Source organism: Pterocles gutturalis, unplaced genomic scaffold (genome assembly GCF_000699245.1).
Source record: "Pterocles gutturalis isolate BGI_N339 unplaced genomic scaffold, ASM69924v1 scaffold7334, whole genome shotgun sequence".
NCBI lineage: Eukaryota > Metazoa > Chordata > Aves > Pterocliformes > Pteroclidae > Pterocles > Pterocles gutturalis.
Genome location: NW_010128064.1, coordinates 1 through 69,799, shown reverse-complemented (window position 1 = coordinate 69,799; position 69,799 = coordinate 1). Strand labels below are relative to the sequence as shown.

General features: G+C 39.6%; 1 protein-coding gene across 1 annotated transcript; it reads left to right on the top strand.

The window, feature by feature from the left end:
- Positions 1 to 25,626: 25,626 nt before the first annotated feature.
- Positions 25,627 to 39,651, top strand: ST6GALNAC5 (ST6 (alpha-N-acetyl-neuraminyl-2,3-beta-galactosyl-1,3)-N-acetylgalactosaminide alpha-2,6-sialyltransferase 5). The gene is made up of 4 exons (XM_010079481.1): positions 25,627 to 25,671; positions 25,970 to 26,379; positions 31,678 to 31,785; positions 38,771 to 39,651. Exons 1-4 carry the CDS (start codon positions 25,627 to 25,629, stop codon positions 39,000 to 39,002), a joined length of 795 nt encoding a protein of 264 aa, XP_010077783.1. The 3' UTR covers positions 39,003 to 39,651.
- The last annotated feature ends 30,148 nt before the right edge of the window (positions 39,652 to 69,799 follow it).

Here is a 69,799-nt window from a genome sequence, read left to right as displayed (position 1 = left end):
ATATATGAATATATATAGCTATGTAGTGTTGCACTGAGTGATTTGAACCAAAATCTGTCTAATACTAATTTGGTGAAATTCAGGAATGTCTTTGGCACTCTACAGTAGTATCAAGTAATTATCTCCAGCTAAGATAAAATGAGGGTCAAAACTGATTCTGGCTATTAGAGCTGGAGTGTTTCTTGCTTTATTGAGCATGTTAATTTAAAGCTGCATTAGTAAGAGATGAAAAAAAAAAAAAAAGATTCTCCAAAGTGAATTTTGTAGTGACTTTTTGAATGACTGGTCACAATTTGTTTTTTAGAAGTTAAAGGAGGGCTGTTTGCAATTAACTGTTTGTTGGCTGGATGGACACAAGCTGCGCTAAATTGATACAAGTTGTCTACTTCTGGTGTTGAACTTGATATCTCACATGTAGGGCTCTTAAATGGAAAGATCTCATCTCTTTTTATAAAATAATGACAGCAGGTTTATAATTTGGTATTTTGTAAAACTCATCAGAATGATGCATGTGGGAGAAAAATCATAGCCTGGTGTCTTATCCTGACATGCCTTAGACTGGTAAAGTTGTAAATGATGTCACTAGGTTAGTGTGGCTTGGTCAAGCCATGCTGTCATGGAATCATTGTGCAAAGGAGTGATGGGCAACGCCATCTAAATGTTTTGCCTGGTACCCATTATAAAAACTACAAATACGGTTTGACCTATCTGTCCTTTCCCTGATGCCTTATTTCACATAATTAGATCTGAAACTGACACTGCTGTGAGCTGGATACTGCAGCACAAATGGATGCTGGGACATTCCTGCCCAGCCCTTTGCCCTCACAGATGTCTTCTTCATCTGTGTTCTCCTCAAAACCTACAGATACTTTTTGCATGAGTGCATAGCAGCTCTGCATTTGCTTTGGAGAAGGATTTGAACAGCTCTACCCATCTCTCCTGTGGGCCCAGGAGCCCCATTTCAGCCCAGCCAGAGGCCATCCATGCCTGCCTCAGCCACACTGACACCAACACTGTAGGAGTACCAGCCCCCAGCTCTGCCCCAGCCCAGCCAGGCACAACTCGCAGGCTGACATCCTGGCCTGGCCTCAGCATATCCCTGTTCCCATGGAGGTGCCCGGTGCTGCTGGGGCTGCCCCCGAGCTGTCCCACTCCCTGGCTGGGATGATGAGGCTCTGCCCTGCTGGTTCCCTGGGGACCCTCCACTGCTTCTGCACTCCAGGGTGCAGGACCTCACTGGCACACAGACACCACGATAGCATGGTGGAGCCAGCGCCTGGTAGTTTTAGTACAAATCATTGTTTCACGGATTTAGAACCCTGATCTTACAGTGATACCAGCATATTAGCCATCATGGTAGGAAGGGATCAGGCTGCACAGAACAATATTAGTGTTTGAAACAGTTTGAAAATGTTTAAAATTTTAATATGAGATTAGTCTCTTCTGTGAGGAGGGTGCTGCAAACCTCAGCTGATGGATTGTGTGACTAAGCCAATTTTGCCTGTGTGAATACATTAACTGTGATGATAATACCCTGAGAAATCCAGAGGGCCAGTTCTTCAAAAGTAGTTTGATGAAAATTCTCATTCATTTCAAACAGATTTAAGTGTCTATGTGTTTTAAAGATCTAGGCCAAAACATTTTAAAATCCAGAACATTAAATAGGAGTAATGGAAATTAACATCTTTTGACTGTGACTCAGTCTTTGGTGAATGTATTTGTTAGCTGTCCATCACTGCTGTGGTTCTCATCTAACTCAACTTTGTTTGGAGGTTTGTTACAGTTAATCAATTTTTCATAATGGCCCCTGTAAATCCAAATATATAAAATATATTCTCAGTTGTTTATATTCCTTCCTTCTAGCACAAGAGGAATGTTTTAGAGTATGAATTTGCATCAGAATAATTCATAAAGCAGAGTTTGTTCCAGGGCTGTTTATTTCCTCCCAAGCCCTCTCACAAAGTAGCTATAGCAGAATTACGGATACTGGGATCTTTTTGTGAATTACTTTTACAGTTGCCCCAGGAGGGCAACTTGATACTCGACAGTGGTTTACTAGATCTTGGGTGCAAGTTAGGATTGCAGGAGGCATTGCCTAAGAATGCAGCTGGAGATAACAGTGCTCAATGCCAGGGACAACACAAAAGATAATGCAAGTTTCTATGCTGTGTAGATTTGGTGAAGAAATCCAAGCAGAGTAAGACAGTATGGATGTTTGGGCTAGCACATCACAGACTGTTCAGAAGCATACTGTTTCCTCTAGGAGGAAAAAACCTACAGGTATGTTGGTTTTGAATATGTTGGTGTCCGGAATATGGCCACAGTAGGGGAGGATGTAGTATTTTTACATTAAAAATAGTTTTCATTGTGCTCATGAGTTGCTTTGGTATTTCAGAGAAGCATTTCTGGATAGCAGGTAGGATGGTTCTGTCAGCGTGAGACATTTCAGATTTACTGGTAGATATTCCTGTCTGAGTACCTGTCCTGCAGAGGTCTGTTGCTTTGCTTCTCAGACAGTTTTATGTTGTAAACATTTTGGTTCTTATCAGCCCTGTCAGGAAGCAGACAGTCTATACATTAAATTGTATTCTGAGAATTGAAATATTTGGAACATAAATGCTCTGAATAAATATTCCAAACAGCACAGTGATACAAAGCAGCAAAAATAATAAAAATGCTAGACTCAGACTTGCAAAGCGATAACTCTATTGAAAGCACCTCATAACTGTGGGTCTATTTCCATCTTCTGTAATTACACAATGTGAAGAACTGTTAGTGGAAAGTCTGTATGTGCAAACCCTGAGGAGGGCATTAATGAGATGAAAAGTTTCTTTTGTGTTGATAATGGTGTGCCTTTGATGTACAAACAAAAGATAACTGCTTTTTTTTTTTTTTTTTGGTGCTTTTATAATCAAGAACCCAGTTTCCCCATTTCTATTAAGATGTTCCCTCTTTTATTGGGACTGGTCTACATGCAGTTTTTATTCTATTATGTTCACATCCCTAATGGAAATATTCATCTTCTGCCATGGGCATAGATGGATAGTGTCAAGATGCCTTATCCCAGAAATGCCTTTTATTCTTGTTTTCCAAGACTAGCTTATCATGGAACAAACACCTTTATACCTCTAAGTCTGCATCCACAATAAGACAATTGTACCGCTTTAATTATACTTTTATAATTAAAATGATACAACTGCTGCATGTGCACTGTATTTCAGTGAACACATTGTTTTTGAAATATTTTTGAAGATATCCATCTTATTCCTAGCATGTTTGTGTATAATCCTCCCTGTCACTACTGGTAGTCTATTACGTGTATGTAAGTCCCTAATGGTGCATTGTATCCTCAAGTCATTTAGCCCTTTCTCTGTTCATGATGACACCACTGACCCCTCCGAGGCAATTCCTTGAAAAGAGATAACAGTTTTCCCCTGCCCTTGACCAGTAGCCTGACTGTTGTGTTCAGCTCTCCTGAGGACACTGTTCTGTTTCCCTCAGGAATGCGAAAAAGTAATTTCCCCAGATAACAGCGAAAAACCCAATTAAACTTAGAGTAAAGAAAAGGAGGATTTATTGGCATTTTATGGAATAGAGAGAAAAGGAAAAGAAAAGATAGGAGATATTAAATTGCCTGAAGTAGAGACACAGACTGTCCAGTTGCTAGCATTACTCTTCCGTTTACAGAAAAATTGGTAGATTTTTAGCTGGGTTTAAATGTACAACAGTATAACATTGGGTCTCCCACAGCCCAAAGCCACGTCTGTCTTTTTCTGTCAGAGCTGGAAAGACTGCGACATGCTGTCTCTGAAACACTGTGTGTGGCTGGAAAACACCCTCAGAGACTTGGTCTCTGAATTTGATATGGTGGTGTCAGTAGTTACAAAGCATGTTTATTTTCCCAGTGGGATGTTAAAATACATGCAAATTGGGCCAAGTATACAAGATTTTAATTTCCATTTTCCTAGTACATTGTATTTTAGCACATGTTTTTTTAACACCTTTTGTACAATGTATTTCACATCTCGCTGTGATCTTTCAGAGGATCCATTGTCTTCTCATCACCTATTTAAATGGTAGGCTAGGTACTTCCTAGCTTGGAACACAAGAAAACAAATTATTTGCATATCTTTAATTAACCCTCTCTTTGTGTAGATTAAGTTTGCCTTTAGTAACTGTCAGGTTTCTTGGCCAGTTGAATAAACAGCTTCTTGCATGCATTTCAGGTGCTGCACTTTTGTATTGCTAATGAGACTAAGCAACAGTTTCTTGGAGGCAATCTTAATTTAGCGATTTCATTCACATTTTTATTCTGGTACAGTGTTCCAGCTATGTAATTAATGGTGCCACCTCAGCTTTAGAGGTGGATAGAGAATTAAAAATCAGCGTGACAAATTCATTGGGTATAATTCAAATTGTGAAGCCGTGTTATACTTATCTTAAATTATTTTCATACCACAGAGTCCTAAACTGCTTTATGGAGTATATGCAGAATATATGTAGTACAGACCATTCTGTCCTGAGAAGGCAGCAGCCTAGTGGACAGTATCTGACTTGAGAAGGTTTAGTCATGGCCAGAGTATGACTCTTGTGAATAAGACATGCCATCTTCACTACTGGGAGCAGGCAGGACGTTGGGGCTTCTAAGGCCTCATTGGGAGAGTTTCCTCATGGCGATGCGAGCAAACCTCGCATGGTGAAGAGTTGAGCTCACCAGTCTTATTAGTATAGCCAAATTCCTACCAAACCTAATGTTTATGTGTACAATTACATATTTTGAAGTTTCAGCAGCATTCAGAATACTCTACAAAGCTGTGCTCTGACGGACAGCTGCAAAAGCAGTAGGATAGGCTGTAGTAGGGTGATCTGTAAATGAGCCTTAGGTCTTTTGTAGTTAGGCAGAGGAAACTTGATTATAAATAATTCTCACTCTACTATTAAAACGAGCATTCAGCTTTTTAGACACATTACTTCAAAGAGGACTTTGGAGCTATTGCACCAGGAAAGCAACCAGAGATATTCCAGTGTCAAATGGTAAAACAGCATCAGGGAAGGTTAGAGGGATGCATTTGCAAGTCAAGAAGACGTTGAAGGGGATCTAATTATAGGCTTAATTGCTGTAGGTAAGGACAATTCCAGCTGCTATATTTAACATAGCCTGGATAGTGTAACGGAGGTCATCCACAAATGAATCAACAAATCCAAAACAGATTTTCAAAAAACATTTAGAAAGGAATGGAAAGTCTTAGACCCGCTGAAGCCAGGAGGACTTTTATCAGTGAGTCAGGTTTTCCAGCAGAGCCCAGATTTCATCCTATGCACAGGACTGAGGCTCTGTTTCAGAAAGCATCTGCAATGCGATTATTCCTAAATTTCTAGTAAGGTGTATGCTTAGCATTTTGCTGGAGCAGTGCCCACGATATGCTGTGGGTTTCGGAGCTGGAAGTTGAGCCAGGGTCCATATGATGGTCCTATTACCAAATCCATCACTGGCTCATGCAGTGACTTTGTCTGAGGCACGTGTGAATGCTTATGATTATTTGCTCCTGAGTCTCTCCACATCTAAACTACCTATCTGTCTTCATAAAAGGCTTAAACAGCTATGATGAATAGTGCTATATAAGTGCAGTAACTTGATGTTTTCAAGGAGGAGACAAACAAAGGCCAGTGAAAGAGTTGACTAGGTGGGTGAATGTAGCTGTATTATGTTCATTCCTAGTTGTCTGTATTTGTGGTCCACAAAAGCAGAAACAATGTGGTATTAATTCATGGTCTATAAAACAAAATCACATTTTTAGTCTTGCATTTCAGTCGGTCTCATTTTTATGAACTTTGCAGTTGTGTTTCACTTGGGATGTATTTGGCTGCTTGACAAAGTGACTGGAGATTTATAATTCCTTATTACTCAGGGCTCTAAAGGGAATAACAGAGTACTTATTTACTTTTCTAGGTCAGACTCATGACGTAAGAGTTGAATGAAGTTCTGCTAAACAGGAATTGAAGCAGAATTAAAATCTCAGAGTGCATCCATCCAATAAGGTTTTTCATCTTATTTTCTGCAGGTTAGATATTTTTTCCTTTTGCAGGGCTGTTAGGCGTGGTGGTTAGAATGCTTATCTAGAATGTAGAAGGCAAAACCTTCATGTCTTCCTTGGTCAGAGGTGATTTATAATTCTTGCTCTAAGGATACAACCACAATCTGTAAATTACAAACCAATGTGTGGGTCAGAGTACTTTGTGCTTCTTGTTGGAGCTGTGCCTCTAGAGCAGGTGGGAGTGTGAGCTGAAGGCTGGGAACAGGTTGGTTCAACCCCTGCTCCTCTTTCTGCCTATTGTCTAGTGACCATTTCACACAGAACTCATGGAAGTCCTCAGCATCGACTAGCTTCTTTAGCCTTCAGGCAAGCAAGTTGTACAATCTCTGTTCACCATTTCTTCTCGTTATTCACACTAGTTTTTCTTTTTCTTTGGCTGATTTCTGCATTAAGTGATGAAAAGGAGTATTGAACTTTGAGTTCTTTTTCTGCTTTAATCCTCATCAGCCAAGCTGCCAACTGGCAGAGAGTGCAGAATCCTAATTACTCTCCATGATAAAAGAAAGAGAACCTAGCTTGACATTTGGACCCTAGGTGCTAAAGAGATACACAGGAGAAAACCAGAATGGCCTTTTCATTAAACGAATCTCATGTGTTAAGAGAGGGGGGAGGGATTTTATATTTGCTTTTCTGGTTTTGATCAGAGAATACTTGGCTCAAGAGCAATAAATTACCATTATTCTTGCTTGTGAAAAGCAGTTAAGAAGCAGGACTGCAAATAGTAAGATTACGTTTGTATTTATAGTAAGCAAGCAAGGCTGTGCCCATGTGACAACTAGGCAGAGAAGTGAACAAAGGAAGCTTTCAAAGTATTACTGGTCAGTCTGATTTTGTAGTTGGTCAATGGGAGGCCCAGGTGTAGTTGTTTGTGTGCCAAAAAGAAGGGCTAAAGAAATTGGAATATCTAGAGCTTTTTTGGGGAATGCCTCATTGAAATAGCAGTGGGCGTTGTTGGCTTCTTTAGGTTGAGGATAACGGGAATAACTTTGTGCTACTGTTGATGGGCAAGGGAGGAAATCAGATGCCAGACCTATACTAATGAGCCTTGTAGGTGTTGAGAGAGGAGAAAAGGTGTGATCATGGACTGGCACGGTTATTTTGGAAGAGACTAATACAGAAGCATTTGTACCCCTAAGTCTGGTAGAATTTGGCTTGATTGTGAGGGGTTAATACAGCTTGCCTAGTATAAAGCACTTCTTTACCATATAGCTATATCCCTGATAGAGCTGATTTTATTTTGGCCTAATAGACTTGTTTTGCTGTAACAGTAACATACCTCTAGAATAAAAATAACCTAAGAATGAGAAGGGCTGAATACAGAGGAGGAGTGTTTCTCTTTCTCTTTGGGAGGGGTCGGTAGAGACAATAATGTAATAATAGCATTCCTGTCCTATTCATTGATATGGATTTTTTTTCCACTGAGATATATGAACTACCTTGAAAACTGGGTCAACTTAAATGCTGTCACAAATGTTCGTCACCAAGTGTATTTGGCTGCATACCTGTCACACTCAGCAGCTGTAACGAATTTCATGAAGAGGCTGGGGTAGAAGGTGAAGCTCAGCAGGATTATTGGCTGTGAAGGAATCACACTTCTGCAGTTTTTCTGGTACAAAACAGAGGAAATGGGGCAAAATTGTGCTTAGTACTGATAAATATAAATAGTATTTGTCTTTTTGTTTTTAAACTGATGTGGTTTTTAGTCAAATTTATTTGCATACATTTGGTAAATGCAGTATTATTCCCATGGTGGATTTTGGTTGCTGCTTAGGAGACTGAATTTATTGACATATCTAGACATGGAAATTTAGTGGGAATTGCTTGAAACCCTTTAGGGGTTGAAAGTTCTTTAAATGGAGTTAGTTTCAGTGTAATAATGGGATTGTTGTTGATAAATTACAATATTGCGTATTTAATGCTAACCAAGGAAGAGATTTTTAGAAGATGCTTGCTCTTTTATGCCAAAATGAAGTTACATGGATGAAAGCCATGGTGTCCTCTCATGGCCTGTCTTTGCTCCAGCAATGTTTGATGATCATAGTTTACTGTAGAAAATTTAAGATTTGTGCCAGAGAAAAACAGCATCTCATCCTAGTTGAACTGTCCAGTAACACTTGGGAAATACTAGCATGGATGATTGATGTGCCCCTGTGCTGGATGTCGGTAGGTAGCTTGCCAGCCTGGAGAGAGCCAATGTCAGGGCTCAAGCGAGCCTGTACGTTCCTCACTGTGTTAACACAAGCTGAAAGCATCCTCTGAGATAGATCATAAGCTTTCCCGTGCGGGTGGGAAAGTGCTAGGGAGCAGCAGTTCAGGCTAGCTCTGCAGCTAGAGCCTGCCCTAGGAGTAAGTGATTCTCATCTGCATCTATATCCATTCAGTCCTTGGCTTTTTCACTCACAATGCCTTCAGGATGCCAGAAGGCAGTGGTGGTTTTGTGATGCAAATCAGTCCTGCCAAGCCTTACTTACTAAGAAGGTGACTCATTCATTCGGGATCAATTTTTAAGGCAGTTTGTAACATCTCTCATTTGGCATGAAGGATTTTGCCCAGGGTTTCAATGAGACAGTTGCAATCTCACACAAAAATATTTTTTTTTAAATTTCCTTTCATTCTCATTGTCACTCTGAGAGTTGTGTGTGAGTGTCAAGAACTGGACAGAGAGACTGAAACACAATAAATTCACTCTCCCAGGGTGAGCAGAAATTTTGCCTGCAAGAATGAGTTGAAGAGTTGCCGGGTTTTTCTCAGAAGGCAAGAGCAGAGAGGAAAAGAGTGGCTGAAATGATGTTACTGTTTTTACCAGGACATGCGGCAGGTGACTCCTCGGTGTCCTGTTCTTCAGAAGGAGAAGCGGAATGGAAGCAGCACAATAGAGTCTTTTGCTAAAGTGTGAAGAGTAAAGCAAATAGAAGCACGAGTGCATCTGTTTGAAAGGGGGGGAGTAGGAATAGACTTGCTGAAACATGGGTGGCTTGTCCTGCAGTACGGGGATGGAGACAGCAGCAGGGCAGCCAACCAGAGAGGAGCTGCGGTGATGCTGAAGGCATGTTACCCTGCAGAAACTTTGTGTATACAGGAAATTCTCAGCTTTTGCTGCGGAACTGATTTTGGGGAGGAGGACTTATTAAACTGAGGCAGAGGAAATGCTGGGCTTAGTTAGTCCAACTAACTATGCAGCTGAAGCACTATTCTCCAAACCCCTGATGGGAATGCTGACATTAACAGGGTTAAAGAGGAGAATATGATGCAATATGATGTAATTTATCCTTCTCTGTTGGTGATGCCTGAGTCAAGAAAAGCCTTCTGTAGTCACTAGAGGGAAAGTTGCCTGCTAAAATCCAGAAGTTAATTTGCAGATTTAAGTCATGAGCAACCGTCACCGTATTCATGAGAGAAAAAAACAAAACCACATTAAAATGTAGACCCTGAACCTGTAAATATATTGAAGTTACCAAAATAGGCTTTAATAAAGTAACAGCTATATGTTTTTAACAAGTGATGAATGCATACAGAAATCACATTTTATAAACTGTCCATAGGCTGCAGTTTGTCCATACGAAGTATTGGGTAAACCTATGGTGATAGCAAATACAAAAAAAAAATAGAAAAAAATATTTAAATCTGTAGCTTGCCTATCTGATTTCTATAACTTGCTAAAATTCACATCCTCTGTTCTTGAGGCACTCCCTTTGTCCTTCAAAAGGGCTTAAAGTGATGTTTCAAATGCATTCTTAGTTTACCGTATGTGCTTCATTTATGTTGCATCACTGCAATGGCATCTATGTGGCACAGAGATTTTAGCCCAGAAAATAAAGATATACTGGGGAGTGTGGAACCATGAAAGAAAGGAAAAAACACAGAAAAAAATAGTGAGTGGAGAAGCTTGGTGCAAAGGAAGCAGCATGGATTTGAGAGAGAACTCGGTGATGCCAGCCTGCCTTTGAAAGCTTGCTGAAGTGTGTTAGACAGTCGAAAACAGAGTTGTAAAGGGGAAATTTAATCTGCTCCTTAGAAGACAGCAAAATTTAACTGATGCTGGATAAAGGGGAATCTCCTGTGATGCTGTATGGCTAACTTTCACAGAGAATGTTTAATTCTTTCAGATATTGCAAGAGGGCATTTATTGCTTTAGTAAATGGAAATTGCTGCTTGTGAAAATCCATTTAATAAATGTTATTTTGGAGGGTGTTGGCACCTTACACAGTACTGAGGCTTCTTTATCCACTTTTTACCTGACCTGCTAAACAACTGCAAGTTTTCCTTCATTCAGTAAGGTTTAGCTGAATAAAAACCCCTACCAATTTTTAATAAAATAATAAGAATAGAAAAGGCATGGTATTAAGATGGTTGATGTGTGGAAAATTATTCAAGATAGAAAAATTCTCTAGCAGTTCTATTAATTTTATCAGTGCATATATAGTGCACAATTATGGTATATAAGAATTATATACATCCATGTGCAGTAGACTGCACGGTATCTACCAAATCTTTACACTGTAAATAATTTACATTTATTGCCAAGCAGAATCAGAATTTTCCAATCTCAGAGGAAAATAAAGTCTTGTCAGCCCATCATATTGTCACTGTTGCTGAGTGCCTAGTAACCATTTCCACAAATGTAAAAGTCTAGGCATCCTACCTCTTGGATGCGATAAGTTGATTGATTCCTGGAGCCAATTTGCTCAAGATGCAACTGTCTTTCTCGAACTTGATGTAGCATTTGCTCTGGGTAAGAAGAACAAAGAGAATGCTAGTACTTGTTTGTGCTTTGGGCTAATCTGGAAAGGATAGAATATTTTATTTTATATTCTATCTAACCCCTGCTACTAGTCTTGCTAGCAGGGAGAAAGGAGGCATTTTTCTACTGTGATGCTCACAGTGCTTAATTAATACTCACCAGAGCTAAGCCCTGTAGGAAACCACGGATAAGGTTTTTTGTTCTTGAAAAGAGAGAGGCCGATGAACTACTGAGACCGAATTGCCATGGGTAACACAGGAAGTACGTGGCTATTTCCGATGAAGATGGTGCGTTAACATTTTGTCTGACTGTGGGTGTGAGTTGGTCAATCCAGTGTTTTACTCAGGAGGGGCAAAGACATTGTAAAATATTGTGAGATAATGTTGGATAACTGGTCTTCAAATAGGATTAAAAAGTATCCTTCAGAACATACAAGAGAAACCTATTTGAGCATGCAAAATGCACAGAACCAGATTGCTTCAGACTATATTCACCTGCAAACAGTAAATATATACGTAATTTACATTTCCGTAGTAAGAGTCTGCACACTGCGCAGAGCTTGCATGGCCTGTACTTCATGGGCAAATAGTGTTGGAGTAATTCAGGGTCGAGGTCAGCCCAGCTTGTGTCACTTCCCTAATTTAAAATTCCTCTTGATAAGAGAGTTGCACAAGAAAGCTGGTTTGACATAAAAAGATATGCGTTGAACTTGAATATATCGTTTGTCTGTGGTACAAGTGCTGCCTCTGTAATGCAGATTTCCTCTCTTAAGAAACATTCACTTCAAAGTGTTATGCAAACTACTGCACTAGAGCAGCAGCCACAGAAATACACTGCAGCATGTCCCCGCTGTTACACACACCTGTCGAGCGCACCAATCGAAAAAACAATCAGCCAGCAAGCGCTAGGATCGCACTGCTAGGATATTTTCTGCCAATTGAAAAATGTCCAAAGGAAGCCTTTTGTGGATACCAAGCTATGCCATTATGCTTTTAACCTGCTGTCAGTCCAGAAGGAAAGCTGAATCTGTTTTCTGTGGATTATCTGAGGTGCCACTACCTGGCAAACCAGAAGTGTCTTCCATTTATGCACACTAAAGTGAGCACTAAGCAGGGCATGTCTTTATTAGCTCTGGGAAAGAGCTTTCCTATTCTTGTGTTAGCAAAGGCTGGGATGTATTACAATGTAGTGTGGGAAGAAATTGGTCATCCATGATGTGGAGTAGGATATTTTCTCTTTCACATGGTTTTTCAGTTTCTGCCTTGTAAGCCACTAGCACTTCCCTGCATTTTAGATGATGCATTTGCATTTTCAGTTTGTACAATTCCCTTTCTGGTTTTGCTCTTCATTGGCAGATGAGAGGGGAATAGATGCGAGAATTAAGGGGATGGGTGGTGAGTGCACCCAAAGCCACAGCAGAATGGTTTGGGGAAAAGTGGTGTCCCTACATACTGCTGTGGCATCTGGATACTTGGGAACTACATCCATGCGTGTGAACTAAACATAGTAATGCCGAGGGACTCGTAAAGGGCCCAATTTGCAAGTCATGTGTCATTTTTGCACTGAATAACTGATTTGTGTTTGCAGTTAGCACTATTTGTGTCTAAGATAGAAAATTAAATGTAGTGTCCCTGTTTGCTAGCAGTTCAGAGTTGGGACTGTAAAGTATGACGTCGGGCAGTGCCTTGCCTCGTCTAATTTATGGCTTTGGAACAGCTTGTGACACACCTGGTGTGGGACTGGGTGATGCGAGTAGAGAAACCCCCACCTTTTCCTGTGCCCTAACAGCAGATTGCCCGGTCTGCAGAGCTCTGCTGCATCAAAAGGAGATTAAATCTTTATTTAAGAATCACAGGATGGTGATAGTGCTCTTAAACAGTAGCTGCTATTAAAATGTCAGCATTGCTGTCAGTCACCACCAAGTCCCTGAGTTAGGGCTGTTTCCCCTGATACTGAGAATGGAAAATAGACAGGTTGATACTTAAAGTGAACTATTGTAAATGAGGAGCAGATTTAATCCTTTCTGATATGGCTTATTATCCATCTGTAAGATTAAAAATGTATGTTGTATTACTTCAGGGATTGCACTGACCTCTAGATTTCATGCTTGTGGATTTTACTACTTCTTATGTACCATTATGTTTTTATTCCATATTTTGGCAATATCAAAGCTTAGTCATATATGTGAAAGAAAATGTGAAGTTACAGATAACGTGATAATTGTGCATCTTATGAAAACTTTAGGGCTTTGTCTTGTGAGCATTGTGCAAAATGACAGATATTGATATCTTAACTAATTATTCAATTAAGGATTTAGCAGGTCAGTCAATGGGAACAATGTACAATGGACTAGAATTGATCACACTTCATTTCCCATCAATTGGCAGAGCAAATGGTAGCTCAGATGATAAGTTAGGATCATTGCCAGTCATTTTTGGGTTCATGCCTTCTGTTTTTTCTTTCTTTTTCTTCTTCCAAACAAGAACTCCCAGACTATTTGATGAAAGCGAATGTCCCCTGATGTTGGTGAATAAAGCAATGCAGAGTTTTTGTAGCCTCTGAGGGACGTGAGACTATTTCTGGCTCCATAATTGATGCTGCTGCATAGTCCTATAATCACCTAACCTTACTGAATTGTCCCCATGTGAAGATTTGATTTCAAATTTAGTAATCATTATACATCATTTATTTTCACATAGATTACAGGTTCATCTGTAAAGTGACAGAATTTCACCCCAGAGTTCTTTGAATGTTTGGCTCTTCACTTTTACTCTTTTTGGATATGCTTGTGACACTTCCAACTTTGGTGATTTACTACCAATTAGTAGTCTTCCATGACAGATTTACTATAGCCTTCCAAAGAGTGATGAGTCAGGTATGTGGCTACAACAAAGTGGTTCCCTAGGACTTTTGTTTAATACAGGAACACAGAGTTAGATACCGTGAAGAGCTTTGGTGTGTAAAGCAGGACTTAACCCAATTAAAGCTCTACTCCTAAATGTAAATGTAAAATTGCAGTTTAAAAAAAATCTTTGCTTAGCTGCTGCCTAACCCTGAAAGCACATAAACCAACTCTCTGTTTCCTCATTTGAATTTCAAGTGAACTGGATGACTACGCTTCTTTTCCTGCGTCTGCCAAAATCTTTGCCCGATTCCTGTATAAAGCTGCTCAGGAGCTGGAAATTAGAATTTCTTTCTCACAAATGCTCTGCCTGGTTCGGCAGAGCCACCCTACCTTCATACAGCCAGCCATGCCCCTAGAAACGTAGCCGGAAGGGATGCTGCCATCTACCTGTTGAAGTTTTTTCTTCATATCACTGTTGGCTAGAGGGTAGTTCACGCTGGGTGTGAGGTTTTTGCATGCATTCCAGTTTCTAGGGTTGTGTCATTTTGTTCCTGTCAAAAAGGTAACGTGCTATTTAGCTTTTGGGATAAGGATTGATTCCTTTGAAAATGGTGAATATTCAAAAATAATCTAGTTGTGACAGGACCAAATGTTTTTGCATTAACAAGCTTTCTTGTGAAAATACATTTATCTGATCTTTTTATTTGCTTTCCCAGATGTCTGTTGCTCAATACTGATTAAAAAATATCTAATTTCTGATGTGAAACCATCCGCATGCTAAACAAATAATATTGAACCAAAATAAACTATTTTAATAACTTATTTTTTAATTAAATGCAAATGTAGCATCCATTGCAGTCTGTTAAAGCAAACAAAACCCCCAGCACGTTTAGCATGTTAAAAAGATTTTTGCTGTGTTCACAATGTTATACAATAATTAAAAAGGAAACCAGCTTAGCCTTCAGAACCTGTCTCCTTCTACAGAATGTAATTAATTTCTGTTTAATTATAATAGTAGGGCTGTAGTGTGATTATTGTTTTTGAGGGGTAGAACTTTTGCACTGTTGCTAGTTTTTGTGTTTTGGGAAGCAGAACACATGACAGAAAGATTTGAACCGCACACCAGCTGTGATTAAATCCTGACGCGTCAGTGGAGTTTGGGTGCTTGTTCTTTCCAATGTGGATTTCCAGGATAGAGGCATCTCCCAGCTGCACTGTGCTAACAGGAACAGTAGTTTCTCCTCTGAGGATCTGTTGTTTTCTCCTGGGGTGTGCGAATCTGGGAAACAGGCAGGCCTGACACAGTGCAGACACTGCCGTGCTCAAGGTGAATTTCCCACTTCGATCACTCAGGTTTCTAGGATGTCAGGGTACCAGCTGTCCTCTAGGGCTGTCCCTTGTGAGCAGTTTGGACACTCGTGGTCTCACCGTGCCTTGCAGCCAGGCTGGCTGTGTCAGGATTACGCTCTCATGCTATCTTCTGGCAGATTGTCACTGTGTTTGCCTCTCCAGCGCTGTCTGTGTCCCTTCTGCCCGGCCCTGTCCCCCGCATTTGTCACAGCACGCCAACCCCGTGAGATCAGCGGGAAAGCCAGTGGGGCTGCAGGTGGCCTTGTGCGGGCACAGTGGGGGACTGGAGAGGATGGCTTGGGTACAGGGACACTGCGCAGAGCCCTGCTGGGGACACTGCCAGCTGCAGGGTCAGATCTTAACCTGCACAGGGTGCTTGCATTAAGGTGGACATGACTGCTGGGCCCCGAGAGCGTGCCGAGAGTGTGAAACACGAGGCAACTCCTGAGAACCACCTGATATATGTGGGCATTTGGGCAGCAGAAAGGCTGGTGGCACCTCGCCCCGCCAGCGAGGCGGTGGGGTTTGGGCAGCTGCAGCCAGGGGCTCCTGGCCCCTTCTGCTGCAGGGTGAAGCAGCTCCTCAGGGCAACCCAAGGGCCATGCAGTAAAGACAGGATGAACCACCTGGTCACATCTTTGTGCACTGGAGTGTAGCACATACACCTGATGAGCAGCTGGTCTTCCTTCCTCTTCTTAATTTGTTGTTGAAAGATTCCCATACAAAAAGCTGTTGACACTTCAGTGTGCCCTACAAGATGAGAATGCCCTGCCATCTCTCTTGAGAGTTGAAATTGTGGCTCTAGAGAGGTCTAGGTTTCTCAAAAGTGCTGTTTAGGTGGGTGGGCATGATTTGGGGCTGGAAAGATGACCTACATTTCCAGTGCAGAAAAACTGCTGTAGAATATGCCTATTGCTCTGCAGAAACTGACAAGTTCACTCACATAAAACAAGAATCCTGGGCTGCAGCCAGGTGTGGTACAGAGAACCTGAAAAGCAAGCGTTGGTTACAGAATTTAAAATTTCTTGCTGGCAGGTATCAGTTAGATGTCAAGGCATTCAGTAATGTTGATTTGAAACAATGAAAGATTAAGAGATACTTTGAAAAACCTCTGCAGCCCAGCACTTCTTGGTCCTGCTGCCGTGGTTGCCTTTTCCTTCTTTCATGACCGCCGCCACCATCACCCATTTTCTCATAGCATTTTGGGCTGAGTTTTAGGTACATTCAGTGTCACTAAAAGCAATACCATCCACCTACCTTCTTTTTTTTTTTTCTGCCTTGTTTTTACTTCTCATTGCCTTTTGTTCCCATTGTGAAATGACCCCAAGGGATGATCCAGTGAAATATACGCCCCCCTCCAACTCAGAAAGAAGTGAGCAGGAATTGTTTAATGTCACTGCTGGGTAAAATGCACTTCAAATGACACACAATCACATCCAAGGAGTACAATTTAGAACTAGTAATGTAAAATAAAAAGCAGAAAGTGTATAAAGCACCCACAGATCCCCTAGGACTCTGTTACTCTGCGTTTCACGTCTTTGCAGGAAGGTTTCATCTCGGCTGCTGCTCACTAAAAGATTATTCCTTTTTTTCACAATTTCTGTGGTATCCGTTTTTAAACCTGCCTCTTGCATCCTCTTTGTGGCAAACCCTTCCACAATTCAAATTCCTTCATCAAATGCATTGGGTAACTGTGGATTTAAGCTATATAATTTCCCCAGTTATAGATAAACTACATCTTTAAGCAAGGAATATTAGTGAAGAGTATTAGCCGAGTGCCTGGGAAACATACCCTGCTCAGATCAGTTGACAGTAAAACATAAATAAAAGCATTTATGTGCCACAGCCACAAGAGATGGCACAGTTACAAATGTCTGTGAAAGACACAGATACAGAAATAGACTTTACTTCTAGCAAGGTCAAACTCCCTCTCCCCCTGTAATTAGCTAACTTGCTACCAGCTCTATCCTGGCTCAGTTTTTCAAGGACTCCCTCTTCTCATTTGCCCTGCAGCTCAGGGTACCTTCCTCCGAGAGAGACCTTCCTTTCTCTCCAGCCAGCCTTTTTCTCTGGTTCCTCCAGAGATTCCAGTTAGCCTTATCCTTTTTGCCTGAATTTATTTACCCCTAACTTATTCAGAAGATAGTTTTGATGTTCTGCTATAAATTGAACAGCATCTCTTTGGAGAAGCAATGCCACATTGTCAGACAGAGTGCCATCTCTTGTACTTGATTGTCCAATTAACCCTCTGTGGTAGGTGCATTTCAGTGTTAAATGTTTCCATCCACTGAGTTTTTAATTTCATATTAACCTGCACACTGACAAATACACTCGATACAAATATCATGATTGGATAAATCTATTTGCTTTTTTTTTTCCCTGATCAGGACTGTGATAATAGCAAACAATTGGAGAGACATGTTTGGAATGCTTGAGACCCTTTAAAAAACCCCCTCCAAATCGCAAAGAGCTGGCCCGTGAATTCAAAGGATTATTTTTCAAATTTAATTGTGGTCCAAAACCAGTTAAAATTACAGTAATACATAGCTTCAGATATAGATACAGATTTTTAAACATCTGTCTTCAAAATGTTTTCTTTTTGTCTGGTTTTAGTCCAGAACTGAATATACAAGTAATTTATCCCAAAACACTCTCTTCTCTACATATGTGTGTGGGAGAAATTCCCAGAGACTTTCTACACCTTGTACCTATTGAATGAAATGGCTGTTTTGACCGGTTTTGCTGCCAGTGCCTGTTTCCAGCATCTGTCTTTAGAGCCAGTATGCCAGTGATTTTAGAGGCTACCTTGGGATCCTGCTGTGGAGGTGGTACAACTTTGTGTATTGTTGAACCTGATACATCATCAGAAAAAACATTTTAAACTCAAATGCAGTATCTTCTGGAAAAACAACCTGCTTTTGTTCACTAATTTCTGATGTGCTGATAACTCAGAGGGATAAAGTAAGAGCATATAGAGCAGTCTGGGTTAATATAAAATAAGCTGATGAAGATTACATGGAGCTAGCCATGCAAATTGAAAGGCCTTAGAGAACGCCATGAGGCTGAAGATTTTTGACAGTTTTTGAAACAAAGACCTTTGAACAAAATTTTTGAAGAAAGACCTTTCAAAGGAATAAGGAGCTTTAATTTTTATTTCAGTCTACTTCAACAAGATAGAGAAATACTAGACAAAATATATTTTAGAGGAAATTCTCTATGGGGTCAGTTATGTTAAAACTGGATGCCACTGGAAAGGCTTGCCTGCGTCCTTGCCATTGCTATCACATTATTGCCTTGTAACAGTAACAGGCATAGTGAGAGTTTAGATGCATTTGGATGAGCCAAATAGTGTCACAGAAAGAAACAAGTGCTCCAATTTCAAAACTTCAGACTTTAAGGATCAGTGATACTTAGCTTTAAAGCTGGGTTAGATAAAAAAGTGACCCTGTAAAACCTGAAGCTCAAATAAAAACTTGCACAGCCATGACAGGTGCAGAGAGAGCAGCTGAGGGCATGTTTCCATGAAGCGTTTAAACCGGAAAGAATTGCCAGAACATACCAAAGCAGATGAGAGAAGTTGATGTGAAAACTTTCTGAAGCAAAAATCCAAACTGTCCAATACCTTTTCTGCAGACCATTGAAATAATTCCTGTTTTTGTGATGCTAGTGATAACAATTTGCATAGTTAAGACACCACGCTTGTGCCTTTATTGCATTTTAGTGCAAGTATTTTAGCTGCAGAACAAAAGTAAAGCAGTTTGATGTAATATGGATGTCTATTTGCACTCCTTTTAAGATAAACATTGGGCAATACCATTTCTTTAGAGCCTGTATATTGTTCGTATGGTTCTCTGTCTCGTATAACAGCTCATGTTCATCAACGTGATACATTCCTGCCTGATTTTCCAGTTCTGTCTTTCATTGAGGATATTCTTGTCTTTCTCTGATTGCTTTTTCTTCTTAGACCATTACTCTAGTTGATAGCTTCAGGTTATCATTGTATCCTATCTCCCTCTCCAATAAGCCTATGATTGATACTAATCTTCCTCACGGGACACATTTATAGGATGCAGGATGGAAACTACTCTCTAAATCTTAGCTTTGTTATGTGCTGACAATTTGCAAGGTTGCACCTTATATTCACTTCAGGTGGCTTAGGGGAAAACATCAGCACCTGGTAATCATGCTTCCAAGTAAGACGAGAAATGTGCTCCATATACTAAAAGTTATCTTGTTGTTCAGTCTCCTGCGCTGCTTCTGCTTGTATTTTACGGAACTAGAAAGGGCTCAGTTTCTATAGGTGGTCAATGTCCTGTAACCAAACTCATGCCTTTTCTTTCCAGTGAGAGGAGCCGTATTTTAATTAATCTAATGGAAGCTTTGAGTAGCAGGCAGTCCCCTGGAAAAGAGTTAATGTGCCGAAAAACACTTCACACAAGCAGAAGGCTCTTCATTGACTAATGTGCTTAACGGTACTTTTTCTAAGAAAATTATCCCAGTGAAAGCTTTATGGAGTGCATTTGTTTTTCTATTTTTCTTTTCATAATATAGCCTCATGTTTTGAAATTGAATTAGATATGTCTAAGGACCTTTTGAAAATAGAATTACTATATTTTTACTACAGGTTTTGCAGAAGCCCATCAGCACAATATCATGGAAAACAAAAATATTCCATTCTTTGGAGGAATAAAACCTCGGGCGCTGTGATCACTAGTGTGATGAATGCATTTGCTGAAGTTTGGCTGTTTCACTGTTTCTACTTATCAAATATCTGAGGGCAGAGTCCAGTTATATAATTAACTCTGAGGAATCAATGCGAAATGAAGAAGCTAATGTTTCCACAACATTTGCATATTCAAGCTCCACAGCCCGAGAAACAAAGAGAAGTAATAAGAAATTCATTTGTTTTATCTTTTATCTTTTTAAACAGACGTGCATTTATCTTTATGAACAGACTTGCCAGACCTTTTTGAATTGCAAAGTTTTGTTGCAAATGCTTGTTATTTGGATTTGCATAAGGATTAACAATGTTGGGCAAGTGCTATCTCCTACCAGGGTTAGGAGATACCTAAATCTGTTTACTTGTGTGACATCAGTCGTTGGGATACTGTTTTCAAGGCAATCAGTGCTTTTAGTTCAGTGGGTAATGCAGTTTGTTTTCATGACAAATTCTGTAACGTTCCCAAAGTCTAGTTCAACAAAAATTATAAGTGTATTTGCTCAGAGGATTTTTTTTCCTGTCTTTAAGAGCTCTTTGTACCTGCTAGCATAATGGTTAAAGAATGAAAATTTATGAAACTTGAGGGGAAAGCCTGAGCTGGCATGCAGGGTGCAGAAATTAAGCTACACTCCCTATCTGAACACTTGTGAAAATGTCATGGTGAAAGCAAAATAATCTCTTAGATCAGACCTTGGCACCACAAAATCAAACCACTCAGAGACTTGAAAAGAGTGTGTACCACAGCAAGTTGAAGTTGGTTGAAGTTCAAAACTCTTCACGCTTTAAGTGTGTCAGTCTGTTTTTTTTGTTCCATCTTTTTATACACAGAAGTGTTGCCTAAAATATCCCAATATGCATCTGAATGATTTTTACTGTTCAGAGAAGACTAGTTTGAGAACATCATTCCATAGTGTGGGAGGTAGACGGGAGCTGAAAAATACCAAAGCAAACTCTTTGCGTTAGTATGTTTTTCATTTCATGCATTCCACTGGCATTGTGGAAATCACTTCTGAAGTGCACAGCTGTACTTCACTAGTGAGACAGCTTGAGCCCCACAGCTTGCTGCGCTGGCTTGCAGAACCAAAGTTACTTCGCAAATGTGAAGCTTCAAAGTTTCTATTCTACTTTAAGGTGATTGTTGGAAATTCCTCAAAGCAAAGGAGATTTGGCCTTACAATTGTCAGTATTCTGGGGAAACAATAAGGAAGGAGGCATACCAATAGAAACAATAAGTATAGCGTGTGCATGAGGGATGGACATAAGGGCAAGAGAAGCTTTATACCTGGAGCAGTGCTGAGCAAGAGCTGGAGCCGTTTGTGATGTGCCAGCAATGGGCTGCGGATGCCTGGAGCTCCTGCAGAGGTTTCCCGTTGTGACAGGAGGATTGTCCTCAAAGCCTCTGGGAGAGGAGAACTGGGAAGGAGCAGCCAGCCTAGTGCAGCAGTGGTCCGCAGCCAGCAGCTTGTAAGAAACCTCAAAGCTGCTCAAAGCTACAAGAAAGTAAAAATTTGGAACTGAAGCTGCCAGGACAAAATATGATATTACTGGCAATGCATTAATTACTCAGTGTTGTTGCCGGTGGCTGATGACCCAGCAATCAAGACCAAGCCACAAGTAATAAATTACACTGCACATGGGGTGAACACAGTTCATTAACATCATGTATGAAATGCTGATTAAGTTCTGTGCACAGTGCAGGGAACAGAAACAGCACATTCTGAGGTAACATAGAGTGAATGCCACAAACTAGCTGTTGCGCTTGGGCCAGGCACAACGGGCACTAGGTAGGGGAGATGTGAAACTCCTGCTGTTGAAATTATCTGGTTTATAGCAAAAAGAGAAAGCTAGACTGATCCGGAATAACCTCACTTTTCCTCCTGAGCCAGTAACACTCTCTCTTGTAGTGTTAGTGTGTGTTTTTTCAACCATTAATACAGCCGTACAGTGAAATAATTCAGTTGAAAATGGAAACAGTTTTGTTTTCCTGTACATCAATCTTCTTATTTCTACCACTGCTTTTACTTTAGCAGTCAGTTTGAGAGCTCTTGCGGAGGAGGCTGTTGGTTCAGCACTACGGTTCAGGTAGTTAATATGGAGTAGAGAAGCCCTGCAGCTTTTCATTCCAGATCAGACAGAAGACAAGCATGCTGGCACTGGCTAACAAAATGCGGTAGAGGTGTTGCAGTGCAAGAGAAAAACGTAGCTGTCAAGTACCTTATAGATATTTTGCTCTTTCAAATGCTTCGTTAAAGGTCATTCATCCAAAAGGAATTTGGATATTCTTCAACCTTTCCCACTCCCTCTTGCTGTCTCCCAATCCACTTTGAAGTCATCTGTAATATTTCCAGATATATCTATGAGGAATGCTGGTGTTCATGAACTGACAGGTCGTCTTTTTTCTGTTAAACTCAGTAATGAGCGTTTCATTTTTTTTTTTTTCCTTTTTTTTTTCTTTTTTTTTTTTTTTTTTTTTTTTTTTTGCCAGGTCATCACTGCCAAGAAAAAATACTGTTTTTTATTTACAGAGATAATGCAGTGATCTGAACCCAGGGGTCTCAAAAGTAGGTCATTAAGTACTCAGTATAGGAAAAAGTGTGTTTTCCAGTGTTTCTGACTTTTTATTGGAGTGAATTGTCTTGTTTTCTAAATCTCGGCTTTAAAAATCAAAAGACTTACTTGTATAAACAAAAAAAATTGATCATTTGATTTCATCACAAAGAAAATAATTATATCTAAGAGTAACATATTTTGAATCAGGAATAACATTTTTCCATTGATTTTTTTCAAGCAGTGAAGTGTCTGAAAACAACATTTTTCTATCAACAACACAGATTCTAAAGTCAATAACAGAGCAGATTGCCTCAAACTGGAAAATACAGAAGCAACTGTGGCACTGTTTTTTGTTTCTCTTTGTCTGTTGGTTGGTATTCAAGAAATCAGAAGTATATGATGTAGCAACAGTATTTACTGGGCTTTAATCTCTGTAAGTGAAAGCTGCGAGGAGTCAGTTTGGCCCATGGTACTTCGGGCAGTGCAAGGCTGCACTTGTTATGTATGGGGTTTACCAGAAGCGAGCAAGGCTCACCCGCTCCCTTCATTCCCTTGGGATAGCCCATCTATCCCGGAAAAGCACCAGTTGATTTTGCCATTTTCTGGCGTTCTAGCACTGTGAGCTTGCTGTCTTGTAACCTCTTTTCTCCCTCTCCCCATATGTATTTAGGTGACTGGAACTGAGAGGTAATGTGGGCAATTTATTTGGCGCATACTTGGCTCGTTTACTGTCTAAGCACCCCGAGTACTGACTGGTGTGACTGACTTGTGCTGTAGAAGCAGCCACATGCCCTGTCATGTTGTGCAAGGTGCTGTACACATGAAACTGTGGATGGTTGTTGACAATGGGTACCATTGAATGTCAGCAGCTTTTACATGCCTGATACGGTACATTTTGCGGTAATTAATACAACCCACCTACCTCTCACCCTGTCCCTTTTCTGGGCATTTTGAAGTAAGGGTTACATCATCTACCTAAAGTATAACTCATATGTCACGGGTTTGCTTTTTTTGTTTGCCTTTTCTTTTTTTAATAAATATCACTGTAATAATTACCGTAACAGAGAGCTTTCTACAGAGTTAATGTTCTTCTGGCTTAATGGCCCCTGGTTATTCTCAGGCCATCAGCTTTTCCCAGCTGGTCATCAATCCCAAAGAACTGCCTTGTGCCTCCATTATTATTGCTTAAGTAGATGACATTTCTGGTGCAACCGCTGCCTCCCAGTGAGATGATATTACAGCCAGTAGCTTTTTTTTCTCCCTTGCTTTCAATATTGTCAAAGCATTACAAACAGCTGTTACTGGAATGTTGTGGCTGTTGGCTGTGAATTCCTCTGACAATTTTCAGGTCCAAGTTTTGTAGATTTCTACTAAAATAATCTGAGTGAGGTGAGTGAAAATTACTTGCCCAGAGCAGCTATACAGGCTCAGCCCCCATGCATCATTCAAGAAGTATCTGGGCAAGACCTGAATGTTTCAGGCTGAAGACTTTTTCCCAGAAGGAACAGTTTTCAAACAAGACCTGGGACAGATGGTTGGGGGGGGGGGAGCTCCATGGATGGTCGCCCTTGTTTCCTAACAATGGATGGCTTGGCTGGCAGACTTTTAAAAGAAACAAGTAAGTTGTAGCTCAATAGGGCAGAAACCAGCAGAGATTGTTTAGGTGAAAATGTCTTGGTAGGTGGGCATTCAGTGTGGGTTAACATTGGTGCTGACTACATTTCCTTTAACCTCATTAGCACTTCATCTTGCTTTCCCAAGCATGATGGTAGAGCAGCTAGTTCACCTTAGAGCCTTTTGCTAGGTAATTTATCAAAGTGGCAGATGAAAGCTTAAAGGAAAATGCATGTAAATACTGCATTGGAACCTTGGCTCACAAAGGCACAAACATTTCTACCCATATCATCAGCTCTGCATCACAATCCGTGTCTGTGAAAGAAAAGGGACTTTGTTGTTTGGGCAAGATGGAGATACAAAGTGTACTGGTTGCATCATTAAGCACATTGTATAGTTTAGTTATTTTGTCTTTAATTAAAAAGCACTTCATCATTCATTAGCTGTTCTCATAGAAAACAACCTCGGACTGAAAACACTTATTACCTTCAGCATTAAAAATAAGTTACTTAAGTAAAACACCCTCTTCAAATGCTAGGGGCCAAAGCATTTTCAAACAGGGGATTGAGATTATCTCAAATTCACATTATTATGTCTTCTTTTCAGCTTTAGAGTTTTAAGCTGTGCCTCACAGTACACTGATTTAGTAATTTGATTCCTATATGTGTGGTTGATTCTAAGTGTAATTATATGTCACCATAACTTCTCGTCATTGCTAATGAACCCACCTGGAGACATGCTAGCTATGTATTGTAATGTAACAATGAGCTGCCATGGAGAGCCACAGGCTTTGATCCTGAGGTGCAGAGGCCCCCTTTGTCAAACGTGGGTTTAGGTTGCTGGGGTTATTCAGAGCCAATGAATACCATCACCTCCGTCTGCTACAGGGTCAGGCCAGTGCCACAGTGCAGGAGATGACAGCTCTCAGCATGTTGTGTGGCCTGTTACCAGGAAGGTATTGGAATGCCATTCTTTATGGTTAATGGTGAAAATAAAATAATGGTGGCCATCCTTAGGGAAGAAGATCAGTAGATCAAAATGATCATGAACCAAAATGGCCTTCCAATGAACCTCAGACTGGTGAGCAACCACACTTAAGTCTGTTTGCCTTTTTTTGGGGGGGCAGCTGTATGTGCTGTAATCTGATGTTACTGGTGTAAAGCGCTGCAAGATGCTGTTGCATGGAGGGCCACCAAGGCACACCTTCAAACAATCTTTACCTTCCCGTTCATTGTATTCTTTGCCCCTTTTTAGTTCTCATGAAAAGTAGCAGATCTCTATATTGGTGGCATACATCAGTAATACGATTTATAATGCCTTTTCATTTAAGCTTGTTTTACTCTCCTGATTCCATTAGATCAGACACTCACCGAACAGGCAGCTCCTGTTCCATTTTACCGGGTAACTTTTAAACACAACTTGACAAGCTAGTGCACTAACAACTCACTGTCATGTAAAATATACACAGACATGAATGACCAGCTTTTACTGTTAAACAACAAAGGAGGTGTGAGAGCATTGCAGTGGTTACAGCACCAGCTTGGAGATGGTGTGGAACAATTGGACCAAGGTACAATTCTCTTCCCTTAGCAAAATGTCCTGACCCCAAGGTTGAAAACCTATTCACTCTTGTGCTTATGAGGCCTTACAATTGATTATTTCTTGCAAAAAATTGGAAGAGGAAGCACCACAAATACTCCAATTATAGGTCATGTATGGCAAGTGGAAGAAGTACAATCCTAAAGAGCTGGGAACGGTATAGAAGCTGTTGTGATTACTGTATATGAAGCAGCAGTAGAAAGGAGGATTTAAACAGCTGACTTAACTCCACTGAGGAACTTTAAGGGCTATACAACTCTACCACATTTTCCCAAACTACAAAATGTACAGGTAACGAACGTATCCCTAGCTATTTGTAAAGACTGCTGGGAGAGATTATGTAAAGTCCTCTGAGATTTTTGCTGTAAAATATGCCTTGTACATGTGAAATATGTCACGCAGTGAATTCCACATAGATGTTTACAGCTAATTTTGAAGTATGTCTGTCTTTGCAGCCTTTAAAAATGCACTGCAAAAGCTGTGCATTGGTAACCAGCTCTGGACACCTTCTGGGAAGTAAACAAGGGGACAGAATTGACGAGACAGAGTGCGTAATACGCATGAACGATGCACCTACTCGAGGTTATGGAAAAGATGTTGGAAACAAAACGAGCCTTCGAGTCATTGCACACTCCAGTATTCAGAGGATTTTGCGAAATCGCAATGAACTCTTAAATATGAGCCACGGTGCTGTGTTTATCTTCTGGGGTCCCAGCAGCTACATGAGGAGAGATGGTAAAGGCTTGGTGTACAATAATCTGCAGCTGATGAATCAGATACTGCCTCAATTAAAAGCATATATGATTTCTCGCCACAAGATGCTTCAATTTGATGACCTTTTTAAACGGGAAACTGGGAAAGACAGGTGAGAACTTATGTGGATACATTTGGCAAATGTCATACAGTAGTAAAATAATGTAGTTTATATATACCCATTTCAGATCTGCTCAGAGGGATGATCACACGCATTAAATCCTTTGCCTCATGAGTTGTAATATGGTTTGACATACCAAATAACATAACTTGTAACATAAGTAAAGAATACGCATAAAAATAATTTGTAGGGAGTATTGCTTCATGAACTTAGAATACCAGAAGCTGGATGTACCATTTATACAGCCAAGGAGGCAGGAGCTGTTTAAATCTCACATTGGAGTAATATACCTGAAAGTTTTTTACTGATTCTGAAAAATCAGAATGGATAGGTTATGTTTTCTTATAGAGGAAGTGCCACCATTCAGTGAATTATAATAGCTGTTTATTGAATTTAAGCATTCTTGGAACACTGCAGCCATAAAGCTTCTTGTAAAACAAATAAACATTAGCCATACATTAGGTGCTTCAGAACAGTTCATCCTACATTTCCAGCTGGGAAAAGGAAAGTTATTATGATAGTTACATCTTTATGAGACTGTTTATGACTTGTGGGCTGATCTTCAAATCAAATGTTTAATAAGTGACCCACTCCAGGACTTGAGCATTGTCACATATAACGCTTGAAAATGGGCATTTAAACCAAAGACTTTCTAGAAAGACATACATTTATTTTTAATGAACTCCTATTTTTTACGTATTAAATATGCTGCTGTAAAAATGGAATGGGATCCCCCCTTAGGTACAAATGAAGAGGTAGGTTTATTGTGCAGTAATTCATGGTGAATTTTCTAACTTCACAAATACTATACTTACACACCAAAGCTGGGCTCGATCCTCTTGAGGACAGGGAGGGCTCAAGAGCACAGACTTTGTTTTCTGGGTTGCACAACAAAGGCAGAACCAGTGTTAGGGGAAACTGTTGTATCCTCTTAGCTAATGGTGACTGTATCTTTGCTTGGCATTTGCTGCCTTTATCATACCCCACATGGTTTGCTTGCAGAGCTCTGTCCAGTTATAGTGGATCAAACTATATATCTGAGCTCCTGATTGACTTACCCTAACACTAGAGCACACAGTAATTTGGTCAGTTTCTTTCCATTAGGGTCCTTTTCTCTTCATCCTCAAATTTGTGGTTCTGAGTCTCTGACGGAGACTCTGCCTCTACCAGAAGGAGAAGGAAAGATAACAAAGGGAGATACCTGCCAGTTCTGATGTGTTACGGTCTCTTCCAGGTTTGTCCACTCAGAGTAGAGCAAATCTATTCCCATTCCATGTATGGGAATTAAGCATTTGAACCCTTCAATAAAAGTGCAAAGAATTATCTCTATGCCCAGCACTGACAAAGGCATTATAAGTCAGCAAAGCTGTAGTTGCACTTTAACACGGGCCACCATCAGCCCCAAAGGGTCAAACCCTGCACACAAGGAGTGCACGCTGCTGCCTCCTTTCCTGGATTACTGTTTCATTATAAGCCCACATGCAGTCCCCAGTCCTGAGGAACAGTTTACATCCTCTGCTTCAGACATTTCTTCCCTGACACTTGCTGTGCAATCTCAGGCAAGCTGCTCCTTCTGGTTCTGCATCACCCATCCGGAGCAGGAGGCCCATAGCTGTGCATGTGATGAAAGCATTTCCTTTTCTGCACAGGCACCAGGCTCAGCCTTGGCTCCTGAAATATTCTCAAGGCGTTCGAGACATTAATGACATAAGTTTATAGTGGACTCAGTCACGGGCACGCTGAATTCCCAGTGTGAACCAAGGGCACTTGGATGCCAGCAACATTCAGCCTCATGAGCAGGTCTTGATGCTTTTAAGAAACCGCAGGCTCCACTGTGCATGAACCTCTCCTTTAGAGGGCACATACAGCATACTTGCAGGACTAAGAAGATTAAAACAGGAGATGAAAATAAATGAATAGGCAGCACAGAAAAAGAGAGGGAAGATGAAAAGAAACACAGGTAGGAAGGAATTTGTAAGGGAAGAAAAATGTATGTAGCTGTGGGGGCAGGAGCAGAACATTGTACAGCCCAGAATGTTGCTGTTCCCTGGGAGGTTTCTGCTGAGCTCTTGACATTAGTGCCTGCAAAAAAACAAAGGAAGGAGAGAGAAGCCTGATTGCAAGTCTGCAATAATCAAACCATTCATTTCTGTCCTGAAAGTGATGAGAAAAAAGGTAATTGGATGTATTGTGCTTTTCGGAAAAAAGCTGATTTTGAAATGAAGGGAAACCTTCAGAAAACATTGCCAGTTAAATAGCATAGTGAATGACAAAGGCTGCAGAGCAATATACTTGGTATTATAAAGCAACTGTACTTGAAAATAACTTTATAATTGAATAAGGGTACATTAAGAAAATATGAATCAGAACCAATATTATAGTAATTAGATAAAGGAAGCATAAATGAAATAACTGCAGGAAGAGGATTTCCATAGAGATTATAGATGAGATTTTGGTGGAGCAGAAAGACCTTTAATTGTAATTTAGTGTGCACTACAGAATTATCAGCACAGTGTATTAGTTCATTGTATAAAAGAATATCTGATAAGTTCCCCTAATAAGCACATGACAGTTCTTCATATTCTTTCATTACAGCTGATTAGGTATAAAAACAGTATTCTTTTGTTGGACTCTTGTTCAGATCTTTTATGAAAAGGCCAGACACTGTAACCCTGTTTCTGTATGGCTGTCCTACAGACATGGTATTTGAAGAGGCCAAAGTGGTACTTGAATCAAGTTTTTAAATCTCTATTTCACTGTTCAGCTTTTAAGCTAGCCGATTTAAATTCAGTTATTCTCCTATTTATTTAATGAAAACACTAAATTACAGCATGAACATGTGTACACAGAAAGAAAACTAACCCAGCAGACAGCCTAGCTAGGGTGCCTGACCTGTGCAAAGCCCGGACACTTTGGTCATGGTCTAGATGTAATTGCTCCCTCACTTTGGGAATGTAAGGCCTCGTGCAAGCTCCAAAGTTCTCTGAGCCTGAACATGTTCCTGAATTACCCTGATTCCTAGGCTCAGAAATGAGTCTCAAGTGGCAGGAAAGCACATTTTGAAGCTTCTCCCTACCTTTCCCTTTTCTAATAATTTTGAGTGAAAAATTATTTACTGTTTTGTATTGTTGCAGTGCCTGAAGGCTTCTGCTCACCTTATGACCCAGCTATGACATTGTGACAAATTGCACCACTCCCCCCAAGCTGAAGTGCAAATTCAGAAAGTAAATAAGGCCCCACAATTAGAACTAATGATGTTATTCTCCAAATGCTAGCTTAGCCTGAAAGTCTGTATGTCAGGAGCAGTGAAAACATGTATTTCAGTTCATACATTAGCAGGTGACCCACAAAGGACAGGACAAATTACCTGGGCTCCCCACCATCCTTCAGGCATTCTTGGTTAAAGAATTCCTTTATGCTTAGAAGTGCTTTTAAGCTGCCAGCACCGATACCACCACTTTTTTTTTTTTTTTTTTCCTTTCCTTTGCAAGAGCCTAATTCACTGAGGAAACACAAAACCTTGGTACAAGGCATTCCTTGGTCTGACAGTGCTCAAAACATCTCCCTCCTAAGTCCCCTCCCTGTAAGTGACCTACTTGGAGCCAGCTTGCTCAGAATCAGCTGCACGGTGGGCTCTTGCCTGCTGAATCACACACGAGTGATCACTGGCACTTGCAGTGGCTGTTGTGACTTCAGGTCCCTGCTTCCAGGACTGTTGTGCGTTCCGCTATCGCTGGGTAAACTGTAAAACCTGGCTTTAGTGGTGGGGTCAGGACCTTGCATTCCCAGGTGACTGCTCTGGTGAGAACCTCACGTTCTCTGCTGTGCTTTTTTTTGGGGGGGAGGTCACAAAATTTCACAGGTGTCTGGCAGATAAAGGTGTGGTGGAACAGGGTTAATGTAGGTTCCGTATTAGTACAGTCTGACAGTGCACAAGCCATCCAAGAGCCTGCACTTGATCTCACGGTGCCTCAGCTTTAGTAAGAGATGAAAGGAGACCCAGGCTGTCGTCAAGAATCTGAGGTCTTTTTGGGACGCAGGTGACACAAGCTTGATAATCTTCCTGCGGGACTTTCCCAGCTGAGTGAGGAGCCATTAGGGAGACCTGCTGTATCCTTCAACAGTATTTGAAAGGAGACCTTTGGGTGAACTTGTTTTCTCTGGAGCAAATACCCAACTTTACGTGTCTCCATTTCTAAGAGAGGTGCCTGACTTGGTCCTGTAGGGCTGTCCCTAAACACACCTTTATGAAGCTTTAAGACATGCTCCTCACAGGCATTTCCTTGACCCTGGCATTCCAAGACTGCCAGCTGTCCCCAGGCACAAGGACATAGCCCAGAACTTAACAAATGACTGGGACTTCCAGTGCATGTGCCAGGCAAGCAGTAACCATTAGAGTACCCAGCTCTTACAGCAAATGCACGAAAGAGGAAATGCTCCTGTTGCCATTTTGCAGACAAGAACCTGTGATAGAGCAAAGTTGAAGCACAGATTGTAAACCCCTTGCATCTGTGAGCAGTTACATGGAGTATCTCCTATTTTGCATAAATAACGCTGGGAGCAGTTGTACTTCTTTTGAAATATCTCTCCCAGCGTGTAGAGAAGGCCAGGAAGGAGCTGCCTTGCAGCACTGCCATTCATGTTCAAAGGTCCCACCAGGCAGGGAGGGGACTTGGGGCAGGCAGGGGGGTAGCACCTAGGGTGGAGGTTTCCCAGCCTGGCTCAGGGACAGCCATAGCTGCAGCTAACGGAGAGCCTCCTGCCAGCAGTCACAGCGAGTGGCTGGGAGCTTCTAGAAACCAAAGTATGGATGGGGTGAGAGGAAGGCTGGTTAGACCAAGCACGTGAGGCCTGTGGCTCCAGCAGCAGGCTCCTCGGTGTGCAGTGGGAGGCAGCATTTTCAGCAGCTCTCTTCATCCTCCAGGATGCGTCTTCCTGAGCACTTAGTGTGAAAGCTCCATTAGGTGACTATGGATGTGTATAGATTACTAGCAGAAGAATATAAATATAGGACATGAAGTTTCAGGCACTTAAGATAAACTTAACAAAAGGTCAGCTAAATATTAACATTCTTATGCCCAAAATTAATTACAGCAAAAGCAGTTTCAGCATAGATTAGTCCACCAATAGAAGACACCAGCAAAATCATTAAAAGATCAATGAGCAAAGTAGTCTTGGTTGCCTAATTTTTGTAACCTTTCACAAGAATGAAAAAATGCCCAGAAATTGCTTCGGGTATCTCAAGAATTATTTGTCAGCTTAGAAACTTAATTATGTTTTTGCTTTCAGGAAGATATCCAACACTTGGCTTAGCACGGGCTGGTTCACAATGACTATCGCATTAGAGCTCTGTGACAGGATAAATGTTTATGGCATGGTGCCACCGGATTTCTGCAGGTAGGATTTATTTTGGAACCATTATTAGCCAACAAGGTTGAATGTTACAAATAAATATCTGAATCTTTTAATTTTTTTTTTCTCTGCAACATGTCTTCAGTCCTCTTAAAGCAATTAATTAACATGTCCCAAGATCTGATTCTGAAAACAACAAACAGCATTTAATTATGTTATATAAAATATTTTAAAATTTTGTTTATACTGTGGGAGAATTAATCCATCTTGTTGGTTTCTTTTAGTCCCTGAATATTTGTCAGCTAAAAGTAATGCAATAATTGGCATGAAATTAATCTGAAAAAAGGAGTACCGGAAAACATGACTTTTAATTTGTTTTTTAAATTTCCCCACAGTTAATAGAGGAACAGAGTTCTCACAGTGACTAGTTTCTAAATTGGACTTTCTAGGCAACTCAAATTAAGGTTGTTGTATCTCTGTCACATGAATCCAAATCTTCCAGTAACCTAGGTTCCTAAATAATCCCCACCAAAAAAAAATGCCCAGAATTTGGACCTGTAGAATAGATGACCAGTACTGTAATCACCCATTTGGGTTGCGCAGGGTGTGGGCCACAAGTGGTAGAAGCAGCACAACAGTTCTGTTGGTGGAAGCTGTGGGACTCCTTCATGCTGTTTTATAAAGTAACAGCACATGTACTTTTACAGCTACGCTGTGCCTCCAGCCACGTTCAGGACTGGGGCAGGGGGGTAGCTACTATGGATCAGCAATAGAGGGAAACAGTCTTCAGGACTTCTGGTACTGGACCAAAATCATGTTAGCGACATGATGCAAAGGACTGATCCAGTATAAATTCATGCAAATTTGTTGTATATCAGCAGTCTTTATGTGGACTTAAGTATCACCTGCCCATCCATTACTAGGCCTAGCACGCTGTCCTTTCAGCAGAATGTGGTTATGTGCCCACACCCAGTCCCCATCCCATTTGCACTGTTAGGTGACCCAGCAATGCACGGAGCTGGTCCTGGCAGTGTGGAACAACAGCATGAGCGTAATGTTTCATCACCTGCTCATGTGTCCCTTTCACTAATAAGTACTTGCTTGAATTTTCTGTTGCAAATGTCATGATCTCACTGAAGTCTGGTTCACTGACTAATTCCAGATGCCTTTCAGGGGCAAGGGGAACAAGGCTGCAGTGACAGGTTAGATCATCTATCAAAGAACAGGACTCCTTTGACTTTTGAGAACTGAAAAAGATCATTTGGGAATCTGCATTTGTCCTGGGCACATAGTAGAAATCCCTGAAGAAATTACAATATAAAATGTCAGCACTAAATTCTGCTTTGTAAGAATTTCTACAATTTATAACAAAACACTGATAAATGCTCTGATTTCATCATGAATTCTCCAAGGAAAATAACAAACTAGATCAGATATTCCAGACAACATAAATACCTTCCACAGCACAGCATTTGAGTTCCCCTGTCATTTCAGTCAGCCAAGACACACTTCTTCAGTTTCTCTAAGTGCCTGGTCTGGCTCACTCCAGAAGCGGCTGTATTCCAGTGGCACATGGAAGTAATTCTTAAGTAAACTGATGATCTAAAAATGCAGAAGACAGCAATTCACTGTAAACCAATGCTCAATACTAACTTTTCAGGCAAAGTCAGATTAGCTTAGATACATATACACAATTTAAAAAAAAAAACCAACTGTTTTTAAGAGAGGCTAAAATTATCACACTACGTGAAAGGCTTTCATAGAATCGATACACTGAAATCAAATGGATATAATATTAAATTACAACACAAGAAAGGCTGTAGTAAATCCTACCACTGATAGATCTAGTAATGCTTACAGCCTGCATGAAAAATCCTAACATAAAGGTACACTTACCTGGTCACGAAGAGGGAAAAGGTAATTTCTTAATCAAAAGAATATAAAGTGTCTTTACTTCAGGTTTATTCCCCATATGATGAAGGAGAAAACCATAGTTGCCATGCCTGGAAGAAGCTATCCATGAAGACCTATGAAAGGAACCTCTTCCCATAAATACAATTAACCTTCTTAGTTTGCTCTTCAGACACTCATTAAGAAGTTAAACGTTGCTTCCTTTCAAAGAAATAAAAACAAGATAGAATAGCAGAAATAAAGAAATATTTTGTCATTTAAGCCATATTACCTTATTTTCAGTCAAGACAAATTACAAATCTACCATTTAAAAAAAAGAAAAACCAAAACAACAACAAAAACCCCCCACTCTACCTCTCTTGTGTGTGCAAGATGGTACAGGTACTTCAGTTGCCGTGTAACTAAAGAACCATTAAGATTTGAAAAAAAAAAACCCACCACTCATTTCTATTCAGAGTTAATATCACCAAATTTACAACTTCAGCAGATACCCGTTATTTTTTAAGTATTAATTTGTGGAGTAAGTAATGAGTGTGAGTGATCACCGTCATGGAACTAAATTGGTATCACATCTGTAACGTGAAGGACATCTCAAAGGTATCGTGAATATCATACTGTTGATTCTGCTAGGAATTATTAGCTCAAGATCATTAACCAAATTGCTTCCCACCCGTGCAGGAAAAATAGTCTAGTGAAAGAGTCTGGAGTACAGACTAAAAGATTTGTCACTATTAATTGCAACAACGTGTTTTAGATTAATTTCTATTTACTTTCACTGGACATTGATTTTTATAGCTGAACTGGAATTGGCAACCTGATTATTATAAATTTCTAGTACTTTACAGCAAAGCAAAGCTGTAAGTAATATCGAATCCCTTTACTTTGCTACAGATCTCTGCTGTAGTAAGGGTTAATGGCTTTGCTATTGCTCTCATGCTGTTAAATACATCTGACTTGCACATTCTAGAATAAGATGAAAGCTTGTGCTTCCATGCACACTGTAAAGATTTTGGAGAGTGTGTGCACCTCTCAGTCTTTGGCACAAGAGAAGACAAACCATCTTGCTGTTTTTTTCCCAGTGCCTGGGGATGCAGTCCCAGCCTTAGCTGGAGCAAACTAGCACCCCAGATGGGAAGCATTTCCCTCTGAGCTCCCTTTGGCAGCCTGCCATGTGCACAGGACTCACTCCTGAACTGGGACCTCAAGGATTTTCCTCTTGCCTCCCTACATCAGCAGCCAGACTGTGGTGCACAGACAGCACCACTGCAATGCTGCTGCTTTTCTCTGTGGCTGCTCAGTGTCTGGCAAGGACACAGACAAACCTTAATATAGCTTGTAGTAACTCCAATCCCTGTCCCTTGGAGTATGGGCAGCAGTGAGAGGCTGGCTCCTTGCAGGTATCTCTGGGTACTCATCCACACAAGGAAAGCTCAGGGTGTTAGCGAGAAGAGCTTTCTTTAACCCCTCTCCTATTCCTGGGCATTCTGGAACTCATAAAAAAACTTGAAGCTTAAGTCTGAGCCGCATTTTAACTAATATGAATAATTTTTGCTCCAATTATGGAGCCAGATCATTTTCCTACAAGAATCCTCATTTGACTGCCAGGCCATTTCCCATCTGTGATAATTTGCCTGAAAACTGGCATATGAAATCCTTTAATTTATTCCTTTGGGTACAGCTTTTAAATCTAGTGTTTTCTTACCTCCCTCTCTCCACTTTCAATTGCTTTACATCGAGTGCAAAGAAGCAGTTGTTGCTAGTTAAATTTCCTAGTGCTTATGAGGGGCTTGACAGAAGGGATACTCACAGGATTGTAAACTGTAGAGGAGACAGGCATGCCCTTTGGTCCATAGGCCTGGATCTCACCTCATTACCTTAATAACAAAATGCAGAAATAGTTTGGAAAACACAGCTAGTATAGGGGTCAAGGAAAAAGGATCCTGGGAACAGAAGGCAAAAAATTCTGCAGAGATCTTCATAGACCTGGCACAGCACCTTCCCCATCACTCAGCATGGTAATGACACTTTTTTCACCCTTCAAAATATGATTTATTTTACAAAGCATACGAGTGCATATAGTTTTAGTAGATTGATTTATAACAGCTCTTCATTGGTAAAGGAAGAGATTGACCAGAATGTGATACAGGATGGCCTTGTTTTTCTGCCTTGCTTCTTCTGAGGCGAACACTGTGTGCTGTATTTTCAGCTTTCGCTGTGGGTGGATACCATCTGTGGGAAAATGTGCACTGAAGTGGCAAACAATAGCTGACTGACATTGGGTACAAGCACTTAGATGGTTGCTGGGCTGGCAGGCTATTAGGCAGGAAGTATGGTATACTTCACAGAGGAACTTCCCTAGATTCCTCCCAACTGGGATATTAATATGCATGCAAAGTCTGACAAAATACTGATTAATGTCCAGTATCAGTCAGTGATAAAACAGCATCTGTTTTAATGTTAATAAATGAGGTGGCAAGCAATTTCCGTATAGAAATTACTCATGCATTTCATTTGCTGGTGACACAAGCTAATTGCAGAGTTAGAAGATAACACAGTACAGTTAATTTGGGTTATGGTGTAGTTACTCAAGCCAAAGTTCCAATCCAAACCTTACTAGCATGCCACCTAGGGGAATCCAGAATGTCCACAAAAGGAGAAAGACTTCAGACAAAACATCCTAGGTGCCTAACTGCCTTTCAGAGTTCCTAAATCCAAAATACAACATTTGGAATTGAGCCACGATGCCTCAGTCAGCTGTAAAGTAAAGCCGCCAGCATTTTCATTTTTCCACTGAATTCACCTCCAGGTCAGCCAGTAGACCTGCATACAAGCCTTGACAGCACTCATCAGGGGATGCCCGAACCCCCTTCCTCTCTCTCTCTGATCCACATTCCCCCTGTACCTGTACACTTTGGGTTTTTTGTGGAGAAGAAAGTGACCACTGTTCCTATAGATCCCCTGTGAGAAATCTGATTCCAGTTATCACTATCATCCATTGCTAATTTCAGCACACAGCAAAGGAATAAGGAAGAGACACGCAGTGATCTGGTTTTAGTTCTTCCAGTTCATGTTCTGCAAACCCAACTCAGGCTTTCAAAAAAAAAAAAAAAAAAAAAAAAAAAAAAAAAGGGAGATGAGGTGGATGCCAACCAAATTTCCCCAGAGGTATAGGGCCAGCGCTTTGCAGGTTCACTTTGCAGTATTGGGCCCTCAGCAGTGATCTTATTTCCAAGTCTGTTGCAGATATGATTTCAACTTTACCAATCCTAACTTTAAAGCAGTAAATATCCACCAAGCAATACAGGTTTCCCCTTGAGAACACAAGAGTAAAATCCAGCTTCAGTGCAGAAAGGAAGAGCAGTCTAAATGAGAGGCAGATGCCTATTTGTTTAGTAGTTCTTAAGAAAAAGTAAATCATATTTAAATGTATTGTTACATTTACAGTAACCATACAAATTATTCATTTAAGAGATTAAAATAAGAGGTCCAACGTATAAAAAAAGTATGTGAAAAATTAATTGAAGATTGAGATCTAGTAGTTGTAGCTAAAAAAAGGTATTAAATTTCTATATGAAGGGTATTTTTTACATTACAAATATGTTTTCTGTAGGTGAGGTATTGAAGGATTTATTTTCACTCTCTTATGTATTCCAGTGAGAATATATACAGTAAATTTAGAATCCATCTTATTCTAGAAATGTAATTTTATTGTTATTCTGGTCTTGTAAGATTGATCACCGTGTTGTGTTACCAGGAAGCTAGACTGATTGAATTAAAACGTTAATGTAATGTACAAATGGAAAGCTGCAGCAATGTCATACATTACTGCTGCATATACAGGGTGGATAATGGTAAAATAAGAAAAATTAGAGAATTGCGTAGGTGACAGAATTACACAGTAAAAATAATGACCAGGACAGAATACTGACAGATTGTGGATGCATTCAATTGAAAGCGAGCTTAAATATTAGCTCTTCAAAATGAAAATAATCAACTCTGTATTAGAACTGACAGCCCTGAATCTGCACGAGATTTCTTCCTCTGTACTAGCATCCTGTTCAGCTCAGGCTTTAACATAGAGCAGTTCCAAAGCTTCACTAGACAGTGATATTTGGATTAACTTTTCTGGCACTACAAAATAGTCTGTTGGTAGTAACTCTGGAGATCGGTACAACTGGGTTATTCAGTCTGGCACAGCTATCTCTCTTTGAATTTATGACAGAGACGGTTGTATGAGTCAGCCCAAAATGCCTGTGCCCAAAGTAAAAACATAATAGTTACGGTTCAATGTAGAGAATAAAACAAAAGGAGAATGAATTACTCTGGCTTATTATGTGCAATACAAATGTGTCTTACAGAATGTGACATCAAAACATTGAGGTTAGAACTGCTAAAATGAACTTTATCCTAAATATCTAATTGGTCTTTGGCATATCCTGTGTGTCACCACAAGCACTGCATCTCCTGCTGGTTAATGCCAACGGGCTCACAAGGTCAGAAGGATACTATTGGTCAACAGTTTTAATTTTTAACTTAGATACATTACAGTTGCAGCTGTAAAATCAAGAACTCATTTGTGCATCAGATGTTTGATTATAAACCCTGCAGCAGCAGACTGTATCACTGACCTGCCATGCAGATACACTCATTGAAGCTGTTCACTCAGAACCTTGTGCACCATGCTGGGAATGTTCAGCTGAGCTCACGTGACACACATCACCACCTCCCCTCCGCCTTCCCTTTCCCTTTCTTCCCCCAGTTCAGTAAATAACCTCTGCAATGCTTTTTACATATAAAAACTCTTCTACTGATAAAAATCTTCTAAGCAGTTTGCTTCAGATTTCAGAGTAACACAGCCCTGCAGCATTCCCTCTTGTTTGAGCTACTGCTGTCCTCTATTTAACCGGGAGGAGGAGGTTAAAGGAGAGCAATAGAAAGAGCAAAGAAAACACCTTTGCCCCATTCCGATGTTATTAAATATGCAAGAAAAATACAGCTACCTAGAAATTTGGTTTAACTGGGAAAGTGGATTTGAGCCCATCAGCTTATTAAAGATAGCATCTTTTCAATCAGTGAAAAAGAACATCTTGTGCTTCCATCTGTTTTCTTTCTTCCACAGGGATCCTAATCATCTTTCAGTACCTTATCATTATTATGAACCTTTGGGACCTGATGAATGCACAATGTACATTTCACACGAGCGGGGACGAAAGGGCAGTCATCATCGTTTCATCACAGAGAAACGAGTGTTTGAGAACTGGGCACGGACATTCAATATTCACTTTTTCCAACCAGACTGGAAACCAGAACCACTCACTGTAAATCACCCTGAGGTTAAACCGGTGGCCTGAGGGATGAATGCACGAGACCACACTCACAGTCATCCACTGTGTCAGCCTTCGGGGTGTTGCACCTTCTGGGACAGCAAGGCAACCTAAAGGAGAAGGGTAACAGGATTTGCAGCTAATAACTGCAACAACAGTCGGGAAGTTGTGATGAAGGAGCGGCATGTATCAAGAGTACTTTCTGTCGAACTGTGTATCAATCCAGCATATAGCCTTTTTGGCCATCTGACTTCCTGTATGTGTATGTGATTTGTGAAGAACAACTTTAGTATCATTGAACAGGATGGTTAATGCATTATGGTTTTTTAAAGTAAATACCACTGAATTTTCATAGTGAAAACTTACAGTATTTATTTAATGGAGGTTTTTATGCAACCTAGGCCAGTATTTTTCTAATTCACAGTTATGTGATTGTTTATCTTTCATAATCTTTCAAATCCAAAATTAATATTGCTGATGGTTTGAAAGGCCTAGCTTTTTATTTATAAAATTTGTTTGAAAAAAATAGGATTCTATATAGCATGTAATGAATATTTGATCTGGAAGTGTTGCATTTCTTTTAAAAATTTTGGGCTCTGTTCTGGCCCAAAGCCTTTAACAGCAAGATTGGTCCCATGTAAAGATCTAGCTAACTTTACATTCTGACATCTCATGTTAATATGAAAACAGTAGTGAAAATTCTGTTTGATATTAATGTGCGTTTGCTGCTGTGCTATCAAGCTGGTGTTTTTTAATTAGGGGTGGGAAGAAGAAGGGCAAAGTTTATCTAAAAAAAAAAAAATCACAGTCTACAGCAGCATGCTTTCAATGGAGAAAATGGAGGCTGGAGGGGTTGTGGGGTTGTGTTATGTTTTCCTTCTTGCCCTGCAAGAGGCTGGAGGAGCCACCCTCCTGAGGCAACAGACTACAAACCAGGCAACAATGGCTTGCAACAATATGACCAAATTTCTGAACTCAAGAAGTTGCACTACCAGGCACTACAATACCAGCCATACTACCCAAAAATATTACAACGCTGCACCTGCAAAAATCTCTGCCTTCCACTGTTCCAAGATCATCGCTGATCTCCGAGATCCTGGATCGCACTGAAGCTGGGATATGAAGAGTTCCACAAGTACAGAAATGTCCCCTTGAGAAGAGCAAAGTTACACTTTGCAGAGTTTTTATGAAGTACACAGGCACGGCGCGTCCCTGCAAACCAAGAAGACGGACAATGATAGTGCTGTATATGGAACCTCAGTGTGAATTACTGGGTTACAATTGGCTTGTGAATAAAGAAGATTTCAGTTACAGTATTATTCTTCCTTTTGCTTCACAAATATTAAATCCCTAACTTCTTTTAAGTAATCAGTAGGAATAATTATTGCATGAAACATTATACCTCAGGTGATAAAAGGTGTCTCTCATTAGAAAAATGCTAAAGCTGGAGCAAAAATATTACCTTAAAACATCTAAATCCAAGAAGCTGAACCTCAGAGGAAATATGCAGAACTGGGACCAAACTCACTATCATTTAAACTCACTTATGACCCATGGTCTTCCTCTTTGCAAAACTGGATAGCACTAGCTGCAGCTGCCCTACAGATACCCTGAATTTCTGGGGACAAAGTGAACTGCCCTGTCTGGAGCAAAACAGTGTTACCCAAAGAGCAGGCATCCAAGAGCCACTGTCCTTGCTGCAGTGCTCCCCGCTATCAAAGAGCAAGAAACTATAACCTATTTTGCCTTACAAGTTTTCTTTTGGTGTTCTTCCTGGCACACACTGCTCAGCATACAAACTGATTGCAAAGCTCCACCATTGCCAACTGCTTGCAACCTGTCCCTTGTCAGCTGGTGTTTAACTCGCCCTCTTTCACTGTGTTTTATTCCTTCCACTTGATTTCACAACAGTCTACAAAAAACAGAATGGATTTTGAACTAATGGTATTTTGAACATCCCTTTCAGCATGTGTACTGGGGCATGTATCCAGCATATATTGCTCAAATTGATGAACTCTGTCAAATTGATTTACAGATCATTTCTAATGTGACTGCAAGAGATGGTACAGATCACGGTAGGTCCTGATGCCACCATCCTTTTGTTATTTTATTTGTGATATAATAATAAAAAGATCTTGTCATTCTAAAATAGAGCTCTTAGGTTTTCCATTGATTGAGGGCTGCAGGATGTGTATGCTAAACGTTTAGTTATGCTATGGTTAAAAACAGATAATTATAAAATTACACTGATTTACTTTTATTATTCAGTAGGAACATGGGGACTTCCCAGATTGTTGTGCTCCACATGATTGTTTCCCATCTGCAAGACTGGTAAATACCAAGTAGATCAGACATGAAGATGAAACATGGGATAAACTGACAATAGATCTCCTAATTCCAACAGAATGAAGCTAAGGACTATAAATATTCCTTCTTCAGTTTTTGTTAATAACAACTACATGTTCTTGTTACCCTTATCTACATCCAGTCTTTTAAACAAAACAAACCCAAAACTCACTTTAGTCTCATCAGCTTCCTGTGGAGTTTCAGCAAAGTCCCCCACCTAATTACAAAAAGCATGAAGGAGTATTTTCTGAGAGTAAGTCACACCTGTATATATAAAACTCACTGCAAAACAAATTTGATGAAGCCAAGGAGATGGGAAGTTTTAAATAGGATTGATCACAGATTTATATGGAATATCAATCCAGTTTAAAAAGCACAAGTTGTAAGTGTGCAAAAGAAGTGTAAATCTAAAGTGCTGCAATTTTAATTTACAAATGACTCATGTAAGTTGTAAGTGTGCAAAAGAAGTGTAAATCATTTTTAAAGTGCTGCAATTTTAATTTACAAATTATTCATGTCTTTTTCTACAAAAGCACAATTTTTGAACTACAGCATATCCTGCTACATTTCAGCCTGAAGAAAGCTTTTATGGCCTAGATATAAACCAAACAGATTTATGATAGAAAATGCTGTCGGACCAGAGATAAGTGGTACAAACCAGGCACTGCTGACGTTCTCTGGTTTATGCTGTCATCATACACTCTTCACTATAATGTGATCGATTCATGATCTTCAGCACGCATCACTCTACATATTAAAAGCTGTTGCAAAACAGTGCTTACAGACATCAGCAGTTTTAAGATCTATGTTACTTTAGTCCTGAACTCCTTGCATACCTTATATTTTTATGCTTGGATTCATCAGAGTTGCTGTTTTTCATCTCAAAGAACCACAGCTCTTATGCCATGATACACGTAACTAGAATTGAGAATGATAAAGAACAGAGAAATACAACTGTTGGTTTCTGTTATTTTGACACAAGTGGTTGCAAGATGCCCCACTAACAGCATGACGATACAAAGCAAAAACATGATCCACTTGGAGAAAACCTTCCATCCACAGTGTTAAAGCACCTCAGAAAGACAAGTTAATGCACTTTCCTTGCCAAGAATAAGCAGAGGAAAGGGGAGGTTAAGAAGCTCACTAAGACCAAGTTACAACCTCAGCACTATATTTTAGAAGAGATTCAGGCCTGCTGACCGCTACTACTGTAGTATTACAATTTCGTATATGATATACATGTACACATGAACAGGAGCGTAAATGATAAAATTCTGCAGGAGCTGCTTACCTGGGTCTTGTCTTGCCGTATTTCTCAGGCAAACTTCATAGGAAACTAAGTGATTTTTGCCCAAAATAGCTCTAGGAGGCAAGGATGCAATAATATAAAAATAGCTGGAAGAACATGGGGGCATGGGGTGAAGGGAACCTAAAGAGTAAGGAATAAAACATGGTTTGAGCTATCTAGCTGTATTCCCCTGGAATATGAAGATCAGACTGGAGCTGACAGTGTAAAATTGTGGCTCAATAGCAATGCCTGTCCTGCAAAAGTTTCTTTTCAATATGCTAAAATCTATCACACATGCCACAAAAACTCTTAAAAATTCTAGTACTTGTCTCTGACTAAAGAAAGCAAATTATTTTATTTGATGCAAGGAGATGTAATATCTTGTTCAATTAAAAACATAGCTTAGGGATAAAAAAACATAAAGAAAAACAGTTAAACAGTGAAAGAGTACTTGTAAGACAACAAAATGTAGTGCAAAAGAGAAGAAAGTACAGAAACCTTACAGGTATCACCAGCACACCTCTCCTGGTGCATCAGTTAATACTGATCACTTTGAGCATCCAGCTGCCCCCTGCAAGCACACCTTACATATCACAAGTGTAAGATTTTATAAGGAGAAAGAAGAAGAAAAAAAAATATTTTAAGGACAATCTCCTTTAAAAAAAAACCTAGGAAATATGAAAGGGTAAGAGTCTAAGATGGTGAGAAATTTCTCCATGGTGAAGCAGAAAAGTTTAAAAGTCAAGAGATGTTTTACAAAATGGCTGTAAAATGGCTCCGCTTATGCTAAATACCGTTAAAACCACCAGATTGCTCAATGTTTCCTACACTGAAAATCACAAAATGTGAAATGTCAAATGATACCCTCTGACCACCAGGAGGATGGAGTTTCAGTATCACAGTGGAAGCAAAGATGGTGACTTTTATCACGGCTGGCTGCAGAACAGGCTCCATGGCAAATGCAGATGTGCAGAAGCAGGCTGCGAACCAGCTTCTCCTTCAGCACCTTTCCAGGAGTGTCAGCAAGAGAGCACGCAGCTGTCAGATGACACACTCCTGCACTGCCAGCAGAAAAGGGACAAATTCCCTTGTGTTGTCTGTCGCTGAACCCCAGACTGAGCCAGAGAAACTACTCAGCAGATGATAAACACACAGCATCCTTGTTCACTGTAGAGTACTTTGACCAGGAGTTGTCTTCAGAAATCAGGAAGACGGAAAGACAGGAAACTACAGACAAGCAATCCTGTTCCAGCATGTTCCAGACAAACGGATGGAAAACTGTAACAAGGAACAGAATTAGCAGTCATAAAGAAGACACATTGGCTCAGATGTAATGCAGCTTTTACAAGACACATTGGCTCAGATGTAATGCAGCTTTTACAAGAAAAGCCATGCCTCACAAATCTATTTGAAGTTCTTCAAGTTCTCTGAAGCAAGTAGACAAGACGATCCAGGTGGTGAGTCCACTTGGAGTTCCACAATTGGTTTTGCAAAGTGTCTCTCAAAAGACTTCCAAAGAAGCTACGGCACCATGGGATAAAAGAGAAGATCCTCACTGATGGAAGCCATCTGAACATAGGAAAAAAATGCTAAGAGGATCCATCATCAGCTTACGGTTACAAACAGAATTCCACAGGAAAACATCTCCATGTATTTTCTCTGCTTTTCTGTACTTCTCTGGGCATCCACTACAGGTCACTTCTAGACACAGGGTACAGGGACTAGACCCTGTCTAAATAAATAGATAAATAAAAAAGATGAAAAAAAAATTTGCATACAATGAACACACAGGTCACTTCTAGACACAGGGTACAGGGGCTAGACCCTGTCTAAATAAAATAAATGGATAAATAAAAAAGATGAAAAAAAAATTGCATACAATGAACATCAACTTGCACACTAAAGCCCAGTTACAGTCTTGCCATACTCACGATGTGCCAGGCAGCCACAAGATCTAACAGTAGTAACTGCATTCTCATCTTACCCAAAGCAATGTCAAAGCATCCAGCTCTGATGATGAGCAACACTGGACCCTTTTTAACACCCAAGGAAAGTCATCTTAACAATCTGCTTTCTCAGAACAGGTTTATCTGCTTTAGGAGACGCCTAGGGATACTGAAATCTGCCAGCTTCTTTACACAACCCAGACAACGGTTAAGATAACATCAGTAGCTTTTAGGACACTAGATACTTCCTCAAGTCCAGGGAAGATAAAGGGAATATCGCATATTTAGGAAGGTATAAGGTTTTAGGACTTTGCTGACTTCACTTTGGCCATCAGATCAGTTGGAGCCTATTAGACAGGATCCAAACATAGAACAGGATACAAGTCTGTTAATAGTAAAAGAAAGGAAATTCTGAAGGAAACCATTTTGTGTGGATGAGTTTAAGGCAAGAGCTTAGGTTAGGGTTATATTTTAACAAAAAAGGCAAAAGAACTAAACAGATTTATAACCTATGAGGATATGGTTCCCCCCATTGTATACCTGCTGTAACCAAGGTGCACACAATGCCAAAATTGAAAGAGGTTACTGATATTCAGAGGGACTATTCATTTGTGTTGGATAAAACTGGAACATTTCCTACTACAGCATTATTATTTTTTTAATATGGCTATACTTCTGTAGATGAGCATTACATGAAACACTCAAAAGCTGTTCCCGGTCAGTCCATTGTAAATGTTATTGCAGAGAAGGAGCAGCTACACAGAAATGAGCAACAAAAGCAAGTGCAGAAAACCTTCTATACACAAAAGAAATTGCAAAGATAGAACTACTGCAGAGAAGGGTACGTAAAAGAACTGTACAAAATACAAACATACATTGCAATGATACACTGATGGCCTTATCTGCCATTCCATTTGCACTGTAAAGACTAAGGGAAGTAAGAGTACCCAAACCCACCACAATTTAAAGCCATAATATATTGAGCTATAAACTTAATCTGGATAGGAAAACCAGTATGGACCAGTAAGTAACTTAACAAAAACCAAACAGCAGTATTTAATGCTTGGTGATGCTCTTCATTGGTAAATATCAAAGCATTTGACAAAGAAATTGAGTACCATTACATTGGAACTGGATATACAGGACAGAGCCCAAGCTTAACGTGCCCCCTACATGCAAACCCAGGGGACCTAGCCAAGCATCTAATATATGACAGCATTATTGCAGTAAGTCCTCTTGCAGGCAGGAAAGGAAATATATTTGCTATTTCAGATTAGTCAACTTTGACACAGGGAGAAGTAGGACACGCCACAGATCTCCCCAAAAAACCACAACCAAGTGGCCTGGTCTCTACAGAGCTGTGTCACCAAAGCTACGGCGTGGTCAGCAGCGTGGAAAAAGTCACTTAGTAAGAAATCGCATCTATGGTAGAGCTTTGCCAGCACTGCTGTTATACTGTCAGAACAGTCCGTTTCTGGTGTAGCTTGGGTTGTTCAACGGACTGCTGTAAACAACTCCAGCAAATTAACTTCTACTGACACAATTCATATCTCCCGTAAGCCCGTCAGCCACAGCAGCAAAAGCGGCTCAGTTTTGGACAAGGCCTCTGTTCTTTGTGCATATACATTAAATAAAAAGAAAAAAAAAGGTGAATCTAAAATTTGCATTGCGAAGATGACAGCACAATCAAACATTAATAGATGTACATCTTCATAAACTTTGAACTGAAACCTTAAACACTCAATTTAATCACTAACTCAGGCAGAAATCCTCATTAAGGGAGAAAACGTAACTCATTTTAAAGAACTTGCAAGTGAAATTAGTGCTATGAAATGCTGATTTCAAAGTTATATTATGCAGCATATACAAGTTTTCATCATAAAACACTGATGTTTTCAAGATGCATGTCCCTACAGCATATTATTTTTAAAAGTTCACAGAAAGAGGGAACACAAAAATAATAGTAGAGCGCACACAGCAGAGGGTATTATCTTCCATGAGAAACACATTTCCCTTTTTTTTTTAAATTTGCCTTTCATCACTTAAAAAATGCAAAAACTATTCTGCTCATTATTGTACATAAGTGTTGAAGTGATGGTTGAGAAGACACTTTCATTACATACACTGCTATTTTCTGTATTTCATAATGTTATGGATAGATTAGTCTCATGGGTGAAATATTTTGTGCTTGTCCTCAGTCCAAAGGTGAATTAGTCTGGAAGCAGGATAAAATTCTACCAGGTCAGAGACAGAGCTGGAAGATCTGTACACAGGAACACCGAGTTCTGTGACGCCCCCACCAGTCTTTGTCCCCAGACTGTACCATATACAAACGTTGTCATCTCTCCAAATGCCACAGACTCAGTGAAATACACTGTTCCCACTTTGTGAATTGCCTTCCACTTCATCTATTTTTATCAAGTCCAAATAAACCTGCACTTGTAGCAGCTTTTCTGTTCACAACACAACAAGCACTGCATCAAATCGTAACTATTTACCAGTCACTGGCAGCATCTCATTTCCCCATCCACATTGAACATGTAATTAGCGCAGTTTTTGGAAGTCTTCAGACCAGAAACTTCTTTTTATTCTGTCCCTCTAAGCATTCATCAAAGCAGAGGAACAAGAAGCTCTCAAGCTTCAAAAAAAAACCTTAAATGACATGCTGTTGGTATCAGGACTGCCAGGGCTGCAGGCTTCGCTTGTCTGCCTCAGTGGGACAGTCAGTCCTCTAAATCTCTCTTACATGTTGAGGAATACAGTATGACACCTCCCTGTCCTCATCACTTTGCAAATCCTCTCTGCCCATGATAAATTCACAGCTGAATCTGGTTTTGCTCCTTCACAACTCACTGATTTAGTACTATGTGCAATGCAGCCCTGCTTTAGCATGCATTGATGCCCACCTCAAGGCACATTAGACCATAAGATCCATTCACTTCCAGCATGGTTCGTGGTACCAGAGAATGGAAATCCCCGACTGCTGAAACAAGAGATGGAAATGGTCTCAATCTGCAGACATTCAGCAACAGAATTAAAACCAGATTGCATTTGCTTTTCTGTAATCAATAATGGAGACCAGCTTTTAGGAGGGGGAAAAACAACCAAGCAAAAAAAAAGTCCACTCTCTAGAAGAGATACGCTATTGCCAATGATATTTGTAAAGATACTTTTGGACAGTCTATGAACTTTGCTTATGCTAAGATGACAGCATTTCATGGTGATTTTCACATAAATATAAGAAGATTTAGCTGGTATAGATCAATGAAATGCTGATTGTCTCATCACTACTCAAGCTTCTTTCTTCACTGCTTTTTGTGGGAATCTCACTTTTCAGTCTGTTAAGAAAGTCTACCTTGGAGTCACACATTTGTGTAAATGTTTGGGCATGGTCATACAAAACAGCATTATCAAATGTACACAGCATTGCATTGACAGTTCAGAAATCAAATGAAGTGCCGAGACATGACAGAATGTGTGTGTGAGTATAAATCTCCTGGTAACTTACCTTCTCTTCAGTTCAATAACAGTAAAGCATTTCAACATGTGATCCCAAAAGAGGGCTGAAAAACTGAAATGATACAACTTATATTTTTATCATCCATGAGTATTCTAAACAATGTCTAAGAAACCCATTGCAAGACCTGTCAATGCATTTACATTATTAGTACAGGGTGCAGGCATGAATGTACAAAATTTTGCAAGCACGGGCATGCTTGGTTCACAGACATCTATGCATACTCGCAAAATGCTGAATTTTATTCTGCTCTGGAAGTTTCTATGCAAAGAAACATCAAGAAACTTCCATCTGGATTTTTTTCTGAATTCCATTAAAAAGATCATCTGTGTATAATGCAGGAGGTATCTATACTGCACAAGCACATTGTTTGGCATGAAAAACACAAATGGTTTGTGAGTGAGAACAACCTGGCTGGTTCCCAGAGCCCCAATCCCAAACTGAGTTTGAAGGGCTCTCAGGGAAAATGAAGATTACTAACTTTAAATAAATAAATAAATATACTAAACACATTTACAGACAATTCTGTGACATTTCTATACTTGCTTTCAGACTATTACTACACAAGGAATAAAAGTTATCACTGTATAGAAAATACTGTCTCGTAAGTATAGCACAGGCAACTTTATGGTGACTCTGAGAACGATCTATTTCAACTCCTCACTTTGCACATATAAAAATGTTAGAGATGCCTGAAGCATAGTTTGCTGCATTCCAGTCAAATTGTTGTTCTCACTTCAATTTAATCACCTTCACAGCCACACTTACTGAGTGCTTCTATTCATAAATTGCATTTTAATAACCCACCTAATTGCCTCCTTTTCCCCAAGCAGATAAGCTTTTAAGACAACATCTTTGGTATCTTCTGCTGCTTGCAAAATTCATCTGAGTTCTGTCGGATGTTTCAATCTATCACTTCCTGCAAAAGGTGGCTGGAAGGGGGAAAGAGAAAAATTGAATACAGCCTGAGGAGTCTGAGTAAGTGTAATTGCAACTGAAGCAAGGCACAAAGCTCTATCAGCTTCACTTTAGCCACTTCTTAAAGTGTGACAAAACCTGCCTATAAAATAAATATTTGATTAAAAATTTTCATTACAATTGAAAGAGAGTATCAAAGGCTGGATTAAAAAAATGAAAGCTAAGCAAATCCTCTAAGAAATTGTGCAGGATTCATTTCTATACCATGTCTACATATTTCTATGGCGTCTCTCTGCATCTCTGTACAGTCTGTCTACAATAAACCTTAGCTGATTGTTGCACTAGAAATCCCTGGCGGGGGGGCAGGAGGGGGAAGGTTTTATCATTTTAAGACAAGTCACCGTTGTATCAGATTTTGGATACAAAGACATTGCTTATGAAGGGCACTATCCAAAAAAACGCCAAAACCCAACACGTTGTGAAGGGATCCAGAGATCCAGCACTTGGAATGCTGCTCAGACCCGTTCAGCGCTCTCTGAGGGAGGCACTTTGAGCACACAGAGCTTTCATCTTCCATGTTAAGTCACACTGTTGTTGGCAGGGCACACCTGTGCATCAGTTACACAAAAACTTCTCATCAGCAAACTGGGAAGAAGTATTATCTCCAGTATTATTTATCACAGAATATCAGTTCACAGAACTGTCCAGACAGTGATGTAGGAATGCCCTTGTTTTAAATACAGATTAATTCCTATTCCTGGTGCTCAGCACATGCTCCTGAATTCCTGCTGTTCACCAAAACGCGTAACAGAAAGTTCTCACTACCATAACTTCACAGTGAGGTAGAGGTGTAGCAGGCAAGTGTTTACCTCCTGATAATGGATCATTTTGTACTTTTATCCTCTCCAAGCCTAGAAGATATATGAAGGTATGAAGGAAAATAAAAAGTTTTAATACTCAAGAGATGTACTACACTACTGTTTTTATTGTTCTCTGGCATCAGCCCTTGGAAATGTCTGGAAGCCTCAATGCCTGCCTTCTCTGTAGCCCTCCCAGTCAGCGTACACACACAGCTCTCTGACAAGTTCACTACGCCTAACCCGAGGCTATGATGCCTCAATCAATCTGAAAGAGAAGAAAAAAGGACAACAAAAATGTTTAAGCACTCAAATTTGTATGTTCCGTGCAATATGAAAATGCTCAATACCATATTCTAATAAAAATATCTTGGCTGTGATATTATGTGTGATTACAATTAATTCCTAATTGCTTTTGGAGATAAGTATCTAGCATTTACACCATGTATGCATCATGTGAGCTTTATTATGATTAAGCTAGAGAGCAGGTTCCAAAAGCATACTGCAAAAGCTTCTCCTTGCTGACAGACTTGCTTCTATGCATGCACAAATTTGCCCTTCTCTTCATGAATATCAGCATATTATACAGACAAAATCCTTTTAGCATCAATATGCCAAAACAAAATTTACAAATCTAGGTGATTAAGCTCATTTTTCAAGGGCTCAGAAACTACAGAATACAACAGTACTATTTGTAATATTTTTCATCCTGATGCCAGAGTCAATTTTTTTTCTGTGCAAAAATCCAGTGCACTGACAATCCTGAAAGCATCCAACTCCATACTGTATAGAGTGAAAATACAACACCTATGAAGGGTTCCGAATGGACACTGTGACATTGTAGTTTCACTTTTTTTGGCATTTTTTTAAGTAGATTCCGTGAGGTCATCATATATTTTTGTTTCACTTTTTTCACCAGATTATAGAATCCTAGACTCAGAAGTGCCTAATGCAAAAGGACTGATTTAAGGGTTGTATTTAACAGGGAAGAAAAAAGAATAAGAAAAAAAAATCAATATATTCTATAGTATTTTTATTTTTGTGAAGAAAGCTTTCAATACGTCATGCCAAAGTCTGCAAAGTGGTTTAAGTTTTTATTGATAAAATGACATCTTAAATAACTTTCTGCACAATGTCTAGTTCTTTAGTGATAGGTTGACTATTTCTAAGATTTACTTTGAAGTATGGGGAAAAGAATTTGCCCATTTACAATTCGCAATCAACCTCAGAACTTCTGTTACTGTTTTTAGGTCCCTCCTCTTTTTCAAGTTTACCTGGAAAGAGAAATTGCTCAGAAAAGCATTAAAATATGCTTAAAATGAGACAAAGTAAAAAGAAAGCCTAACATTAAAACCATTTGTTAGACCCTTTTCAGAAAAAGGAGCAGAAGAGATGACTTCAAAAGGACCTTTAGAAGCAAGATTTCAACGCTGTTTTTCACTGCAACCATAATACACATCTGGAGCACTTGGGGGACACCGATGAATCCAAAGGAGGAATCAACAACATCATCTTGCTCAAATTCAGAAGATGTGTTTCATGTGCTTGATTCCATATGTTTTGAAGAAAACCATGATGATCAATGCCCAGAGTCCTAAAATAAATCCTCCAGGAGGATGCCAGTCCTTCTGTTTTGGTTTCTGAAAAAAAGACAACAAAAAGAGAAAAACAAAGAAGTCATACTTAGTTTTCACATTAAATGGGCACTGTATTTATTAAAGTGCAAAATAAAAAATCCTTGCAGTAGAGGAAAATACCAATAAACTGTATTTCTTCATAAAGTAGAAGCATCTTTCTTCTTGACGCGATGGAAAAGCTGATGGGAGGTGAGCTGCCACTCAAGCCGGGAGGTTAAGTACCACAAAAAGGCCACGAGAACTGCACCTGAGACACCACTTTGACAGCGCATCAGCGGTGTGGGACATGTTCAAACTTATTTGTTTGGACAGAATTTCTCGTATCTGGTCTCATGTTAATACACGAGAAAAATGCTGTGAGTCTGAAAAACAGTTCCTAGAAGTGAAAATGTAAAAGAGCAAAGACAGTGGTGTTCTTCCACTGCCTAGAATGTTTTCTACAGCTCCTTTTGTACTCAGAATTATGTGAATAAGCAGATATCTAACCACATAAGGAGCTAAGATTAGTTATTACAAGAATATAATAAAACAAAATAGGACTGGTTTTAATGTCAATCACATTTCCCAGGGGCCTCATTGAGTCTAACTGCCTTTGCTTAATGTAGAAATACCTTTCGCAATTCAAATACCTGTCCCTTCAACATTTTTTTCATCTTCAGTAAAAAGCAATGCACTGCCATTTAAGGCCTTTTCTATCTCACACGTAGCAGCAGGACAAGAAAGAACTTGTCTGTCCCCTTCCTCCTCATTTAAAAAAATTCAAGATACTCCAGTATTCAGTGAGAAATGGATTGTAGAAGATAAGAGCTGCTATGTGCCCCAAGATCTGTCTCTGAGGCTAAAAATAAGATGAAGTTATGTGAATGCAAAATTTTAGTTAGGAATATCATGACAAAAGTATCAGAATTATAGTATTTAGAAGTATAACTCAGTCCCTCATGCCTGTGCCTCCTCTTGCCCTCAGCAGGTATGTTTTACAGATCTTCCAGGCAGACAGAGATGATTTACTATCACAATAATAAATACTGAAGTGCTTGCTGAGTTTTTTATTCCTGCCTTGCTGAAAGATTGGCACGATTTTGTCCTTGTACAGAAGGAGACACAAAGGGCACTGAGAGTATTTTGGTTTTGTTGCATTTAAGTCAAATTTAAAATTCTCTTTCTGCCATATGAATAACTATTACAAAAGATGAGACTGTTTCAATTTCTGCAGGAATCAGCGTATGGAAGCGTGTTGTTCTCCGCTAAATGTACCAGGTGGCTGGTGAACTTCAGTGCAATAAGGAACAGTTTGCAGCGCCTGTTCTTTCACAGCAGCTTTCCTATCAACAAGGAAACAATGTTTGTTGATTGCTCAGCTCCCATTTTCAAAGCTACATAGTTTTAGCTTTAGGATTTTTCTTTAAGTACTGTGCTGGTAATTAGAATAATAACAAATAGCCACGTCACCCAAGACACCCAAAGAACTTGGCACTCTGAAATATTAATGATTTTACTCTGATGCAGGAACCACAGAACCAGCGTTATGATTAACATCAACAACAACAAAACCAAAGACACGAACAGAGATGCTGTCTGTACAAGCAATCCACCCCATTTCCTAAGAAGCACTCACCAGCTGCAGTGTACATGCTGTTGGTAATCTGCCACCTCGCTGATATTTGCAACCACATATCTCCATACAAACATCTCAGAAAATCAACTCTGCATGTTCCCAAAGGCTGGCAGCACACCTCGCTTCTGAAAGGACCAGCACACGACACTTCTCCACACAAAGGAACTTTCTTGTTTAAATCCTCCTAATTAACCCGTAACTTCGTATCCATATTGCAGTGCCTGTTTCATCAATCTCTTTGTACTATCAATCTTTCCCTTCTTGGATCTCAGTCAAATTCCTTACCACAAAGTGCCACCTGACCCTTCTAGACAAATTACTTCAATTTGCAGCCAGTGACACTAAAAGCCTCTCTCTCCTACTTTGTATAGAACACGTAATTTAATTTCTTTAAAGAATTTATATGAATAAATATTTATAAGGTGATCTATGAGTATGGTTTTACATTTTGTCATGCCATGTACTGAAGCCTCCACGGAAATCCACAAGGAAACAGAGGCCAGTGCAGCAGTGGTTCTGTGCTGGGAGATCAAGGACACACATACAGTCAGTTTAAAGCCGTGGGATGCAATGTTAAAACATGAAGGCATGACAAAAAATACATATGAGACAATACAAGAGCTACATACTTAGTCATCTTAAAAACAGATTATCTTAATGAGTAAGATTTACAGACCCAGAAACGGAAATCTACACGTAAGTATTAAACCACAATAAAAGGGCAAAGAGATGTAACTCTATTGTACATCTGTAAGTCAACAGCAAGGTTAATTGAGCACAAAAATATATGGAAATATGCCAGTATTTTCCACTGTGGGCAAACAGACATCAAAACCTTATGAATACCTGAAAAGGGATTACACAGATTGATGTTTAAACCTACAAAGTATACCTGTAAGAGCTGAAATATGTAATTTTCTTTAACTTGATCATAGATTCCCAAGAAAGTTTATCACTGAATTAAAAATCTAATTAGCTTTTGAATTGATAAGTTCATCCTTCTAAAATAATAACAAATATAACACAGAAAACTTCAGTAACAAATCTTTGTCCAATTGGCACGTCAGCTCAGCAGCACACAGCACTGAAGTTCCTTTACAGAAAGCTGCATTTTGCACCTGAGAATCACACCCATCTACACGTAAGATGGAATCACTGCTTCCATAAATTACATTAGCAAATTATACATCTAACACGGGCTAGCAGAGAGCTTTCAGCCAGCACTGTTGCAACAGCAGACCCAACGATTCTCTCCTTGTGGCACAGCTGTGTCAATACCACAGGCACTGCCAGTGTGCCTACATCAGCAAAGCAGCGCAGCGTCACTCCTAGCTGTCACAGCTATGCCAGCGGTCCTGTGTAACTAAGTCAGAGGCCAAGACAGGATGCCCTTCTATAAACGTACATGAGCCTCAACGGTATTGCTGCAGAAGCTGCTTTGACTATTTTGTGCAAGCAGGTGGGAAAAAGTCAGAGATCTCTCTTCTAATAGGAAAAGCTGTTTAAGTAAGAAAGAATCACTTCAATAGCAAATAAAAAAGTTTTATTTTTAGATCCACAAACTGGAAGAAGGTTTAGAAAAGATGGAATTTCCTCCTATGCTTACACCAGTCTGTGGCCATAAGCAATCCCTAGAAAAAACTGGTTCAGGGTCTTATTCCAGAAAGTTTATGTGAAAGTCAGTCACTTTTTGAAAGTCAGGCATTTTCTCACTTGCAAGAAAATGCTAAATGGACAAAAAAGATGTTAAGTGTTGCAATATTTTAATTTGCAATTAATTATGTATATTATGCCTAAATTGATGTGAGAATGTGTACTATTAAAAGACTACAGGTTGGGTACAGTACTTACAAATTATGCATAACTTTCTCACATTTGGGACTGATCCGGAGGTGCAGAGGCAATAGCTCCTTTGGCTCAATTTATTCTAAATGTCATTGTTGTACTACCTGCGTAAGAACTTAGTATACCAAGTACTTTCTTATGTAACAGACGTATTTAGGTTTTGTGATCTATGCCACAATACAGCCCCATTATAAATGCCCTCTTTATCCCTACAATAACAGCAGTAACACACAGGTGAAATGCACATGTAAGATGGTACAATGTGTCGTGAACAAATTCATTTAGCAGCTTAAGGGCTAGTCATCGCTGAATTGCTGGAGATTCCAAATTAAAAAGACAGGTAGCTAAGCAACAGCAACAGAAAACTTGTTCACAGGAGGCAGCTTGTATGCTCACTAGTTCTGGTAGACTCATTATCCTGTGGAACTTAAAAACAGTTAACAGAGTTGCTCCAAGTACTGTAATTAAGGAAAGGATAAAACAGTGTATTTTCAAACAGGATGGATCTGTAGGGACCCGAATGGAAAGTATGCAAGACTTTCAATGAAGGTGTTTCATAAAACATGCAATACTTTTTACTCCAATTAAAATTAGTTTTATGCAAAAAATAGTAAAAAAAAAAAGTATTAAATCTGAAGTGGTAATTAGATTAAGAATGGTTTAATTGTAAAACATTACATCAGAACAGAAATAAGATTTAAAACATGTATTAACATTTCAAATGCTAAACACTGTTAAATATCATTAAAATCCAACCTTACAGTCCTCTTCCAACAGAACTCCCTTTGCATAATGTCCTCAATAAGGACAAAAATATTGGTACAGAAGGCTTTGGGTTCAACTCAGAATCCCCACTGGGATGGTACCAGTAGAGAATGCAGTGCACACAGTATTATAGTCAGGAATGGAGTAATTCCCAAATGGAAAAGGGATAAGCAAACTACTCAGTCCCCTTCAGCATCTTATTCCAAACAAGGCTTTGAGAAGGTGGCAAAACCTTAAAAATTAATGTGCACCATCCTTGCTATGGTGGATGTTCTCCCCAACTCAAGGCAGGTGGTGTGGGTTTGTACCACGAGTGCAAAATATCCATATGTAACTGCACAAAAACAAAACATTAGATGTGCTGTATTCCAATGAGTCCATTAAAGTGGCAGCTATCGTATTTCAAATTAATCCCTGCTTAACTCTCTCTGGAGTTTCATGCAGAGTGCCCTAGACCCAGTTTTGGCCTATTTATTGCAGCACACGTGGTATAAAACATCACCCAGGATTTTGCTCATTCTCCATTCAAACGAATGTTTCTATTTCTTTTATTGCAATGCTAAAGGTTTTCTTTCTTGTTTCTCACAATACCTAATTTTATGTTAGGGTCTGTGTTAAAGACCAGTATTGAAACCTGAAAAAAGAAAGATCCGCATTTCGAAACAGGTCTTTGAAATCCAAGGCCAACCTCAGATCCCAAACTGAAATAACCTGCCTGCTTCTTGTCTCAGAAGAAACCCACTGATCTCAAACGGAAGGACAAGGAAACTCCTTGGAAAAGCCAAATTCGACTGCAGTGCCCCGTGCCAATAGCACATTATATATTCCCTAGAGGCACTCCATAACAATTCTGGTTTACTTACAATTTAAAATTTTAAACTGGGTAATCCTCTCAATTCTTATGACAATGCACACACCAAAGTTTAATTTCAGAATGAATTTATATGTATCACATGCAAATCAACAACATTAATTATGTCCTCAAAGCTTTTAGTGGAAGTATGCAGTTCTAATTTGGCAGTTTACAGTTTTGATTTGGGGTCCTTGCAGGGGGTTGCGTGAAATCAAATAATTCCAGCCACCTAGTAATAGTTTAGTCCTCTCTTGTGCCCACAGCAAGATGAAAGTCATAAGAGAACTCCAACACAAATGGTGCCTGTTAATCTGCAAAACAATTTAAAAGACTTTTGTCTAATCTCCCAGTTTGTATTTATTAGCCACAGTGTCACGATTACTGCTATTTCCAATATTAATAAAATAACGAAGGAGGTTCACTCATCAACAACAAAAACTCATGAAGGATACAGGAAAGAACAACAGTTAAACTAAATTAACAGATCAATGCCAACAACTGTATTTTAAGTATTTCCTTTGAAAACTGTGTAATCACCATAATATAAACTACAGCAGTGTTGTGATAGATTTTCATTTCATATAAAGGCTTTTTAGAAATGAACTTCTGCTTCAAAAATGGCTGCTCACTTATTATTCTCTACTTTCAGTGTTATCTCCCAGCATTACACAGCACTTTAAAGTGCTTTTAGTGCTTTAACAATTATTCATTAATCTTCCAACCTGTGACACAATACATTATATACTTCTTCTAAACAAAGGGAGCTCTCCCCGCACCTGGGACCCAGTGCAGTTTAATTCCCAGACAAGTCAGCGCTCAGATGAATGATGCCCACCCGGCAAACACAATAGAGATTGTACTGGGGGGCCTCCAAACAAAGACGTGTGATTTGCTACATCCAAAGCTAGCAAACACAGCTCTGTACCGGCAGCAGTAACAGCCTGTGTCTATCATCCACTGACTGGCACAGCAGAGGTCTTGCCTCTGCCCAGGTGCACGGGCTGAGCTCTCACCTGCTCAGGTACCAGCCAGTCACATTATGGCACCCAGGAGCATGCGGATGTTTAAGGATGGAGATGAAAAAAGGCACAAGCTAAAGCTGTATTTAGAAAAAAACCAACCACATCTATTTAAGGTATACTAAGCAAAATGGTTTATGAATATGCATATTAATCAAATGCATACTCTTATACCAAGCCATGGTCACGACTTTCACAAAAGGACACCTAAATCCACAGCAAGTATATGAATTACATTTGCAAACTCAAAGCTTCATGCCAACTGAAGCATGCAAAAATAGAAGATTAGCAGCTTAATTAAGTATTCAGTATTCAAAACTTGGCCACTACTACTTTGAGAAGAATCCTTCGTTTTTAATATGTTTATATTTAATTCATTTAAACAAGAGGAGGATTATTAGCAAAAACAAGACTAAAGGCATTCAGCACACAGTGCCATGCCACAAACGGAAAGATAAACTTCTTGAGGTCCTTACACTAGAGGGGGTCAGAAAATGACAAAAATACGTACTAGGGAGGCAGACCTCAGTGGAGAGGATCTCCAAAAACGATCAGATATAAAAGCAACCCACTTGCTGCTTACCCAAACTTTGGGTTAAGCAGGCAGAAATAGCAGCTACAAAGAACAAAGGAGGTGAAAAAGGTCTGTAGAAGCTGCTAGAGGGACAAAGATATTTTGTAGTCACAAAAATACCATTGTGCAACCAGGGCAAAGCTACTCTCAGAGCACTGTTTTTCCAAGGAGCATGCACGGCTCACTTTCCTCTGGGAAAAGATTCCCTCAAAGTCTCCTATGGTGCAGATCTTGTTCCTACAAATACAATGCTGTGTTGACAGTGGGAGCAGAACCAGAATCTCTCAGCTCTGCGGAGACAAGGCAGTGCGTACATGCATGGGCACTACCTGTCCCAGCCTGGGATGATCACTCCCAGTACCAGCCTCACCCAGCCCAACCCCTCTAAGGAGCACAGTGCTCCCGCTTCCTCCTTGGAAATCTAACTTGAATTTACCATAGGATATCCCTGGACCACAAGGTGAGCCCATTCAAATGCTTTTAAACCAGCTCTGAGGCAGGTTTTTTTCTTAATCTTGTAAAATTAATTGTATGCCTTAGAACTTCCATTACGAAGTGTAACTTTGATCATTCCAAATTCAAACGAAGTTGTATCTGTTTACACTGAGAAACCATGATGTTCATAAATTATTATGCTATTCCTTTCAAAGTAGTAGTGATGCTTCTAACCACATATTTTTTTCTGGATATCCCATGAGTATCTATTCATTTATTTCCAGGTGGCAGGCTGTATTAACAACAGATGTTAGACAACATTAGATCTCATACTCAATATGCCATAATGAGTAAAAAATCTAATCAAATATCTCAACAGATACATTTTAAGAAACTGGAATCCAAATAAATATTCCTTATTCATGTACTTTTTATTGCTCATTTTTAAAATCTCTACAATGATAATTTAAAATGCTCTCCTTTGCCCTGAGCTGTGTGCTACATTATACCTGGGTGCAGCAGAGCTCCACATTTTCTAGCTCCAGCTTGCACAACTCAGAACAGCATTACATTTAAGAGGCAGGCATGAAAAAATGGATGGAGAGAGAAGCAGGGCTGAGGCAAAAGATGCCTGCACGTTTATATGAGCAAGATCAAATATGGCTGTGTTTTTACTGCAAAACATTTTCATTTTCTGTGAGAAATCAGTGTATTACAGCTGGTGATAGATGGGTTTGTTCCCCACCACCACCCAGCTTTTAAAGGCAATTATCATACTCAGTAGTTTTGCACTCATATGCTAGAGAAGTATTCTCACCCAAGTTTCTGTTGTACGTACTCTTTATGTGAGTGGGGAAAAAAGGAAGAAAGAACTATTCTGCAATATCAGCCCAATACTTTTGGCTACTCTAGCTCCTATACCACCTCAAAAACAAATTATAAAACATGGACACAGCAGTAATACAGACACTTAGTTTAGTGGTTGCACATAATTACACCAGAAAGCCATTTCTGTTACGCTTGGTATGCCAAAGAACAAGGAGTCCCAGAGAGCAGGTCAATTCCTGTGAAGAGTTTTTGTAGGCAGCTGCCATTAAGAAAGAATGGCAGATTTATGGTATCATAAATACTCCCTGCTCCCACATGACATGTGCAAGACACTAGGTTCATCAGTCAAATGCCACGTGGGCCTCAACAAAGACCATCTTTCTGGAAGAACGCATCAGTGTAGCTGAGTATCCATCCCTCCAGACTACCACATGCGTTGTGTACAGTATCAACATCTTTCCAAAGGGTAAGTCTTTAAAAAAAAGATAAAACCACTGATGGTCTTTTCTAGTGGCAAACCAGCTGCACCTTTCCTGCCTACCACCTAAACTAACCACAGGTCACCGCCCAACTGATGTCATGCTGTCACTCAGTCTGCTCAGTGCTACTCATCGGTTTGTCAGCCATGTATTTGGAGATGGTTTTTTGTGTTAATCACTCCCTCCTGAAAATATGCGACCGACCACTCGCTAATTCACAGAGCCCGCTGGAGCCGGGCTTCTCCAGGAACATCGAGCCCCAGGAGACAGCTGTCAACGTGCGAGGCCGCTCACGCTGGGGAAGGCTGAGCGGAGGAGAGGGCTGGTGATGGCAGGGGGCCACACACCGAGCCAGAAAGCCAGTCACTATCTAAGCAATCACTTGCACAAAGCTGAGTTGCAACCTCATGCAAAGAATTTGAGCAGGAACGACGATGTAGGATGCTGTCTTGTTTGCCCAACAGTATGAACACAACTGCTCCAGTACTGGAGTCTCCATTCATTTACCCCTTCCATTCATTCTTCAAATGGAAATGATTTCATCAAACTTCAACCCTCTGAATTATTTAGGAAAACAATTCTAGACAGAGCACTAGAGAGCAGCCTGCCAATATCTCTATCTCCGGCCATTCATCAGTCATGTCAAGAGCTTGTGAGTTACACCACCGTGCTCCTCACAGCATGCTACTGAAGGGTAAACAAAGTGTAATTAACTTAACACAAAAAAATCACCAATAACACCCAACTAAGTTTACACAGTTAAGTGGGATAAATGTGTGAATATATCTGGAGCTAACAGTGCCTTCACCCGAGGAAGAGTTTTCAGAAAGGTATCTGCGATCACAGCACTGCAAAATATGTCAAGCTAAGATTAATAACATTTATATTTTTTCCTTAATGTAAGCTTATTGGTAACAGCTACTTTTTATGCTGCATAAACTCAGAAGGAATACAGCAGATAGAATAAAAACCTCGCAAAACTGTTACTGCTAATTTAACCATGCACTGAAATACCATTTAAATAAACACTGTCTATCAGAGAAGCTTTCGTGTGTAAACAATAAAAAAGTAATAATTAATAAAAGCTGTACAAGGTTATGTGAGAAATGAAAACGTTACAGAACACTGAACTGACACCAGGAAACAGAATTAAATCTTGCATCTTGAACAACATACTACAATGTACTTTAGTAATCTGCTTTATAGAGAAGGGTCCTTAACCTGCACATATGTAGTGACAGGTAACACAAACTAAATCAAGAACTTAGTCATACACTCAAATTACCTATGTGCTCACACACACACAGGCACACACACTAACATTGTTTCTGTGCCCAGTGCAATCCGTATTAGGCGACAAAGTAAGGAATAGAATCATAGAATAAAGACTAAGACTTTGCCCTTTGCCTAAGGATCAAACAGCATCCCCTCCTTCCCCCCACTCCACACACACATCCATGCACACGCTTGGCTTTCTTATTGCCGGCATTATTATTCCAGGGATGCAAATACAGAACACAGGAAACTGTGGACTGGAGAACTAATTTAACAGCCAGACCGGACAACGACTCTCCTATCCAGTCCTCATCTCACAGAAACTGCCCAACCATACTGTACTTTCAGTTGGGTAGTTCCCGTTCACAGCTTTTGGGGAGAGAAGAGCTAAGGAAGAATCAGACCACTCTAAGGTGCAAGTTAAGAGAAACCGACAGCAGGTCTTGACAGAAGCCATTCAGCAGGGTCAGGAAAAGCAATAAAAGCAGAATACGCCCCATCTCTGTAATAAGCACATCTGTCTTACCACCAGTCTCTACTGCAGACAAAGCCAGAAAAATTCTGAACAGCTTTGGCATAATTTGGGGATGCCAAAGGCAGCTCTTTCACAGCCCAAAGAGGCTTCTGCAGAAAAATTAGCTGAAAGGTAGGAAAAATGCCCTTTCTCTGCACATAAGAACAAAAGTCTTACTAATCAATGACCACTTAGGACTATTGCTTACTTTCACATTTGCCAGTAAGTCTCATTCCAAATGCAAAGCTTGTTCCACCAAAGACTCCTCCTATGGAACAGCAAAACTGATCACCAAAATGAAAGCAACTCTGGAGCAGTATATCTTCTGTTAAATACTGTATTTACTAAAAGAAGAAGTGATTTAATTTACCACTAAAAGTTTTGATAAATTAGTTTTCCTTTAATATAGAGGTGTATACATAACAAGACCTAACAACTGTTTTGGAACAAGCATAATTTGTAAACTACTACCCTAGCACTTTATAGGCTGTTATGATGTAGACTAGATTTATACATTTTTAATTCAATAAGAATTAACAAAATAAATGTAGCAGTAGCTCTTAATTCCATAATATTTTCAGCTTTTAATTTACATTAAAAGACAATGAATAAAGTTATTAAGTAACATAGGTTTTTTAACATAGACTTTTACTGCTACTGTTCATTATAATAATAATGATGAAGATTATAGTCTCTACAACCCCTAAATTCTACTGCTAGGAATTATGCTTTCTCACTAAGGTTTCTGTGGTTTGTCTTCATCTAATACTGATATTTGGTACTTGGATGTAATTAAGAATAGGGGAACTATTCTTCAAATAGTACTCCAATACATTAGGCAAATTTTCTATGATATGAAAATTTTCATTTACTTAATTGGCACACCTACTTCTTTTGAGCGTAAGTGCATTTAAGTTATGTTTTATGATGGCCCAGGGAAAAAAAAAGAAACCACAACACATCGATTATGCCTCCACTCAATTGTACGAACTATTTTAAAATGTGTGAACAGTTAAGACAAAACTGAAAAATTACTGTAATAGGCTTTTGACACTTCCCTGCTTAAGCAAAAATTAATTCTAACTCCCTGTTTTTATGCAAAGCCTTTATAATTTCTCTAATCTTGAGTTCCCATGAGAGCGAACACAATACTTTCAAGTATAAGAGTGTGAGGCTTGGCATCTTTTAGTTATGCAGTTTATTTGATGGAAGTCTAAATCAGTAAGCCTCCCTTTGTGCTTAATATAAGCCTTCCTCAGTGGAAATACAAGTTAATTTAAGTAAAATGAAGTTTTAGGAAGAATGCATTCTCTTGCACAAAAGCATCACTAGAGCAAAGCTTTTTTAAATGCAGCATCTGTTCCCTGAATTGGTCTAGAACTTGTAATAAACTAAAAAGAAGCAAAATTGTAAAAAGGTACTTATACATATGAAACATCATAAGCATAAAAACAGTCTAATGGGGTAACATTTATCATTTTACTGTACATTTTTCAGTTTCATCTTGTATCGTGCATGAAGATGCTCTACCAATGTAATGAATTAGCGTGTTCTAAGCACAAGACATTAAGCATCTTTTTTTTAATTAACGCTGACTATTATTAAAGCCTACTGCTTATATTACAAAGGTAAATCAGCTACATCGCTGGTGTACACTTCCATACACAGTAAAGTGTGTGGATCATATACTAAATTCACAGAGTTATTTCATACATTTCTTTGCCCTCAACCACAGCTGAAATATCTGTACATCAGATACTATACTACAGCAGCACATGGTATATTATGATGCCTACAAACCTATTAAGGTCACAGAAAGCTTGTGCATATATTTAGTCTATTCCCATGCGAGGCAGAGGTATATTATTTGCATACCATTATGCACTGAAAACCTATTCAGTTATCCCCACTGGAGACAACTCACCACAGTGACCTAAATACTATTCACTTCTCCCGTATTTGAAGGAACAGCAAATAAACGGGACCCAGTGCAGACAAATCCAAAAAGCGTCAGAACGTCTAAGAATCCAGGCTTATAAATGACAAATGCAAATGAATGCAAGCCAGGGTATCACAAAAAAAATCTCACAGAAGCAAAGAATGATGAAAAAAGTGAATTACATGCTTAATAGAGGACTACAACGTTGAGAGTGAAAATGGCTGGAAAGATAATTTTACCAAAAAAGCTCTGACATTAGCCAAGCTTATTATGACCACAAAGGAGAGCAGAGTCTCAAATCACAGAACCCACTTTACAATAACCTCCTTACAGTTGCAGCAACAGCAGCCATTCTCATACCAGCTGCCCAAAACAAAGTGAGATAACTATTGATATTTTATCTATAGCACTGCGCAACCACTCACATGGCGTTAGCAACTGAGACCCCTGGGACACGTACACATTGCTTCTTCAATACCAGCTGTAATAACGTGCATACTTGCTGTAATCACGTACTAACATGCCGTAATTGTCCTCCCCATTTACATTCCCTCTGTAACGACAATATTTTGATTAGACATCTACCAGCCTCTACTCACACCTTCCTGATTTCAATATAGCCACAAAGAAGGGAGAACATAAATGAAGTATCTATATACTTTGTGCAAAAAGTCAGAAGAGATTCAACATTCAACAGTCCTTTATGGCCTTAATCTACAAATGAGAATCTCTCACTGTTAACCTTGTTTTGCTTTTTGCCAACGTGCTATGTGAAGTTTACTTCCAGCTATAAGCATTTTTGAACCTGTCTCTTTCTGTAAAGCTCTGAGCACAGCTACAGCACAATAGAAGCAGTAACCACAGGCTTAAAAATCACAGCTGTGAGCAGGTTGTAAAGCACAACAAAAGGGGATCATGGCACAATCAACTCCAAAGCCAAAATAAAGACATAGAAAGATCAATAGTGCGTATTCAAAGGTCCGTGTGAACAGGATCTTCAAATACATGGCTGATTCATTTGGAAAAAAGCACAAATAATTTTTTTAAATATAAGAAATATAATAATTTTTAGAGTTCATGGTCATACAGCTACTACGGACCATTCAAATGCAGTTATTCGAAGTTCAGGTGAGTAAACCACTAAGATCTACAGCCCTCTATAAAGCCTGACTCGCTACAGTCACTTCCTGAACCTCTTCCTTCACTTTACATCTTAGATAGTGCTTATTAAAAAGGCATTATTACAGGAATCACCTTTTAAAGAAGCTGCAAATACAACATGGCTATTTTTTAACAGTAGATCTGACAATTCTACATGCTGGTGGGTATGAAACTGATGTCCCATAACGCATGAAATGGATGGCACTGCATTCACGTGTCCTGCCTCCTATTACCACCGTTCTCAAGGGCAAACAGAGCACTCCCATGATACGCACAAAAGCCTTAAATTTATTTCCATTTCAACTTTTCTGAGTAACAACTATTTTCACTCTTTCACCTGCTCATAAGAAATACAAACAATTTTTTTCAGGGAATATACATACAATTTATCTGTTTTGGCTGATGCTACATATTCTAGTTGGCTTTAAAAATTCTGTAGTCACATACCCAGCCAGGCTGAGAAATGTCTTTTTTTTTTTGCTAAGCTTTCGTTTTCATCTCACTGCTGTGCTTAACGAGCGCAGGACTCTAACAGGAATGGGGGAGAGTGGAGTGGGCCACTTGAGGGGCAGCCCCCAGTTAAATTACCCCAAGCTGCCTGTCAAAGTGATCTCCCACCCTCTACCAAAGAATGAAGACACAATGTCAATCTTTAAACACAAGGGTTTTCATAGGCCTGAGAAAAAAAGACATAACCTCAAAAAACTGAAAACTTCTCTGTCCAAACTGCAGGATCCATACAGCCTAAAATAGTCATTTTGAAAACACTGCATCTGTTGCATCCATTTCTGCTATTGCATCTTCCTGAAGAGGTGACTATCTTTGAGGGAGAGCATCATCTAGGGGTTACCATCACCCTGCTAGATGACACTTCTCTGAAGAAGTGATAAATTCACATTCCAACACATGACAGCATAGACTGGACCCCACTGATGCCCAGACAAGCTAATAATGTAGATGCACCTCAAACAGAACATCTTCAGAACATCTTGATAACTGCTCAACTGACTGTTCTTAACAGAGCTGTGTAATAGCAGGAAAAAAAAAAAAAAAAAAAAAAGAAAATAAAAGAAAAGAAAAGAGAGAGAATTCTTCTATTGTTTTTAAAATATACTTGGGTTCCATTAAAAAAAAAAGGCAAAGGAGGAGGTAAAGTTATATGTTTTAATGCATAAACAGGGAAAAAAAGAATGGAACGTGCATGCAACATTTCTGGCAAGAAAAAGCTACCATCCTCCATCTCCAGTCCCTCCAGCCAGCTGGAACAGGCCACAGCAAAGCTCCCCCTTCTTGGTTTACAGAAAATGCCCAGTGTGGTGTTTCTAATAAGAAACAGTTAAAAACAAGAATCCCACAACTGACTGTTCAGGTTCTTCATGCAAGATACCTTTCAATACATTTAGTTATTCAATCCATTGTATTCAGCTATAATTGGAAGAATTTAATACTCCATTCAGTTCCCCTGTAATGCTTGGTCAGCAACAAAACACATTAGTTCTTTCTTTCTGGCTCTCCCAAGCAGTGTTGTGTGCAGACAAAAGAAGAGCTCCCCATGAATGAATATAATGTAGCCTGTCCTTACGGAAATGAAGTTCCACATCGTTACAGCTAAATTTTTGAGATTTGGGAGGCAGCATGTGAAAGAAAAAAATTAATTCTGAGACACTTATCTTAATTGTACCTTGAAGACTAAGAGAAGAGCTTCTATCTAATATTTCAACTTAACAAAGAGATATTTGAGTAGAAGCTTCCCTGTGGTTGAGAAACAGTAAAATAATAACCCTGGATAGGCAGAGAGTGATCACCCACAACAGTCCTTTAACAGGAAGATGGAAGAAGAGCAACTGCTTTACTGGGTCTTTGCTTGCAGAGGGTTTCCCTCATGCTCAAGCAGCCGTGCCTTGTCTGTAAAAACAGATCATCAGTAATTTATGCCAACTCCACATCATTGTATTCTGTGACTAGAAAGAACAGATGAGAAAAACAACAGCAATTTTTTTAAAAATGTATATTTTAAATATTTTACAGAAGTGTTTATGCTAAAAAAGAAATTATTTACTGTGAGAGTGGTGAGACACTGGCACAGGTTGCCCAGAGAAGCTGTGGATGCCCCATCCCTGGAGGGGTTCAAGGCCAGGCTGGATGAGGCTTTGAGCAACCTGGGCTAGTGGAGGGTGTCCCTGCCCATGGCAGGGGGGTTGGAACTCGATGATCTTTAAGGTCCCTTCCAACCCAAACTATTCTGTGATCCTACACTCAGAAATATCCTCTATTTCAGGAATGTTATGGCTAACATGCTACTTAATTTCTGAATAAGAAAAAAAGAGGCAACCTTATTGTTCACGTGGACTACCAGCTTACATACAAAGGTCCTGAATACCATCACTGACTCTGCAGTAGTTCACTAGATGAAAAAATGCCCGAAAGTGTTTCTGGCTTTATGTTTTGCCAGTAAAAGACCTGTACCAGCTACAACCAAGTCAAAAATGTGTTTGCTGATTTACTGGAGTGAGTCAGAGAAACAGGGGACTATTCCATTGCTAATTTATTATTTATAGAAAACAGTACTATGAAAATAATTAAGCACTCATTCTCTAGATTTAAAGGTACACATTGAATACATTACATTACTCATACACACTCTGACTCTGCTACTCACAATTTTTTTAATCAACCTTAATATTAGAAGAAATATTAGGCAGTGAACTTCAAAGCACCTATAGGCACCAAGCAGCATACAGTGTTGGCAAGAATATCCTTGCTGCTCTATGACATATTTGGTTTGGTGGTTGGCAAAACCGTGCAGTAATGGCTTTTCACAGAAAGATTGTTTTGCTCCCTTTAAGCACAAAGTTTTCTACAACGTAGCATTCAGTTTAAAGGAAGCCCCAAAAATTTAAATAATCTCTAACTTACGCAACAGTGAGAGAAATTAAATACACATACTGTATATAATTTAAGGAAAGAAGCAAGTTCTTATTTACTGGATAACATCCAGTCATGATTCCACTTGAGACCACTTCCATTAGCGTTATAAAATGCAGGCAAACCACCTCTGGGCTGCACCTTTCACAAATATATATGTTTAATACAGAAAAGGAATTGCAAAAAAAAAACAACCTCAGTAGAACACATCAATAACTCCCGTACACCCCAAAAACTTTACATATCCAACCTGACACATATAAGTATCAAAAGTTGCCTTTGAACCTCTTAGCCTCTAAAGAGCAGCAGTAAAAAGCAAGCATCACTTATCAAAGTACTTTAAATAAATTATTATCCAGAAACCAAAACTACTGCCTGCATCAAAAAAATCAAAACCTCTGCTACTGCTGTGCTATTAAGCACCTTGCATACTTGACCAAAGTTCTGACCACCACTAATGATTTTTTATAAAACAAACACGAACCAAGACTCTACCATCACAACAGATGTAGACTGAGTGTGAGGGGCTCCCCTCAAAACATAACTGCCAAAAGGCAGCTACAAGGCAAGGGGCAAGGCACCAGTGCGATCCTTGGATTTTAAAGTTATGCTTTCAAGACTGTATCAGCATGTGATGGGTTAATTTTCATATTGAGCATTTCACAAAGATTGTAGAGCCACATAAAACCACTTTAATTTAATGTTTGTGAAAACATCTGAGTCTGAGAGCTAAAATTGTTGTGTTACAGATAATCAAAAAACACTTCAAAAAAATCTATACAACATGGTGTGTTCTATTTTCTTAATACTGTTTCAACTATTTCTGCCAAATGCTGCTAAAGAAAACCTCTCTCAATTAAATCAGCGTGAAACAGGAATAACATCAACGAATGCAATAAACTAACACCCCTCTACTATGTGAGAATGAGGTCCTGAGAATGAATAAAAACTAATCTTCAAAGCAAAAGGATTTTATCTGGGGAGGGGGGAGAGGGGCGCAGAGAGGGCAAACTCATTACAGAAGCACAGAAGTTATGGAAACAAAGACTTTCTTGCAAGACTTAATACAGAACTGCAACTCTGCAGTCATCTTTGATGACCACCAGTCTCGTTCATCTCTAAGTCTGGAGATCCATCTCCCTTCTTCTTTCTTAAATTTCCTATTTAATTTCTCTTACTGTGGGCTGCAGTCAATACTCTCAAACTAGACTGGATGTGACAACTCCCTAATGTCATCCTCCTAGTCTAAACTCAGCAAAGTTATTGGTGCTCACATGAGTTGCTCAGCTGGAATCTGGAGTAGAGACATATTTACTCAACAGGGTTGGCATGATCTCCCAGTAAACTCCTGAGATTACAGAAGGCATTTTCCACTGAGGCTTCTACAGAGAGGCTACAGAAATGCACTGGTTAAAAACTCTGCAAAACGAACGAACTTAACACATAAATCCAAAAGGAAACTCCATCTAATTTAACTAGAAAATACACCTAACATTCTCCCGTGCATTCCCCTACACAAGAAAACACCTAGGAACTCTTTATTTTTAAGTAAACGTGCAGCTGTAAGCCATGTCAAACTTTAAGTAAATTGAGCAATCGTCACTATGGGCTGGAAGTTGGTCTCCTGAAATACCAACCTGTTTTAACGCACATTAATTTATCTGCTTCACATTTTACAACGGACTAACATAAGTATGCAAGTTGATCATGGTGTGAATTTGCCATTTCATTTTTTCAATTACAACAACATCAGGAGATCTGACATTTATCCACTGAAATGTGCCTTTCATCAATAAAACATTCTTCCATCAGTAAGACACCTGTAACAATTTATGTCTTTTCAATATCCTAAATCCCAGTTAGGCAAAATATATTAATGCACAATGACATTCAGAGCATAAGCAATGGCACTGAAGTTAGGTACTCTTATTAAAATATCTTGCTAAATTGGAAGGCCAGCAATGAATATCCTTTATGATAAATGAAAACAGTCTTCTCAAATGCAGTTTCTCTTGTTCTTTCACCAGACCTGTTTCAACTAAACATAAGCGCAGAATTAACTTACTTTTTCTTTCCCCCCCCCCCCCT

Bases quoted from the DNA above. Each gene is read 5' to 3' on its own strand.
- ST6GALNAC5 (XM_010079481.1), top strand. From the start codon at position 25,627: ATGTATGGCAAGTGGAAGAAGTACAATCCTAAAGAGCTGGGAACG. The intron at 25,672-25,969 runs GTATAGAAGCTG...CTGTCTTTGCAG, and splicing joins ATCCTAAAGAGCTGGGAACG to CCTTTAAAAATGCACTGCAA. The intron at 26,380-31,677 runs GTGAGAACTTAT...TTTTGCTTTCAG, and splicing joins CGGGAAACTGGGAAAGACAG to GAAGATATCCAACACTTGGC.